The sequence below is a fragment of the Ranitomeya variabilis genome, chromosome 4, assembly GCF_051348905.1.
Source record: "Ranitomeya variabilis isolate aRanVar5 chromosome 4, aRanVar5.hap1, whole genome shotgun sequence".
Taxonomy (NCBI): domain Eukaryota; kingdom Metazoa; phylum Chordata; class Amphibia; order Anura; family Dendrobatidae; genus Ranitomeya; species Ranitomeya variabilis.
The window spans coordinates 579,842,987-579,915,075 of record NC_135235.1 but is presented as its reverse complement, the minus strand read 5'-3'; positions in this window follow the sequence as shown (position 1 = coordinate 579,915,075).

Below are 72,089 nucleotides of genomic sequence, written 5' to 3'. Positions count from 1 at the left end.
TTTATAAGTGTTAAGTTCTGCGTGTGCAAGGAGCTAAACAAAAATAGCTACCTTTTCCTTGTGCAGCATTACTGCTGCACAAGGTGGCTCTTTCAGTAACAAACGCCTTGGGGCCCCCTTAGGTTCCCTTACCTTGACAGGTTCCCTTACATTTCAGTTGTTGTGTCAGCGTGGCGGTCGCAGGACACATTGCCGGCTACACAGCTGGGGATCAGCTGACGTTACTGAAACCCAATAACACTGGGTCGTATGTTTTGACTGTGCAGACGGCACTTCTGAGCCTCAACTGGCGGTGTTGGAGCCCAGGAATTTAAGTTCGGGTGGTAGAAAGATGAACACAACAGGAGACCTGGATACTGTAGACAGTCACCTAATTATTTAATCAGGAAGAGGAGTGGCAAATTCCTGCGAGATCCAGGCCTTGTTCATTTTCAGGAAAGTAAGCCGGTCAACGTTATCGGAGGATAGTCGCATGCGACGGTCAGTTAGTACACCACCTGCAGCACTAAAGACACGTTCCGATAATACACTGGCCGCAGGGCAAGACAGCACCTCCAATGCATACTGGCTTAGCTCTGGCCATGTATCCAGCTTTGAGACCCAAAACTTGAACGGGGAAGAGCCGTCTGGGAGTACAGCAAGAGGGCAAGACATGTAGTCTGTCACCATCTGACGGAACCGTTGCCTCCTGCTGACTGGAGCCGTCTGTGATGGTGTAGACTTTTGTGGCGGGCACAGAAAACTGTGCCACAGTTGGGCCATACTGCTCTTGCCTTGGGCAGAGGCACTGCTTCTGCTCCCTCTTTGTGCAGAGCCTCCACCACTGCCTGGACGCACTGAGCTGCTTTGGAATGCGCTAGCAGCACTTCTCTCACTTGGAATGGAGAAGATGATGGAATTCACCAGTGTGTCTTGGTACTCCCGCATTTTTCGCTCCCGGTTCAACGGTGTGATGAGGCTTTCTACGTTGTCCCGGTAGCGAGGATCGAGGAGGGTGAACACCCAATAATCAGACATGTTGAGAATGTGGGCGATGCGGCGGTCGTTTCTCAGGCACTGCAGCATGTAATCCACCATGTGCTGCAGACTGCCAACTGCCCAAGAAATGCTGTCCCCTGCTGGAGGCGTGATCTTTGCCCGCTCGTCATCACCCCACCCTCGCTGTACACACTGACTACTGGACAATTGTGTAACTCCCTCCTCTGGACGGATGTCTTCCTCCTCCATTGACTCCTCCTCATCCTCCTCACAAACTGTCCCCTGCCTACGCGTTTGTGAGGAACCACGTGGCGCTGACTGTCCAGAAGATGATGGAAATGCTGAATCCTCATCCTCCACCTCTTCCACAACATCATCCCTTAGCGCTTGCAGTGATTTTTCAAGCAGGCAGATAAGGGGGACAGTCATGCTGACTAGTGCATCATCTGCACTCGCCATCCGCGTGGAATAATCAAAGGGACGCAAAACCTGGCAGACGTCATTCATAGTGGCCCACTCTGTGGTTGTGAAGTCTGTACAGCGCTGAGTGCGACTTCTTTGCGCCTGAAGCAGCTGGTACTCCATTACAGCTTGCTGCTGCTCACACAACCGCTCCAACATATGTAACGTGGAATTCCACCTGGTAGGTAGGTCACATATGATGCGATGTTCCGGCAGGCGGTGTCGGCGCTGCAGAGCCGCAATGCGCGCTTTTGCCGTGCTGGAACGCCGCAAGTGAGCACACTCTAGGCGGACCTTGTGCAGCAGTGCATCAAGATCCGGATAGTCCCTCAGAAAACTCTGCACGACCAAATTGAGCACATGTGCCAGACATGGGATGTGAGTGAGGTTGCCGAGGCCCAGAGCTGCCACCAGATTTCGGCCCTTATCACACACTACCATGCCTGGCTGGAGATTCGCTGGTACAAACCACACATCGCTCTCCTGCTTGATGGCATTCCAGAGCTCCTGCGCTGTGTGGCTTCGATTCCCCAAAGAAATTAATTTCAAGACGGCCTGTTGACGTTTGGCCACGGCTGTGCTCATGTCGGTCGTAACAGGTACACGTTCATCACGGGTCCATGTGAAGGTGGACTGTGACGGCTCCTGCAGCGATGATTCTGAGGAACTGGTGTAGGAGGAGGAGTCAATGCGTACAGAATGGATTCCTGCAATCCCTGGAGTGGGCAGGACACGTCCTGCGCCACTCGCACGGTCTGTACCCGGCTCAACGACATTAACCCAATGGGCAGTGAGGGAAAGGTATCGCCCCTGTCCATGTTGACTGGTCCACGCATCGGTGGTGAGGTGGACCTTGCTACTGACGGCGTTCAGTAGCGCGTGTTTTATGTGTCCCTCCACATGCTTGTGCAGGGCAGGGACGGCTTGTAAAAGCGGCTGGGCACATTGTACTGTGGGACTGCCAATGACATCAAGTCACGGAAGCTGTCAGTCTCCACCAGCCTGAATGACAGCATTTCCAGTGACAGAAGTTTGGCAATGCCTGCAGTCAGAGCCTGTGCTCGTGGGTGGTTTGACAAGAAAGGCCGCCTTTTCTCCCATGCCTGTACTACCGATGGCTGTACACTGGGCTGGGAGTGTGTGGATGACTGGGAAAGTGGTGCTGCGGGTGGAATTACAGCGGGTCTCTGGACAACAGGGCCAGAGGTTCTTCCACGACGATCCTGGGAGGAAGCCGAACCAGCTGCGTGTGAGCTGGAGGAAGAGGCAACACGAGCTGAAGAGGTGGTAGCTGCCGCTGTTGGTTGGCCTAGCTCTTCAGTGTGTTTTTCTAACTCCGCCGGGTGCCTAGTGCGCACATGTTTCCACATGTTGGAGGTATTGAGGTTGCTGACATTTCGACCTCTTTTGACTTTGTGATGACACACCTTGCATTTGACATAGCAAATGTCAGCTGCAACTGTGTCAAAAAAGGACCAGGCACTGCAAGTCTTGGGAGCGCCCTTTTTGGCTTTTGGAAGAGACATGCTCCTAACGGCTGCCAAAGCGGAGGCTGCAGGATCCGCAGTCTTCCCCCTCCCTCTCCCTCTTTGGGCCGTACGGGGAATCTCTTCCTCAGAGCTGCTCCCACCACCTTCCTGTCCCTCACGCCAAGATGGGTCAAGGACCTCATCATCTACACTACCCTCTGCCCCCAACTGCTCCTCCTGGGTAGTCTCAGCAGCAGAGCACGCACCAGTAAGTGGCACCTGAGTGTCATCATTAGCTGATGCAGCCTGCGATGTGGTGACCGGAGCCACTGGCCCACCCGCCTCTTCAGAGGAAGAGAGAAAAAGCTGTTGGGCATCACTGCACCCTGCCTCTTCTTCCATTTCTCCAATGCTGCTTGGCTGGCCCCCTGTTTCCAAGCCAAGAGATTCAGAGAACAGAAGTAGAGATGGCTCCTGTCCAGGGCTCTCTGTCTGCCTGGGCAATTTGGCAGGTGGTGAAGAGACAGATGGCTGCTCTCCAGTGCTCTGTGTCTGAGAGGATGTGGCACTAATTGAAGTTGATGCATTAGCTGCCATCCATCCGACAACGGCTTCAATTTGGTCTTCACGCAGCAGCGGTGTACGGCGCTCTGCGACAAAGCTGCGCATGAATGACTGTTCCCTTGTGAAAGTGGGTGCTGATGAGTCCCCGGTGCCCGCAGCGGGCACAGAATCCCCACGTCCCCTCCCTGATCCGCGCCCACGCCCACGCCCACGTGCCTTACTCACTGCCTTCTTCATCTTGGGTGACTGATAAAGATAAGCAGAAAAGTACTAACGTGTCATGGTTCCCAATGGCAAGGGAACGTCAGAGAACATAAATAACAGACTAGCTCTTGGGTGATGGAATCTCGAGCTGACCGTGAGCTAAACCTACCACACAACTAATAGTGGCCAGGGGGCGTACCTACGTTTTATCCCTAGACGCCTCGCGCCAGCCGGAGGACTAACTAACCCTAATAGAGGAAAAAACAGACCTGGCTTACCTCTAGGGAAATTCCCCCAAAAAGGAGACAGAAGCCCCCCACATATATTGACGGTGAGTTCAGAGGAAAAGACATACGCAGTATGAAGGTAGGTTCAGCAAAGCGAGGTCCGCTTACTAGATAGTAGGAAGATACAAAAGGGAACTTCACGGTCAGCTGAAAACCCTTTTAAAATACCATCCTGAAATTACTTTAAGACTCATGTGTCAACTCATGACACCGGAGTGGTAATTTCAGCCCACAAGAGCTTCCAGCTACAGAAAAATAACATAACTGTGAACTGGAACAAAAATGCAAAACAAACTTAGGACTAAGAGTCCAACTTAGCTGATCAGTAGTCTAGGAGCAGGAACATGCAACAGAAAGGCTCTGGTTACATTGATGGCCGGCAGTAGAATGACTGAGCAGCAAGGCTAAATAGGATACTCCCATATCCTGATGGAAACAGGTGAACAGAGAAAGAGAAGCACACAAGTCCAGTACCACCAGTGACCACCGGGGGAGCCCAAAAACCAAATTCACAACAGTACCCCCCCCTCAAGGAGGGGGCACCGAACCCTCACAAGAACCACCAGGGCGATCAGGATGAGCCCTATGAAAGGCACGGACCAAATCAGAGGAATGAACATCAGAGGCTGTCACCCAAGAATTATCCTCCTGACCGTAGCCCTTCCACTTGACCAGATACTGAAGTTTCCGTCTGGAAACACGTGAGTCCAAGATCTTCTCCACAACGTACTCCAATTCACCCTCAACCAACACCGGAGCGGGAGGCTCAACGGAAGGCACAACCGGTACCTCATACCTGCGCAATAATGACTGATGGAAGACATTATGGATAGAAAAAGATGCTGGGAGGTCCAATCGAAAGGACACGGGGTTAAGAATCTCCAAAATCTTATACGGGCCGATGAACCGAGGCTTAAACTTAGGAGAAGAAACCCTCATAGGGACAAAACGAGAAGACAACCACACCAAGTCCCCAACACGAAGACGAGGACCAACACGATGACGGCGGTTAGCAAAATGCTGAGTCTTCTCCTGGGACAACTCCAAATTGTCCACCACCTGTCCCCAAATCCGATGCAACCTATCCACCACAGTATCCACTCCAGGACAATCCGAAGACTCCACCTGACCGGAAGAAAAACGAGGATGAAACCCCGAATTGCAAAAGAAAGGAGAAACCAAAGTGGCAGAACTAGCCCGATTATTGAGGGCAAACTCCGCCAACGGCAAAAAGGCAACCCAGTCATCCTGATCCGCAGACACAAAACACCTCAAATAAGTCTCCAAGGTCTGATTAGTTCGCTCAGTCTGGCCATTAGTCTGAGGATGGAACGCAGACGAAAAAGACAAATCAATGCCCATCCTAGCACAGAACGCCCGCCAAAATCTAGACACGAACTGGGTCCCCCTGTCAGAAACGATATTCTCCGGAATACCATGCAAGCGAACCACATTTTGAAAAAACAGAGGAACCAACTCGGATGAGGAAGGCAACTTAGGCAAGGGCACCAAATGAACCATCTTTGAAAAACGGTCACACACCACCCAGATGACAGACATTTTCTGAGAAACAGGGAGATCAGAAATAAAATCCATAGAGATGTGAGTCCAAGGCCTCTTCGGAATAGGCAAGGATAACAACAATCCGCTAGCCCGAGAACAACAAGGTTTGGCCCGAGCACAAACATCACAAGACTGCACAAAAACTCGTACATCTCGAGACAGGGAAGGCCACCAGAAGGACCTAGCCACCAAATCCCTGGTACCAAAGATTCCAGGATGACCTGCCAACGCAGAAGAATGAACCTCCGAGATGACTCTACTGGTCCAATCATCAGGAACAAACAGTCTACCAGGCGGGCAACGATCAGGTCTATCCGCCTGAAACTCCTGCAAAGCCCGTCGCAGGTCTGGGGAAACAGCAGATAATATCACCCCATCCTTAAGGATACCTGTAGGTTCAGAATCACCAGGGGAATCAGGCTCAAAACTCCTAGAAAGGGCATCCGCCTTCACATTTTTAGAACCTGGTAAGTATGAGACCACAAAATTAAACCGAGAGAAAAACAACGACCAGCGCGCCTGTCTAGGATTCAGGCGCCTGGCAGACTCAAGATAAATCAAATTCTTGTGATCGGTCAATACCACCACCTGATGTCTAGCCCCCTCAAGCCAATGATGCCACTCCTCAAAAGCCCACTTCATAGCCAAAAGCTCCCGATTACCAATATCATAATTTCGCTCGGCGGGCGAAAATTTTCGAGAAAAGAACGCACAAGGTCTCATCACGGAGCAGTCGGAACTTTTCTGCGACAAAACCGCCCCAGCTCCGATCTCGGAAGCATCGACCTCAACCTGAAAAGGAAGAGTAACATCAGGCTGACGCAACACAGGGGCGGAAGAAAAGCGGCGCTTAAGCTCCCGAAAGGCCTCCACAGCAGCAGGGGACCAATCAGCAACATCAGCACCCTTTTTGGTCAAATCAGTCAAAGGTTTAGCAACATCAGAAAAACCAGTTATAAATCGACGATAAAAATTAGCAAAGCCCAAAAATTTCTGAAGGCTCTTAAGAGAAGAAGGCTGCGTCCAATCACAAACAGCCCGAACCTTGACAGGATCCATCTCAATGGAAGAGGGGGAAAAAATGTACCCCAAAAAAGAAATCTTTTGAACCCCAAAAATACACTTAGAACCCTTCACACACAAGGAATTAGCCCGCAAAACCTGAAAAACCCTCCTGACCTGTTGGACATGAGAGTCCCAGTCATCTGAAAAAATCAAAATATCATCCAGATATACAATCATAAATTTATCCAAATATTCACGGAAAATGTCATGCATAAAGGACTGAAAGACTGAAGGGGCATTTGAAAGACCAAAAGGCATTACTAAATACTCAAAATGGCCCTCGGGCGTATTAAATGCGGTTTTCCACTCATCCCCCTGCTTAATTCGCACCAAATTATACGCCCCACGGAGATCAATCTTAGAGAACCACTTAGCCCCCTTTATTCGAGCAAACAATCAGTCAGCAGTGGCAGAGGATACTGATATTTGACTGTAATTTTATTCAAGAGTCGATAATCAATACACGGCCTCAAAGAGCCATCTTTTTTAGATACAAAGAAAAAACCGGCTCCTAAGGGAGATGAAGAAGGACGAATATGTCCCTTTTCCAGGGACTCCTTAATATATTCTCGCATAGCAGCATGTTCAGGTTCAGATAGATTAAATAAACGACCCTTTGGAAATTTACTGCCCGGAATCAGATCTATGGTACAATCGCAATCTCTGTGAGGAGGTAGTGAACCAAGCTTAGGCTCCTCAAAAACATCACGATAATCAGATAAAAATTCCGGAATCTCAGAGGGAATAGATGACGAAATGGAAACCAAAGGTACGTCCCCATGAGCCCCCTGACATCCCCAGCTTAACACAGACATTGCTTTCCAGTCAAGGACTGGGTTATGAGATTGTAACCATGGCAATCCGAGCACCAAAACATCATGTAGATTGTACAACACAAGGAAGCGAATCATCTCCTGATGGTCTGGATTCATACGCATAGTCACTTGTGTCCAGTATTGTGGTTTATTACTAGCCAATGGTGTAGAGTCAATACCCTTCAGAGGTATAGGAACTTCCAGAGGCTCTAGATCAAACCCACAGCGCCTGGCAAAGGACCAATCCATAAGACTCAAAGCGGCGCCAGAGTCGACATAGGCATCCGTGGTAATTGACGATAATGAACAAATCAAGGTCACAGACAGAATAAACTTAGACTGTAAAGTGCCAATTGAAATAGACTTATCAACCTTTTTTGTACGTTTAGAGCATGCTGATATAACATGAGTTGAATCACCACAATAGAAGCACAACCCATTTTTTCGCCTAAAATTCTGCCGTTCGCTTCTGGACAGAATTCTATCACATTGCATATTCTCTGGCGCCTTCTCAGAAGACACCGCCAAATGGTGCACAGGTTTGCGCTCCCGCAAACGCCGATCAATCTGAATAGCCATTGTCATGGACTCATTCAGACCTGTAGGTGCAGGGAACCCCACCATAACATCTTTAATGGCATCGGAGAGACCCTCTCTGAAATTCGCCGCCAGGGCGCACTCATTCCACTGAGTAAGCACAGACCATTTACGAAATTTTTGGCAGTATATTTCAGCTTCATCTTGCCCTTGAGATAGGGCCATCAAGGCTTTTTCAGCCTGAATCTCTAAATTAGGTTCCTCATAAAGCAACCCCAAAGCCAGAAAAAACGCATCCACATTGAGCAACGCAGGGTCCCCTGGTGCCAATGCAAATGCCCAATCTTGAGGGTCACCCCGCAGCAAAGAAATTACAATCCTAACCTGCTGTGCGGGATCTCCAGCGGAGCGAGATCTCAGGGAAAGAAACAATTTACAATTATATTTGAAATTCAGGAAACGAGATCTATCCCCGGAGAAAAACTCTGGTATAGGAATTCTAGGTTCAGATATAGGAGCATGAATAACAAAATCCTGTAAATTTTGAACCTTCGTAGCAAGATCATTCAAACCTGTAGCCAAACTCTGAGGATCCATTTTAATCAGGTGAGATCAGAGCCATTCAAGGATTAGAAGGAGAGAGAGAGACAAAGGCTGCAATTAGAGCAGAAATGCAACTGAGTCAACTATAGAGCAAGCTCAGAGGAAAAAAAAAAAAATCTGCAGACTTCTTTTTCTCTCCTTTCTTCTGCCAACGGTTTTAACACTGGGCCGGCCATACTGTCATGGTTCCCTGTCATGATTCTCAATGGCGAGAGAACATAGCCCAGCATATATGAGAACTAGCTCTTGGAAGATGGAAACTATACTGACCATGAACTAAACCTGCCGCACAACTAGAAGTGGCCGGGTAGCATGCCTACGTTTTTTTATCCCTAGATGCCCAGCGCCAGCCGGAGAACTACCTAATCCTAGCAGAGGAAAAGACAGTCCTGGCTCACCTCTAGAGAAATTTTCCCAAAAGGCAGACAGAGGCCCCCACATATATTGGCGGTGATTTAAGATGAAATGACAAACGTAGTATGAAAATAGGTTTAGCAAAATCGAGGTCCGCTTACTAGATAGCATAAAGACAGAAAGGGCACTTTCATGGTCAGCAGAAAACCCTATCAAAACACCATCCAGAAATTACTTTAAGACTCTAGCATTAACTCATAACACCAGAGTGGCAATTTCCGCTCACAAGAGCTTTCCAGACACAGTAACGAAACAGCAGCTGTGAACAGGAACAAAATGCAAAAACACACAAGGACAAAAGTCCAACTTAGCTGGGAGTTGTCTAGTAGCAGGAACAAGCACAGAAAGGCTACTGATAACATTGTTGACCGGCATGAAACTGACAGAGGAGCAAGGTTATATAGCGACTCCCACATACTGATAGGAGCAGGTGAACAGAGGGGATGATGCACACAAGTTAAATTCCACAAGTGGCCACCGGGGGAGCCCAGAATCCAATTTCACAACAGTTCCCAATGGCAAGGGAACGTCAGAGAACATAAATAACAGACTAGCTCTTGGGTGATGGAATCTCGAGCTGACCGTGAGCTAAACCTACCACACAACTAATAGTGGCCGGGGGGCGTACCTACGTTTTATCCCTAGACGCCTCGCGCCAGCCGGAGGACTAACTAACCCTAATAGAGGAAAAAACAGACCTGGCTTACCTCTAGGGAAATTCCCCCAAAAAGGAGACAGAAGCCCCCCACATATATTGACGGTGAGTTCAGAGGAAAAGACATACGCAGTATGAAGGTAGGTTCAGCAAAGCGAGGTCCGCTTACTAGATAGTAGGAAGATACAAAAGGGAACTTCACGGTCAGCTGAAAACCCTTTTAAAATACCATCCTGAAATTACTTTAAGACTCATGTGTCAACTCATGACACCGGAGTGGTAATTTCAGCCCACAAGAGCTTCCAGCTACAGAAAAATAACATAACTGTGAACTGGAACAAAAATGCAAAACAAACTTAGGACTAAGAGTCCAACTTAGCTGATCAGTAGTCTAGGAGCAGGAACATGCAACAGAAAGGCTCTGGTTACATTGATGGCCGGCACTAGAATGACTGAGCAGCAAGGCTAAATAGGATACTCCCATATCCTGATGGAAACAGGTGAACAGAGAAAGAGAAGCACACAAGTCCAGTACCACCAGTGACCACCAGGGGAGCCCAAAAACCAAATTCACAACACTAACGGCTTTGTGTGCTTATTCCTGAACAACTCCTCCTAACAGGTATAAGAAACACTAATTTTCTAAAGTGTGGACTAGACTTTAATATGAGCTAATGTGGCCTACAGAAATGTAAAGTGGTGTCACTGGTGTGTTTGGTGAACTTTATTATTTATTTATTTTTTTGGGGCTGAACTGACAACAGAGAGAGCTGCAGTCACACGGAGACCGTGCAGACAGCCGTAAACGGCGCTGCAAGGCCCAAAAACCCTCCTCTACGTTATCCTATGTAGTGTTTTTCCACAAGTTAGCTGGAGACGGGTGGAAAGACACTAATAGGAATTTTTTGAAAAAATGTGCAGCAGCCTGCACTACTTAAAACAAAATGAAAATTGATTTTGCGGTATGACGCAGTGAACAACCCTGAGCTGGAGACAACCAGGCTATGGCTGCTCACAGACTACAGGGCGAGCTGCAGTCACACGGAGACCGTGCAGACAGCCGTAAACGGCGCTGCAAGGCCCAAAAACCCTCCTCTACGTTATCCTATGTAGTGTTTTTCCACAAATTAGCTGGAGACGGGTGGAAAGACACTAATAGGAATTTTTTGAAAAAATGTGCAGCAGCCTGCACTACTTAAAACAAAATGAAAATTGATTTTGCGGTATGACGCAGTGAACAACCCTGAGCTGGAGACAACCAGGCTATGGCTGCTCACAGACTACAGGGCGAGCTGCAGTCACACGGAGACCGTGCAGACAGCCGTAAACGGCGCTGCAAGGCCCAAAAACCCTCCTCTACGTTATCCTATGTAGTGTTTTTCCACAAATTAGCTGGAGACGGGTGGAAAGACACTAATAGGAATTTTTTGAAAAAATGTGCAGCAGCCTGCACTACTTAAAACAAAATGAAAATTGATTTTGCGGTATGACGCAGTGAACAACCCTGAGCTGGAGACAACCAGGCTATGGCTGCTCACAGACTACAGGGCGAGCTGCAGTCACACAGAGACCGTGCAGACAGCCGTAAACGGCGCTGCAAGGCCCAAAAACCCTCCTCTACGTTATCCTATGTAGTGTTTTTCCACAAATTAGCTGGAGACAGGTGGAAAGACACTAATAGGATTTTTTGTTAAAAATTAGCAGCAGACTACACTACTTGGAAAAAAAAAAAAAAAAAAGAACAGTATGAGGCAATGAACCACCCTCCCTGAACTGAATACAACCAGCTATGGATGGCCTATGTGGCTGCACTCAGACTAGAGAGTGGGCTGCACTCACACACACACACACACAGACCTTGCAGATCGCTGTGAAAACAGCGCTACAAGGCAAAAGCAAGGTGAATAGTAGGTGAACACAGCGGTTGCTAAATTAGCCTTTGGAAAGCACAAAGAAGCAAATCGCTATCTCTAAACTGGCCCTCAGTCAGCAAACAGCGTCCTGTCACTAACTGAATTCACAGCAGAGTGATCGCAAAATGGTGCCAGCGACTTTTAAACTGCATCATGACATCATTTCAGCAGCCAATCACAGCCATGCCAGTAGTTTCATGCCCTCCATGCTGAACAGGATGTGCCCACACTTGAAATCATTCTCATTGGCTGAATTTGTGCATTTTGAATCTGGGAACTTCCGATTCCGGTATCCGATACGCGGCAAGTATCGGAATCCCGGTATCGGAATTCCGATACCGCAAGTATCGGCCGATACCCGATACTTGCGGTATCGGAATGCTCAACACTACTGAAAGGCCATGTTTATTTTGTTAAACCCTGCCATTGTTTATGCTGTGCTATAATACATCAGTAGGGGACTTACTCAAGAAGCGTTTCTGTGTCTACCATTGCAAGCAGTCAAGTGTGTCAACCCCTCACAGTGGTCACTGGAAATTTAGCTCCATCAAGTAGATTGCTATTCCTCATGGGCTAATTTTACTTCTAAGAGCTCACGGTTACAGATGGAATCATTCTGTTCTGCTGGAGAGAATGTCTTCACGAAGAATCCACCAAAATAATTTCTTGCTCCAGAGGAATTCTGTAAGAGAACTGCTCCCACACCAATAACAGAGGCATCTACTTCAAGTTCCAGAAACATGTGTCCTTCCCTCCCTTCCATGTTCGAGCTGTAAGATGGAACAGCCACATGAGACAACTTTTAAATGAACTGGTTGTGTAACAATTTGAAAAGCCTAAGAATTCTTGGAGGGCTTTGAGACCAATAGTTTATGGCCAATCCAAAATAGTGGAAACTTTTTCTAGATTAATGCTTACACATCTAGATGAGATTACGTATCTGACAAATGAAATTTCATGATTCCCAAAGAAGAAACTTTTCCAACTTGGCATAAAGGTGATTTTGTTGCAGTCTCTTCAAAAGGGAGCAACATGATCTTGATTAAAGTCTACGTCTCAGGAAAAAATTAATACGTCATCCAGATAGTTTAGGACATACTGCTCCAAGAGATTATTCATGAAATATCTAATTCAGAAAGTGTTGAAACACAGTTAGTATGTTGCACAAAGCATAACTATATATCTAACCTATTCCTTTCCCTGCAATTTGCAGCCAGGTTAACAATATTTAAAAAAAGATAGATTTATGTGGAGGACCTCTCTAAATACTCAGAATGTGATATTTTATAAGTTGCAGCTCTTCAAATACATTTTAAGGGCAGTTTCGAAAATCTGTATTTCGCAGTCCAAGTATGGACCTCAATGCATGGGTCAGCCATGGATGGCAGTGAACTCAACAGCCTCATATATGCCAATAAGTGTATGTTCTCTCTGAGTTTTTGGAGAAGAAAAGTTCCAGTTCTCCAATCAAAAGTCATATTTTTGAACTCTTGTTGGTTTTAGAGTTTCTCCTCCTGAAAAAACTCTAGCCATCCCGTGCATTACAGTCTGTATTTGAATTGCAAAACACAGATTGCTGAAACCAGTCAAATACTAGGGCTACACAGCAAAGTGGTGTGCTACAGAAATTCTCAGCAATGGAAAATCCAACATATTTGGAAACATCTGTTAATTTGTCACGAAGTTGCAGGACACTATGCAGCACCATAGGAAATCATTAAATGCAATGTTGATATACGACACTGCAATTTCAGTCACTTGTCACTAATTTTCATCTTTTTTACATCCGGGCTACTTTTTACTTGAGTAGGTTCTTAAATCATCTTAAACAATTAGGCTACAAAATTACTCTGCATGAACATTTCCCAGTTGCTGTTGGGGGTGGATTCCATAACATAATGCAGTTTTGAAACGTGACATTAAATCTCTAAAGTGATATTCTAGCTGCGCCTCCCCAGCTTCCCTACCCATCCTCTGGAGTCTGCTCTTGTTTCACAGTCTGTCTCTGGAAGCCAGTAAATCGGAGAGCTGGGAGACGAAATAATCCAGCTTTACAAATGACTGCAGCTGGCAGAGATTAAATGTATCAGCCACTTGACTGACGCTCAGCTCTTATTATTCCATCTGTGATCTGTATTTTGTTTCCTAATTGTTGGAACATACGTAACACATCCGCAGGAAAGGTCATGTAATCTGGAGGTCATTCAGCACGATGCTGTTCTCTGCAAGCGCTGCATCACCGACCCGATGATAGTTGGATATCATAACCCAAGTGGGAACCGGGTTCATTTGTGGGTCCAAACCAGAACTAATGCCCACAAGGAAAAACCAAAGATAATGATTGAATACCCTGCAGTAAATAAATAAATATCATCGTGCATGAAAATAATATTGATTAAAAAAAAATGCAAAATCCATCCCACCACTTCACGGTGACCCTAACTGGAACAGTCCTAATATGCTAAGATTAAAAACCTTACCGTTTGTCAAGTGACATGCATGTGGATAAGGGCTGAGAAGGACTGGGACACCCAAAGGAGACCACATCAATATAATGTCCATCTGTGATCTGTATTTTGTTTCTTAATTGTCGGAACATACATAACACATCCGCAGGAAAGGTCATGTAATCTAGAGGTCATTCAGCACAATGCTATTCTCCGCAAGCGCTGCATCACCGACCCGGTGATAGTTGGACATCATAACCCAAGTAGGAATCGGGTTGATTTGTGTGTCCAAACCACATCTATTGCTAACAATTGTCCATGTAGATATACAGGAAACATATATATCTTTGTACTGTGCTAGCCAGTAGATAGAAAAATATTTAGAATTGAGACTCCTCAGACAGTCGGTTGACTTCTGATAAAGGGATGTCTCTAAAGTATTTAATTGTTCTGTAGCTTAATGATGGTGTCCAAAAAGTAAATTTCAGTACATGAGTAGTGGACTGTTAGGGCCCCTTTCCACTTGCGAGGAAAACGGACGAGTGCAATCCGATAAAAAATCGGATTGCACTCGGACCAATGTTATTCAATAGGTGTCTTTTCATTTGCGATTTTTTTCTCAGCCGAAATCGGACTGAGAAAAATCTGGATCAGCTGAGAAAAAAATTGCAGCATGCTGCGTATTGCTGCGATTCTCGGACGAGACTCGCCAATGCAAGTCAATGGGTGCGAGGAAAAAATCGCACAGCACTCGCACCATGCGAGTTCTGTCCGATTTTTACACACCGGTGTCCTTTGAAAAGCCGGTAATTCAGCGCGGTGTACAGTAAAATCACACTGACAGGTAAGAATAGAGTAGATATATACACATAGAATAGGTATATATACATATATATATGTCAGTGAGACACCTATATATGTATATTTATATTTAATGCAGCGCTAGAGAGCATAAAAGCCGCTAATTCAATTGCCGGCTTTTGCTCTCTCCTTCCTAAACCCGACAGGATATGAGACATGGTTTACATACAGTAATTAATCTCATATCCCTTCTTTTATTACATATTCCTCTTCACTAATGTAAGAAGTGTCTGTGTGTCAAATTTGGGGGCTCTAGCTATGAAATTAAAGGGTTAAATCGCGGAAAAAATTGGCGTGGGCTCCCGCGCAATTTTCTCCGCCAGAGCGGTAAAGCCAGTGACAGAGGGCAGAAATTAATAGCCTAGAAAGGGTCCATGGTTATTGGCCCCACCTGGCTACAAACATCTGCCCCCAGTCACCCCAGAAAAGGCACATCTGGAAGATGCGCCTATTCTGGCACTTGGCCACTCTTTTCCCACTCCCGTGTAGCGGTGGGATATGGGGTAATGAAGGGTTAATGCTACCTTGCTATTGTAAGGTGACATTAAGCCAGGTTAATAATGGAGAGGCGTCAATTATGACACCTATCCATTATTAATCCAATTGTATGAAAGGGTTAAAAAAACACACACACATTATTAAAAAGTATTTTAATGAAATAAACACACAGGTTGTTTTAATATTACTATAAATTACTACAGGTTGCATTTCTGCAAATGAACGCACGCGTCAAAAAACGCATGCGTTGCCGAAAACGCGTCAAAACGCATGCGAAAAAACGCATGCGTTTTTAATGTTAAGTATAGGAAAAAAACGCATGCGTTTTTTAGCGCTAAAACGCAGCTTACAAAAACGCAAGTGTGAAACCAGCCTGACATATATATGTGTATATATACCTATTCTATGTGTATATATCTATTCTATTCTAACCTGTCAGTGTGATTTTACTGTACACAGCACTGATTTGCCGGCTTTTCAAAGGACATCGGTGCGTAAAAATCGGACAGCAATACGGATGTCATACGGATGTCATACGGATGTTGCGATTAAAAAATCGCTTGACACTCGCATGACAATCGCATGATTTTCCTCCGTTTTTTCGGTCCGTTAATCGGACCGTTTTTTTCTCTCGCAAGTGGAAAGGGACCCTTAAGTTGATGGTGGGATGAAAAAAGGCATCAGCCACTGAGAATTCTCAATTCTAAATATTTTTCCATTCAGAAATACAAACTTGGCTTTTAAGGACTTGTTTAAGAAAAGACCCTTCTTAAGTTGCATATTTCATAAATGTCTAATTCGGAAAAGGATCTCCGATTAAAGGTGATTTGCCAGAACAAGGCTATATGTTACCCCATGAATTAAACATTGTGTGGAGAAGCCCCATACATTTTGTCACGAAAGAAAAGTGATATTAACCCCTCAAAGACCATAGGTAATTTCGTTTTTGCGTTTTCGTTTTCTGCTCCCCTTCTTCCCAGAGCCATATCTTTTTTATTTTTTCAGTAAAAATGGCCAGGTGAGGGCTTGTTTTTTGCAGGGCGAGTTGTAGTTTTGAACAACACCATTGGTTTTAACATATCGTGTACTGGAAAATTAGAAAAAATTCCAAGTGCGGTGAAATTGCAAAAAACAAATGCAATTTCACAGTGTTTTTTTGTTTTGTTTTTTTATTTACCATGTTCACTAAATGCTAAAACTGACCTGCCATTATGATTTTCCAGGTCATTACGAGTTCATAGACACCAAACATGTCTAGGTTCTTTTTTATTTAATGGGTGAAAAAAAAATCCAAACTTTGGTAAAAAAAAATGTTGCCATTTTCCGATACCCGTAGCATCTCCATTTTTCGTGATCTCGGGTTGGGTGAGGGCTTATTTTTTGCGTGCCGATCTGACGTTTTTATTGATCCCATTTCAGTGTTGAAACAATCTTTTGATCGCCCATTTTTGCATTTTATTGCAATGTGGCAGCAACCAAACAATAAAGTAATTCTGGTGTTTTGACTTTTTCTCGCTACGTAGTTTACCAATCGGGTTAATTCTTTTTTTATATTGATAGATCGGGCGATTCTGAATGCGGCAATACCAAACATGTGTATGTTTAATTTTTTTTTTTTTTTTAATGGGGTAAAAGGGGGGTGATTTGAATTTTTATATTTTTTAAATATTTTTTTAAACTTTAGTTTTTTTTTAGTTTTGGCATGCTTCAATAGCCTCCACGGGAGACTAGAAGCTGCAGTTGTATAATCGCTAGTGCCACACACAGGCAATGATCAGATCGCCTGTGCGTAACAGAAATGCTCACTTGTCATGAGTGCCGACCACTTGAGTCCACATCAAAGGGAGGGATTCCGAAGTGGGCGTACTATTACGCCCAATATCTGAAAGGGATTAACTAAGAAAAATGGTGGTGGTAAAAGCTATTTTCCTTTTTCTTTATTCTAAGGCATTCTACTTACTGTAAATTTCTCCATATTAGGGCAGGTACACACCAGCGTATTTTTGGTTTACGTGTGACACGACAAAACATTAGATTGTGCCTGGACCAATGCTATCCTATGGAGCTGTGCACATGTCTAATTTTTTTCCTCTAGCAGAGCCTGTCCAAGGGAAAAAAATGATTGCATGCGTGATATTCGGATCTCACTCGGCCATGCAAGTCTATGAATCTGTGGAACACCTCGGACTGCACTTGGATGACATCTGAGTGCTGTCCAATTTCTAATGATAGAATGGAGAAGATGGAGAAAATAATAGTATGGAGAATCGGATCGCACTATGATCACACTCTGATCAGAGTTTGATCTGAGTGTAATCTGCATAATTGACCCAGTTCTCTCGGATGACAGAATCTACAGTCTTGGGATACTGCCCTTCGAGTTGTGCCAGTCTGGGATTTTCTCTTTAGATAGTAGACTGGACATCCCCCTCTCTATTATACTAAAAGAGCTTTATGATGGAGTTTGGTACGCTGCTACTGCCATGAATGATAGCCCTGTCTGAATCCACCAATCCCTCAGCACTTTTTACTACATTTGGATTTGTGTCTTACTCTTTATGAACCATTCTTCATATATGGTTGCAGCAGGGTACGCTAGATCGTTTAGTTTCTCAGTAGCTCCAAAAGGAATGGCAAATTTATTTCACAAAGCAAACTGCAATGTGGAGGCGCTGGGAGGGGGGTGCTCATAAAGAGTAAGCCATGAAGGATAAAATGGAATAAACGTTGCTCCTTTTGTTTGACTGCAGTCTGGCTCTGCAGTCAATGTAGATATGCTGCGATTAATCAACTAAGGCTGCAGGATTGGTCATCTATGATCAATATCTCTCAGCTCTGCGCTACCAAAAGTGGCATACAGCCCAGATCCATACTGACTGCTACCGCAAGGGATTTGTACATGTGAACGTACACTGCACTGCAGTATTGAAATACAATAGCGTAATCTGTGATGTAAAGAGGGGTAAGGGATTGCAGTTAGCGAAGGATCGCAGAACACAAACACCCAGGTACATAGCAATAAGTACAGAAACTAAGATGGAAATTCGTTATACCCTATAGATTTCTCTTATTGAACAAAAATTATAACTACCATGACAAATGATAATTAATTCTCATACCCAGTTATCATAAATGGATTTAAAAAATGTAATTGGAGTAGGAGGCTATTGCTCTGTATACAGCTCAGGAAAAAATAAATAAATATATACTATATATATATGTGTATATATATATATATATATATATATATATATATATATAAATTAGCGTATGTGTTTGCACATTATGTATATATTTATGTACAGTACAGACCAAACATTTGGACACACCTTATCATCTAAAGATTTTTCTGTATTTTCATGACTATGAAAATTGTACATTCACACTGAAGGCATCAAAACTATGAATTAACACATGTGGAATTATATACTTAACAAAAAAGTGTGAAACAACTGAAAATATGTCTTATACTCTAGGTTCTTCAAAGTAGCCACCTTTTGATTTGATGACTGCTTTGCACACTCTTGGCATTCTCTTGATGAGCTTCAAGAGGTAGTCACCAGGAATGGTATTCCAACAATCTTGAAGGAGTTCACAGAGATGCTTAGCACTTGTTGGCCCTTTTGCCTTCACTCTGCGGTCCAGATCACCCCAAACCATCTCGATTAGGTTTAGGTCTGGTGACTGTGGAGGCCAGGTCATCTGGCGTAGCACCCCATCGCTCTCCTTCTTGGTCAAATAGCCCTTACACAGCCTGGAGGTGTGTTTGGGGTCATTGTCCTGTTGAAAAATAAATGATGGTCCAACTAAACGCAAACCGGATGGAATAGCATGCCGCTGCAAGATGCTGTGGTAGCCATGCTGGTTCAGTATGCCTTCAATTTTGAATAAATCCCCAACAGTGTCACCAGCAAAGCACCCCCACACCATCACACCTCCTCCTCCATGCTTCACGGTGGGAACCAGGCATGTAGAGTCCATCCGTTCACCTTTTCTGCGTCGCACAAAGACACAGTGGTTGGAACCAAAGATCTCAAATTTGGACTCATCAGACCAAAGCACAGATTTCCACTGGTCTAATGTCCATTCCTTGTGTTCTTTAGCCCAAACAAGTCTCTTCTGCTTGTTGCCTGTCCTTAGCAGTGGTTTCCTAGCAGCTATTTTACCATGAAGGCCTGCTGCACAAAGTCTCCTCTTAACAGTTGTTGTAGAGATGTGCCTGCTGCTAGAACTCTGTGTGGCATTGACCTCTAATCCAAGCTGCTGTTAAAACCTTCCTCTAGTGTAAGGCCATGTGCACACGTTCAGTATTTTTCGCGTTTTTTTCGCGTTTTTTCACTATAAAACGCTAACATATGCCTCCCATTATTTTCAGTGTATTCCGCATTTTTTGTGCAAATGTAGCCTTTTTTTCCGCGAAAAAATCGCATCGCGGAAAAAAAAGCAACATGTTCATTAAAATGCGGAATTGCAGGGGATTCCGCACACCTAGGAGTCCAGTGATCTGCTTACTTCCCGCACGGGGCTGTGCACACCATGCGGGAAGTAAGCAGATTATGTGCGGTTGGTACCCAGGGTGGAGGAGAGGAGACTCTCCTCCACGGACTGGGCACCATATAAGTGGTCAAAAAATAAGAATTAAAATAAAAAATAGTCCTATACTCACCTTCGATGTCTTCCCGCCTCTCAGCTGCATGCTGCCGCTTCGGTTCCTGTAGCTGGTGTGCGGTGAAGGACCTCTGATGACGTCACTGTCTTGTGATTGGTCGTGAGCGGTCATGTGACCGCTCACGTGACCGCGACGTCATGGAAGGTCCTGCGCGCACACACCATCTATACGGAACGGACGCCGGTGAGGAGATCAGCTGTCTGCGGGTGAGTATAAGCATTTTTTTCATTTTTTTTATTATTTTTAAACATTCTATCTTTTACTATAGATGCTGCAAAAGCAGCATCTATAGTAAAAAGTTGGTCACACTTGTCAAACGCTATGTTTGACAAGTGTGACCAACCTGTCAGTCAGTTTTCCAAGCGATGCTACAGATCGCTTGGTAAACTTTAGCATTCTGCAAGCTAATTACGCTTGCAGAATGCTAAAAAAACGCGAAAAAAACGGAAAAAAAACGCAAAAAAAAAAATGTGGATTTCTTGCAGAAAATTTCCAGTTTTCTTCAGGAAATTTCTGCAAGAAATCCGGACGTGTGCACATATCCTTAGGGTTGTGACCGACCCGTTTTAGGTTTTAAATGCATACAAATTCTACATACATTTGTTTATTGCATCAAGACTTTTTGACTTTTTCAGGAACTTATTTTAAAACAAAATACAATAAAATAAAACTATTTTACTAAATTGTAAAATGCTCTTATTAAAATTATAACATTTGTGTTGTTGGGGTCAATTTCGACCCAGGTCTAATATAAGAGTAAAAAAACAATAATAAGTCCCAAAACTGAACTCATAAACACAATATAAACCAACAGCCCACAGCCAGCTCTACCTCCAACAACTTGAGTTAGGGTACTGTCACACAGTGCAATTTTGATCGCTACGACGGCACGATTCGTGACGTCGCAGCGTCGTATGATTATCGCTCCAGCGTCGTAGACTGCGGTCACACTGTGCAATCACGGCGCTGGAGCGATGCCGAAGTCCCCGGGTAACCAGGGTAAACATCGGGTTACTAAGCGCAGGGCCGCGCTTAGTAACCCGATGTTTACCCTGGTTACCAGCGTAAACGTAAAAAAAAAAAACAGTACATACTCACATTCCGGTGTCTGTCCTCCGGCGTTCTGCTTCTCTCCACTGTGTAAGCGCCATAGCCGGAAAGCACAGCGGTGACGTCACCGCGTCACCGCTGTGCTCGCTTTCCGGCTGGCAGGTGCTCACAGTGCAGAGAAGCTGAGACGCCGGAGGACAGACACCGGAATGTGAGTATGTACTGTTTTTTTTACGTTTACGCTGGTAACCAGGGTAAACATCGGGTTACTAAGCGCGGCCCTGCGCTTAGTTACCCGATGTTTACCTTGGTTACAAGCGAACACATCGCTGGATCGCTGTCACACACAACGATCCAGCGATGTCAGCGGGTGATCAAGCAACGAAAGAAAGTTCCATACGATCTGCTACGACGTACGATTGTCAGCAGGGTCCCTGATCGCTGCTGCGTGTCAGACACTGCGATATCGTATGGATATCGCTAGAACGTCACGAATCGTACCGTCGTAGCGATCAAAATTGCACTGTGTGACAGTACCCTTTGGGATATGTCCAGGCATGTATGGCTAAATCAGCTTAGAGTTGGTACTTTGCAGAGTATATATCTCCAGTTTACACATGCAACAATGAGGAGAAGATTTGATGTAAGCCAAATTCTGGATTATATGTTAGATGATAATGAATCAGAGGACACACAGCAGCAAACTGATACAGATGAACAGGTTTCTGAGGAGGAAGATGATGTGGCGTATCAACCGGAAGACACAGACAGTTCTGATCAGTCTGATGAGGAGGTCACTGGTGCTGAAGCTGCTCCCGCTGAAAGATTCAAATCCAAAAGTGGCAAGATCAGTTGGAGCTCAGTACCTCCAGATGTAGATGGCAGGGCAGATGCTGCAAATGTCATAAAAATGACTCCTGGGATCACAAGGTTTGCTGTGACAAGAGTAAGTGACATCAAGACATGTTTTGATCTGTTTATGCCATTGTCAATAAAAAAAGTCATTATTGCTATGACAAACCTTGAAGGAAAAAAAGTCCACGGCAACATGTGGAATGACCTTCATGATGATGTCCTGGATGCCTACATTGGTGTTCTTCTTGCTGGAGTGTACAAATCCTGCAATGAGGCCACTGATAGTCTGTGGGACGCATCGACAGGCAGGAATATTTTCCGGGCAACAATGTCACTTCAAAAGTTTCAAATGATATCAAGAGTCCTCAGATTTGACAACAGAGACACCAAAACAAAATCTGACAAACTTGCTCCCATCAGGGATGTTTGGGAGAAATGGGTGCAGCTCCTTCCACAGATGTTCAACCCAGAGCCAGAGGTGACAGCAGACGAACGTTTTCTCCCTTTCCGCGGAAAATGCCCCATCCGGCAATACATGCCAAGTAAGCCAGGCAAATACAGCATAAAAATCTGGGCAGCCTGTGATAAAATCTGGGCAGCCTGTGATGCAAAAACTAGCTATGCATGGAATCTACAGATTTACACAGGCAAGTCTGCAAGTGGCATCCCTGAAAAAATCCAAGCAAAATGTGTAGTCCTCGATATGACTACTGGACTGCAGGGTCACAACATTACTTGTGACAATTTTTTTACCAGCTATGACCTTGGACAAGAACTTCTCAGGAGGAAAATCACCATGGTGGGCACAGTGAAAAAAAACAAACCTGAGCTGCCCGCTGAATTGTTGCAGATGAAGGACAGGGCTCCACTTTCCTCAAAGTTTGTTTTTACAGACACCACCACTGCTGTTTCATACTGCCCCAAAAACCGACGGAATGTGGTACTGATGTCCACACTTCACAAAGATGCAGCTGTGTCATCAGGAAGTGACAAAAAGCCCAGAATCATCCTGGACTATAACAAAAACAAAGGAGGAGTGGACAACCTGGACAAGCTGACTGCCACCTACACTTGCCAGCAAATGATTAGGAGATGGCCAATGGTTGTATTTTACAACATCCTTGATGTGTCAGCATGCAATTCATTTGTGTTGTGGACCCACATTCACCTCACCAAGGATGGAATTCAAAGAAAAAAACAAGCGGAGGATGTTTCTTGAGGAACTAGGAAGATCCCTTGTGAAGGCGCACATTGACCAAAGGGAACGAGTGCCCCGAGACCCAGCTGCTGCAGCCTTGGTCCGACAACTCCAGAGCTCAACAAGTGCTTCGTCCACACCCACAGCAACACAAAGAGCATCATCACCAGCATCCTCCTCAACCAGCCCTGCCTCAACATCAACCACAACAGCCACAACCCCAGTGAGACCACATGATTCTAAAAGAAAGAGGTGTCAGGTCTGCCCTAGCAATAAGGACAGAAAGACAAACACATCGTGCTTCGCCTGCAAAAAATACCTCTGCAAAGAACACACAAAAAGTGTCACTTTTTGCCACACATGCATCTAAATACTAATGCATCTAAAAACTAGTACTTGATTTCTGTTGATTTGATTTGCTTGATTGATTGTTGTTTGTTTGTTTGACCTAGAAAAGCTACTTTTTATTATTATTGCTATTAATGTTAATATAATTTTCATCTTTTATTTGTATTAAAGTTCTATAAAAAAAAAATATATATCTGTTTTTTGCCTTTTTTCATAAAGTAGTATGGGTCAAAATTGACCCGTAACACCATAGATGTTACTAGAGTCAATAATATAAAATATATATATATGTATATTTTTTTTACATTTAAGAAATGTGTTCTAAAACCCTTCAGTAATAGTCAGGTAATATAACAAACTTTTTTAAGTTTATATTATTCTCTTCAGGTTCATTTGACAATATTTTTATATTGAAAATGAAGGGTATGCTCTCAAATGAAAGGCCCAGGGGGCCACAACAAAAATATTAAAATCAATCCTTCCATGGATGAGAAACTCTAACAAGGTAACTAAGAGGTAAGAAACAAATTGGATCATAAATAACTGATTTTAGGGCATCCTAGGGGTGATTTAAGACACGGGTCAAAACCGACCCGTTAACATAAGAAAGAGTAACAGAAGGCTAACACTAGAGGAAGGTTAACCTGCGATTTCTGAGGCTGGTGACTCGGATAAACTTATCCTGAGAAGCAGAGGTGACTCTTGGTCTTCCTTTCCTGGGGCGGTCCCCTTAGAGCCAGTTTCTTTGCAGCACTTGATGGTTTTTGCCACTGCACTTGGGGACACTTTCAAAGTTTTCCCAATTTTTTGGATTGACTGACCTTCATTTCTTAAAGTAATGATGGCCACTCGTTTTTCTTTACTTAGCTACTTTTTTCTTGCCATAATACAAAATCTAACAGTCTATTCAGTAGGACTATCAGCTGTGTATCCACCAGACTTGTGCACAACACAACTGATGGTCCCAACCCCATTTATAAGGCAAGAAATCTCACTTATTAAACCTGACAGGGCACACCTTTGAAGTGAAAACCATTTCTACCTCTTGAAGCTCATCAAGAGAATGCCAAGAATGTGCAAAGCAGTCATCAAAGCAAAAGGTGGCTACTTTGAAGAACGTAGAATATAAGACATGTTTTCAGTTGTTTCACACTTTTTTGTTAAGTATATAACTCCACATGAGATAATTCATAGTTTTGATGCCTTCAGAGTGAATGTAAAATTTTCATAGTCATGAAAATACAGAAAAATCTTTAAATGAGAAGGTGTGTCCAAACTCTTGCTCTGTACTCTGTATATATATATACATATATATATATATATATATATATATATATATATATATATATACACTCACCGGCCACTTTATTAGGTACACCTGTCCAACTTCTTGTTAACACTTAATTTCTAATCAGCCAATCACATGGCGGCAACTCAGTGCATTTAGGCATGTAGACATGGTCAAGACAATCTCCTGCAGTTCAAACCGAGCATCAGTATGGGGAAGAAAGGTGATTTGAGTGCCTTTGAACGTGGCATGGTTGTTGGTGCCAGAAGGGCTGGTCTGAGTATTTCAGAAACTGCTGATCTACTGGGATTTTCACGCACAACCATCTCTAGGGTTTACAGAGAATGGTCCGAAAAAGAAAAAAAATCCAGTGAGCGGCAGTTCTGTGGGCGGAAATGCCTTGTTGATGCCAGAGGTCAGAGGAGAATGGGCAGACTGGTTCGAGCTGATAGAAAGGCAACAGTGACTCAAATCGCCACCCGTTACAACCAAGGTAGGCCTAAGAGCATCTCTGAACGCACAGTGCGTCGAACTTTGAGGCAGATGGGCTACAGCAGCAGAAGACCACACCGGGTACCACTCCTTTCAGCTAAGAACAGGAAACTGAGGCTACAATTTGTACAAGCTCATCGAAATTGGACAGTAGAAGATTGGAAAAACGTTGCTTGGTCTGATGAGTCTCGATTTCTGCTGCGACATTCGGATGGTAGGGTCAGAATTTGGCGTAAACAACATGAAAGCATGGATCCATCCTGCCTTGTATGGAGCATCTTTGGGATGTGCAGCCGACAAATCTGCGGCAACTGTGTGATGCCATCATGTCAATATGGACCAAAATCTCTGAGGAATGCTTCCAGCACCTTGTTGAATCTATGCCATGAAGAATTGAGGCAGTTCTGAAGGCAAAAGGGGGTCCAACCCGTTACTAGCATGGTGTACCTAATAAAGTGGCCGGTGAGTGTATATACTGTATATATTTATACTGCCCAAAAAAGTAAAAGGGAACAATAAAATACCACATCTTAGATATCACTGAATGAAATATTCCAGTTTCAAATCTTTATTCATTACATAATGGAATGCATTGAGAACAATAACAAAAGTGATCAATGTAAATCCAAATGAATATTCCACGGAGGTCTGGATTTGGAATGATACTCAAAATCAAAGTGGAAAATCAAATTACATGCTGATCCAACTTCAGTGGAAATGCCTCAAGATAAGGAAATGATGCTCATTTGTTGTGTGTGTGGCCTCCACGTGCCTGTATGACCTCACTACAATGCCTGGGCATGCTCCTGATGAGGCGACAGATGTTCTCTTGAGGGATCTCCTCCCAGACCTGGATTAAAGCATCCACCAACTCCTGGATATTCTGTGGTGCAATGTGGCGTCGGTGGATGGAACTAGACATTATGTCCCAGGTGTGCTCAATTGGATTCAGGTCTGGGGAACGGGTGGGCCAGTCCATAGCTTCAATGCCTGCATCATGCAGGAACTGCTGACACACTCCAGCCACATGAGGTCTGGACGTTGTCCTGCATCAGAAGGAACCCAAGGCCAACTGCACCTGCAAATGGTCTCACAATGGATGTGAGGATCTCATCTAGGTACCTAATGGCAGTCAGGCTACCTCTGGCGAGCACATGGAGGGCTGTGCAGCCCTCCAAATAAATGTCTCCCCCCCACCATTACTGACCCACTGCCAAACCGGTCATGCTGGAGCATGTTGTCAGCAGCAGAACGTTCTCCACAGCATCTCCAGACTCTGTCACGTCAGTAACATGCTCAGTGTGAACCTGCTCTCATCCGTGAAGAGCACAGGGGGTGCCAATGTTGAATCTTCCAATCTTGGTGTTCTCTGGCAAATACCAGGTGCATTGTGTTGGGTTGTAAGCACAACACCCACTTGTGGATGTTGTGCCCTCATACCACCCTCATGGAGTTTGTTTCTGACAGCTTGAGCAGACACATGCACATTTGTGGCCTTCTGGAGGTTATTTTGCAGGACTCTGGCACTGCACCTCCTGTTTCTTCTTGCACAAAAGAGGAGGTAGCGGTCCTGCTTCTGGGTTGCTGCCCTCATACCGCCCCCTCCACATCTCCTGGTGTACTGGCCTGTCTCTTGGTATCTGCTCCATGCTCTTGTCACAGCTCGCATTGATGTGCCATCCTTGAGCATCTTCTGTGGGTTGCAGACAACGTTTCATGCTACTGTTCAGTACCTCTAGGGGTGAGAGCAATGACAAAAATGCAAAAGTGACCAATACAACAGCCAAAAAGGATGAGAACAGAGAAATGGTCTGTAGTCACCCCCTGCAGAACCACTTCTTTATAGGGGATATCTTGCTAACTGCCTATCATTTCTATCTGTTGTCTGTTTCATTTGCACAACAGCAGAAGAAATTGATTCACAGTCAGTGTTGCTTCATAACTGGACAGGTTGATTTCACAGAAGTGTGATTGACTTGAAGTTATATTGTGTTGTTTAAGTGTTCGCTTTATATTTTGAGCAGTATATATATATGACAGTATATAAACAGTATACTTTCATATTATGCATAAACCTTGACCAATTAAGAAACACATTCACAGAAAATAGATTTTTTTTGCAGAAATTTCTCTGATTGAATATTAAAGGGGTTGCCCGGTCGAAATCGATAAGTCTGCAGTCACTATGCACACATTGTGTGCTTCAGGGATTCGCCGCTTTCTGACCCGGTGTAACAGGCCATAGTGTAGCCCGAGTCAAGACCATACCCGGGGTTAAAGCAGCCTAGGCTTAATTATACCCCAGATATATTATGGCCTAGGCCAATTTATACTCTGGGGTCAGAAACCGGCAAATGATTGCAGCGCACAGTACGTGCGGTGGGGGACTCATAAGTCTGCAGTCACACAGAGTGACTGCAGACTTATCGATTTGGACCATAAACCCCTTTAATTCAAGTCGACTAAACTATGACCTTGATGATGAAACAACTCCATTCCCATACAAGGAATTGATTTTAAATCTCAGAAATCTGCCACGTGTAAATTCACCCCCCAGGTTTTCACAATGTATGAGATTACAGGCTACTGCAGTGTAAAGATCCCACCAAAAATCCCCCACATTTCTCCCTCCTGGACCCATGAGTCCATGAATATGTCATTAGCACATAAAGAATCATATCATAGTTTTTAGGTTTTCAGCTGAGCTCTACTTCTTCAAACCTCTATTATGAGTTAACGTAAGACTATCTTGCAGGTGTATGGGAAATTTCCAGCACCCTGAAGCTTTCTTGTGATCCCTACCTGCATACAGATGATATAATATAAGCACAGCCTGTATTTTGCTCTCAGATCTTGACAATGCAAATGCTCACCGTTGGGTATTATAAAATATACATTGCATATCCTTATTTCTGCAGCTTCATTAAGGGTCATCCTCTGAATAGAACCCACACATGCAGAGATATCTTCTATACCTGATGCATAAATGACTGGGATGTTGCAACATGCTCTTTAAATTGACTGCATCCCTCGCTGCCATGGAAAAGCGTAATCTGGTTGGCAAATAGTTAACCATGCAATTTGTAATATATCCTGTTTGGTGCCAAATAACAAATGTTATAAAATTCAGGCTCCTTGATTCACAGGATAGACGTAGAACAGAGCGAAGGGTTACATTCAGAATATGATCCTCCTGTCCATAGTCATCAGACAGTCACTCTATGAAATTAAATAGGAAATTTAAGCAGCGCTCCTTAGTGTCTACGAACATTTCAGCAGTTGTCGTGTTCTGTAGTAATACCGAGCCATCCTCATCTTATCCTGCCAAGAAATGACAGGGCTCAATGCATTACACTGATAAAGGTGCTGACTTAGGTGCCATAGACAACCACTGGTAGCAACTAGCCTTGAGTGTAGAACATCCTCTCCTGCCCCTAAGACATATTTTGTCACTTACTTGTCATTCCTCACCTCTGGGTGAGATTTTCTCTAATACCTGTGATCTTACAATCTCCTTCTGTCCATTGGACATTGTACTAATCGCCCCAGCAGGACAATATCCCTTCTAAAACATTCAGGCACCGCTGCCTTCATTATCCTCAGGCTTGGATGTGTAATACTTGAAGCCACCAGAGACCTGACACACTTTTTCCACTTTCTGAATGTCTGGCAACTATTAACAATTTCCACTTTGCTTCTACACTTGACAGTGCAGTCAATTCGTCTTTCCAAAGGTGTAAATTATTAGAATGTTTCCTAAATAACTACTCGTGAGGTTGGATACTTAAAGAGATTGAAGGAAGTTATTAAACCATTTTTTGGAGGTTCTTTTTCCCAATGTAGATAGATCAATTATTTGGAAAGTTTCAGGGTGGCAGCTAGGACCAGATCATTGGTTTGGAAAGTTTCAGTGACTGTTACACAACACTGACTAGTACTGATGCATCGTAAATAGTCAAGACTAGTCTTGATCAATAATTCATGCTAACAGAATCAAACCTCACAATCCATTATTCATGATCACTGCTAGAGAATGTCTTTTATTCATGAGCACTAACTAGCCTGAATTTGTGATCATTGAGAACAGTCATGTTCTGACACCCATCTAATGAGACAGTGTTAATGCTGCCCTAGAACTGATATCTGCTAATGAGAGTGTTAATAATGCCCTACTACTAATACCAGCTTATGAAAGTGTTAATATTGCCCTGGTACAGTCATGACCAAAAGTTAGGAGACTGACACAGAATTTGGATTTTCCAAGTTTAGTGCTTTAGTGTTTTTATATCTTTTAGTTGAATGCTTCTATGTTCACTGATGTACAATTATCAGCATTTTATAAGGTTTTACACTTTTATTGACAAACACATCAACGTTATGTAAAGACTCAATATCTACAGCGTTGACTCTTAGGGTATGTGTACACGATGAGTGTTTGTTCAGGCTTTGACATAGGTGAATTTCCACATGAATTCTGTACCTCCAATCACTTGCGTTTTTATGCATTTTTGTATGTGCAAAAACGCATGGGTTTTTGTAAAGTATAGATACGTAGATAGATAGATAGATAGATAGATAGATAGATAGATAGATAGATATGGGATGGATAGATAGATATATAGATAGATATTTGTGAGATTACTTGTATTAACCTAATACATAAATAAATAATTTTAAGAAACAGCATGGACTCCCTCCTCTTTTTGTTAACCAGCCCAGGAAAAGCAGACAGCTGCGGCGGGCTTATGTTATCAAGCTGCACATGGTTATTTGGCCCTTCCCAGACTAAAAATATCACTCCGCAGCTATCCCAGAATTAGCGCATCCATTAGATGCGCCAATTCTGGCACTTCATCAAGCTCTTCCGAAATGCCCTGGTGCAGTGGAAATCAGAGTAATAATTTGGGGGGGTTGATATCAGCTTTGTAGTGTCAACTGGCATCAAGTCCAGGGGTTAGTACTGGAGAGGCTTCATAGGTCACTCATGGTCATGTCTCATGCTCGATGATGCTACTGAGTTACTGACATTATCGCTCGTAAGACATGAGCGGGAGTGACCTATAAACCCCCATTCACAGAACGAGGCTTGTAGAGCAGAATTGCTGGACTTCGTGGGATTGTCATGTATTATGTCGGAGCTGCAGGGTTTTCTTTATAATAAATTGGTGATTGAGGGACTGTCTCTTCTTTTTATTTCTTTAACTCTCTGTAATTATGTTTTTCAGGTTTCCATTTTTGGACTACTTTTGATTCGGTGAATTACATTGGATCTTCATTTTTTTTTTGCTTTTTAGTACATTGGTGAACGAGGTGTGGGGGAGTGTTTTTTTTAAATAAACTATTTTTTTCTGTGTGTTTTTTTTTGTTAGTTATGGTGTTTCTGACTACTAACACCTGGGCTTCATGCCAGCTGACTCTACAAAGCAGACATCAACCATGGTTATTTGGCCCTTCCCAGCCTGATAATATAAGCCCACAGCTGTTTGCTTTCCTTGAACTAGTTATTAAAAATAGGAGGGACACATTATTTTTTTAAATTATATATGATTAGTGTTGAGCGATACCTTCCGATATGCAAAGGTATCGGTATCAGATTGGATCGGCCGATACCCAAAAAATATCGGATATCGCCGATACCGATACCCGATACCAATGCATATCAATGGGACACACAATATCGGAATGGTTCCCAGGGTCTGAAGGAGAGGAAACTCTCCTTCAGGCCCTGGGATCCATATTCTTGTATAAAATAAAGAATAAAAATAAAAAATATTGATATTCTCACCCCTCTGACGGCCCCGGCTCTCACCGGTCCAATCGTCTGCCTCCGTTCCCTAAGAATGCAGAGTGAAGGACCTTCGATGACGTCGCGGCTTGTGATTGGTCGCGTGACCGCTCATGTGACCGCTCACGCGACCAATCACAAGCCGCGACGTCATCGAAGGTCATTCACTCCCTGCATTCTTAGGAACGGAGGCACCGCTGAGAGCCAGGGTCGCCGGAGGGGTGATTATATCAATATTTTTTATTTTTATTATTTCTTTTTTACATGAATATGGATCCCAGGGCCTGAAGGAGAGTCTCCTCTCCTCCAGACCCTGGGAACCACACACTGGGAACTTCCGATTCCGATTTCCGATATCACAAAAATATCGGAACTCGGTATCGGAATTCCGATACAGCAAATATCGGCCAATACCCGATACTTGCAGTATCGGAATGCTCAAGACTATTTATGATATATGCGTTTTTGGGTGGTATGAGCTGTGTCAATGCATTTTACAAAACATGTGCTTTTTTTAACTGCAGATTTTCTGCATCTAATGCAAGGCTATGGGGGAAATTCCGCACATAAGACTGAGCATTCCTGCATGGGAAATTGATATGTTGTAGCTCAGAAACCCACACCACAGGTGAGTTTACATTGCGTGAAAAAGAAGCACAATAAGCATGGGATTTATTTTAATCCAATTTACTGTGCTTGTACTGTACAACACACCATTTTGGACCCAGCAAAAATACGCTGTGTCCAAAATGCTACTTTTCCTGATCGTGGGCATGCAGCCTTATTTTTCACGACTTCGCCCTGGCAGGTAGATATCAGTTTTTGGGCCAGATCCTAAATGATGACCGCCTGTTCTTGTCTAATCAGGGTATGTGTCCACGTTCAGGATTGCATCAGGATTTGTTCAGGATTTTTCATCAGTATTTGTAAGCCAAAACCAGGAGTGGAACAATTAGAGGAAAAGTTTAATAGAAACATATGCTCCACTTCTGCATTTATCACCCACTCCTGGTTTTGGCTTACAAATACTGATGAAAAATCCTGACCAAATCCTGATGCAATCCTGAACGTGGACACATACCCTTAGAGTTTATCAACATTTCTTGGTTTTGCTTGTCCCTGCTTTTTGAGGATTGACCACAGTTTCACAATGGGATTGAGATCTGGAGAGTCTCCTGGCCATGAACCCAAAATATCAACGTTTTTCTTGCAAAGCCAATTAGTTATCAGTTTTGCCTTGCTACATGGTCTCCATTATACTGGAAAAAGCATTATTCATCAACAAATTGCTCCTAGATCGTTGGAAGAAGTTGCTCTTGGAAGATGTTTAGATACCACTATTTATTCATGGCTGTGACCTTAGCCAAAATTATGAGTGAGCCCACTCCACCCACCCACTGCCTTAGATGAAAAACAACCCACTGTTATGAACATGTACACACTCACACACAGGTAATGGAAAAGGGAAGTTCAACCACAGGGAGATGCCGTACCTATGCCCAACGGGTCCCTGTACATGCTAGAAGGCCCTAGCCACAAAACTAAAAACACCACCTCGGACCTAACTCCTTTAAAGGCCATCTAAGGGTTTCTTGTACCTCCTCAAGAATAAGAGGGGAGGTAGCAACACACTGAAAACAAGGGAAGAAGAAAGTGTGACTAAAGTACGAAAACCAATCATAAGAAACTAAAACATGTTCATAATGGGTAGTGAGGGAAAACTAAGGAGAACCAAAATGAAAGAAATAAGTAACCTCCCAGAAACTTAACAGTGGTTAAGGAAGTGAGAAGTGGGAAGGAAATTAAACAGACTCACTGCAGAAATACAACTGGAGTTTGCCAACAAGACAAACCCCTTAGCTGAGAGCTGGAACTCCTGAACACATCACCACCAAGAGCTATAGCCAGCAATAAAGTGCAGTGAAGGGTGAACATATAAAACCCCACCCTGCATGTGATAGGGAAAACCAACACAGGAAAATGAGAAACACCTAGAGAGGTGCAAATGGAGAATGTAAAACAAAGACAATAGAAACCATTATTATTTGCACAAGGAAGAAAGGGCAATAACAGGCCATCAGATTGAATCCCCAAAGCAAACCATGACACTCACACATGAATGGTCTCAGGATGATTTACTGTTGGCAAGATATGGAACTCATGAGAGTACTCACTTTTACTTCTCTGGACTATCATTTTTCCTGATGTCCCAAACAGTCTGAAGCGGCTTACACAGAGATAATAACCTTACAGAAAGTAAAGTTATTGGACTGCAGACTGTTTGGGGCATCTGGAAGAATGATTGTTTGGAGAACAAAATGGGAGTGCGACCATGAGTCATATGTCATGCCAACAGTAAACCATCCTGAGACCACTCATGGGTGGGGTTGCTTTTCATCCATGGAGGGGACACACTCACAATTTTGCCCAAGAACACAGCCATGAATAAAGAATGGTATATACAAATATTCTAAGAGCAACTTCTCCCACAGATCTAGGAGCAATTTGTTGATGAACAATGCTTTTTCCAGCATGATGGAGACCATATCAAGAGGCAAAAGTGATAACTAAGTGGCTTGGTGAACAATGCATTGACATTTAGGCCATGTGCACACGTTCAGGCTTTTTAGCGTTTTTTTCGCGTTTTTTCGCTATAAAAACGTGATAAAAACGCGAAAAAAACGCTAACATATGCCTCCTATTATTTACAGCGTATTCCGCATTTTTTGTGCAAATGTTGCGATTTTTTCCGCAAAAAAATCGCATCGCGGAAAAAAAAGCAACATGTTCATTAAAAATGCGGAATTGCGGGGATTCCACACACCTAGGAGTCCATTGATCTGCTTACTTACCGCACGGGGCTGTGCACACCATGCGGGAAGTAAGCAGATTATGTGCGGTTGGTACCCAGGGTGGAGGAGAGGAGACTCTCCTCCACGCACTGGGCACCATATAATTGGCCAAAAATAAAAGAATTAAAATAAAAAATAGTCCTATACTCACCTTCGATGTCCCCCGCAGTGTTCCTGCCTCACCGCTGCATGCTGCCGCTTCGGTTCTCATAGCTGGTGTGCGGTGAAGGACCTGTGATGACGTCACTGTCTTGTGATTGGTCGTGAGCGGTCATGTGACCGCTCACGTGACCGCGACGTCATGGAAGGTCCTGCGCGCACACACCAGCTATAGGAAGAGGAACGGACGCCGCTGAGGAGATCGTCTGGGTGAGTATAAGCATTTTTTTAATTTTTTTAATTATTTTTAAACATTCTATCTTTTACTATTGATGCTGCATAGGCTGCATCTATAGTAAAAAGTTGGTCACACTTGTCAAACAGTATGTTTGACAAGTGTGACCAACCTGTCAGTCAGTTTTCCAAGCGATGCTACAGATCGCTTGGAAAACTTTAGCATTCTGCAAGCTAATTACGCTTGCAGAATGCTAAAAAAACCGCGAAAAAAACGGAAAAAAAACGCAAAAAAAAAATGCGGATTTCTTGCAGAAAATTTCCGGTTTTCTTCAGGAAATTTCTGCAAGAAATCCGGACGTGTGCACATACCCTTAGGGTTTATAGTAAGGAAGCTCCCCAGATCTCAATCCCATTGAGCACCTGTGGTTAATCATCAAAAAAGCCGGTGGACAAACAAACACAGAAATTGTGATAACCTCCAAGCACTGATTAGATAAGAATGGGCAGCCTTCAGTCAGGATTTAGCACAGAAGCTGGTATCCAGCTGCCAGAGCGAAGGACAGAAGTAATGAAAAATAAGGGACAACACTAGAAATATTGAACATTTCCATAAACCTGATGTTTTTGTCAATAAAAGTTTAAAAACTTGTGAAATGCTGATAGTCTTACTTCAGGAACCATAGAAACATCTAACATTTCTAACAAGAATGATAAAGGATATTAGGTCGCTGATGGTCACATAGTGAATAGGAGATATGTATCACAGAGGTGCATGTTCTCTGTGTACCAAGAGGCGTTGTTGGGTACCGTCTCACAGTGGCACTTTGGTCGCTACGACGGCACGATCCGTGAAGTTCCAGCGATATACTTATGATCTCGCTGTGTCTGACACGCTACTGCGATCAGGGACCCCGCTGAGAATCGTACGTCGTAGCAGATCGTTTGAAACTTTCTTTCGTCGTCAGATCACCCGCTGTCATCGCTGGATCGTCGTGTGTGACGCCGATCCAGCGATGTGTTCACTTGTAACCAGGGTAAATATCGGGTTACTAAGCGCAGGGCCGCGCTTAGAAACCCGATATTTACCCTGGTTACCATTGTAAAAGTTAAAAAAAAAACACTGCCGAGAGCTTCCTGCACTGACTGTGTCAGCGCGGCCGGAAAGCAGAGCACAGCGGTGACGTCACCGCTGTGCTCTGCTTTATTGCCGGCGCTGATACATTCAGTGCAGGAAGCTCTTGGCAGCAGCGGGTAACCCTGTGGACGCCGGGGGACGTGACAGACATCAGAAGGTGAGTATGTAGTGGTTTTTTTTTTACTTTTACAATGGTAACCAGGGTAAATATCGGGTTACTAAGCGCGGCCCGGCACTTAGAAACCCGATGTTTATGCAGCGCCCCAGAGACCTGGTCGTTGCAGTAACGTCGCTCTGCCGCTAAGGGGAGTGATGTTGCGTCTGATTGCACTAGGGGAGTTCACCTGACCAGGTATCACACACTACACTTCACACTCCGGCCACCAGGGGGGGTGGTTCTATCTAGTAGGCCACTCCTCACACTCTGGTAAAACTGGGGGTTGGACAGGAAGACAGAGAGAGAAGTAACTGGGAAGAGCTAGAGACAGGACCTGTCAGGGATGGGATCCTGGCAGACTCCTAAGAGAACAACGCAACAAGTGAGCAACGGGAATACAGCAAAGAGGCAATAGGACCAGAAGGAGTCGTGCTGTAAGATTGAGGCAACATCCTTCTGAGGCGGAAACAGTCGGTGGCCGGAGCGCCGAGAAAGTAAGAGACTTTAAGCATTACTTCAAACCACGGCAGGACAGCCAATTATAGGTTGGCTGTCTCACTTAAACACCTAAGCAGACAACGGAGGCAGCTGTGGGAGAGGGGCGACTCTAGAGTCCCGGAAGAACTCCAAGCCTACCCCGTCATACGGGTGCGTCCTAGCCATATCACCTGGGGGACGGAGAGAGAACGAACATCAGAGGCAGACAGAATCAGTTGTGAGGACTATCCCGGGGTGCTCAGCAGGGAAGGACTACAACACATAGGCGCTAGCAGGTAGACGCTGATTCTCACCTGTCAAGGGAACTCCTAATGTGCCTTTGGATCGGCCGGTCTCAGACAGCCCTGTTAACAGTGCTCTGGATTGACTATCTCGAAGCCTTCAGTAAAGAGGTGAAGAGACTGCACCCTGGTGTCCTCGTTATTTACTGCGACCTGCACCGCACCATAACATCATCACCACCCACACCTTTCATTGGGCGCCCCTCAGCAGGGTCACGGACCGGGTCTAGCCACCGTGACAACCCCAGAACAGAGACTCAGAGGCCCGGTACCGGGTACCCCTCGGCCCTGCGGCAGTGGGGGCGCTACATTTACTCTGGTTACCCGGGTGCTGCAGGGGGACTTCGGCATCGTTGAAGACAGTTTCAATGATGCCGAAGTCCTTCCCCTGATCGTTGGTCGCTGGAGAGAGCTGTCTGTGTGACAGCTCCCCAGCGACCACACAACAACTTACAAACGATCACGGCCAGGTCGTATCGCTGGTCGTGATCGTTGGTAAGTCTTTTAGTGTAACGGTACCCTTAGGTCCAGCTCTAATTGTGATTAGTTGAAGAGCTGGGGGGGTAGGCTGCTCACTATATCTCCACCACTAGGTGTGGTTCACAAAATAAAACTAAGTCTATTTGTTTGACACATGGCATGTGTGTCTGGAGGTAAGAAGACCTCATGTGTGATGTCTCCAGACTGAGTCAGTATACTGGATACTATCCAGCCTGTGTGTCCTGAACAGTCTCTAAAGTGACTTTGTTGGAACTGTTTACTTGGTTTTTCCTGCACTGAAAAGCCATTTATTTTCTTTTGATTGTGGCATGGTTTATGAAGCATCAATAAACCAGCCTGGACATTTAAATGGAAAGAGTTTATGTGTTACCTTTCCAGGCACCCAAATGAGTAGCATTCCCACAAGGGTTATTCCTAAAATATGAAGACATCCTGTATACATAGGATAGGGAATAATTTATTGATTTTTGGGAGTCAGACCACTTTGACTCCCAGTGATCCTGAGAATGGGATTCTGGAACCCAAGACCTAAGCTATGCAGTACAGCCTCTTAAATAGAGGTCATGGTCAACCTCAGCTACATTCACTGGAATAACCCTTCTACCTTAGTATTGACACCACCTTATTAAACTATTAAGAGTGCTCTTCCTGCTGGCTACATTTCAGAATGCAAGGCAAAATGTGATTATTGGTCACACACTTTTTTTATCCATCTTGACGGCAAAAGTCTATTACACAAATCAACTTTAGACTGGTCATTGTTAACTTCACAAAAACCTCAGGTCCATGTTCCCTTCGCACAGACCATGCAAATGTCTCACAACCTACAGATTGCAATACCACAGGTGACATTTCTATCTCATATTCATTGAAGACAAGGGACACTTTACTTGGCTTAAAGTCCAGGAGCGCATTGGGCTTACACACTTCTTTTATATCCCACAGGTTTACTCATTTTACAGGACTGAAACCACAGGATCAAAGGTAATAACAGTTCCTTTTTCCACTGGTTGCAGTTCCTCTCAGGCTGATGCTCTCACAACCCAGCATGACTCACGAACTGAAAAAATTACACAAACAACATTGTATGTCACAGGGTTGACGAAATAACACAGCCCAAGGCATATCTTAATGGCTCCTCACAGGTCTCTAGTCTCACACAGTCCATACAGACCTAGTAGACCTGACTTTTTTTTAATGGCCGTTGGCATGCTCTCAAGCCATGGCAGCTTGATAGAACAACAATCTCTAGGAAGATCGATCTTGTACAAGCCCAGATAGATCCACTGGGGTCTTTTCTACCATTATCAAGCCATTGGACTGCTGGTCTTCCTCTTCACTTTGTACATTTTATCCTTTTAACCATGATGTTTTTCTCCAGTGATTGCTCTCTTCGCATGATGTGTCCAATGTAGGCAACTTACAGCTTAGTGATCCTTGCTTCGAGTGACAAGTCTGGCTTCATTTGTTCCAAAATTCATTTGTTTGTTATTCTTGTCATCCAAAGTATTGATAACATTCTTCTCCAGCACCACATTTCAAAGGTGTTGATTCTTCTGTCTTGTTTTTTTCCAGGTTTCGCAGTCGTATGTTAGCACAGAAAAGACCAAAGTATGTAAGATTTGTGTCTATGTTGCCAGTTAAATGTTCTTCTATTTGAAGATCTTGTCCTGTGACTTCGTTGATGATTTGTGAAGACCTTGTCCGGTGACTTCAGAATACATTGACTGTCAGCATAGTCTAGGTAACCCAATGTGGTTCCTCAGGTATCTCATCACTCACTCCATTGACAAGCCCTGATCTAAGAGCATAGGGGATCGGTAACAGGTTCTCCTGGCACCTCTTTCAGTCTGACCACACACATTCACCTTCTGCCTATAAAACTCTCCAATTTTCCCTCACCTACCAGCATTGTGGTCAGTGCTTCAACGCCACAATATAATCTTACAAACACTGCTGCAATACTAACACCTGCTAATGAGAAAGAGTTAGTATTATTCCAATATATCTTCAAATACGCAGGGTTTATACCACCCTAGTACTGACACAATACTCCAGTAAAAACATGCAAACAAAACCAGCTCACTCAAAGACCACTGTTGTCCTCGGCACCGAGGAATCCATTCTTGAAGAATGTGGTAACAGGTAAATCTAAGTAAGAAAATCCTCTATTCTTGGATTCCAAATAAAATGAAATTTTTATTCCAAAAAAATTGAAAAAGATGACATCCTCTAGTCCAACCAAAGTATAATTTTAAGAATATTGTTGTAATAATTATAGGGGATAACTCAGGAGACTCTTTGCATGGAACAAGACAACTACAGGACACAGTTTTATAAGTGGTAAAGTCTATATTATCACATGGTGATTCAAACAGGTGCAGAGAGAAACTCAAGTCCACAACACTTGGTGCAAATATCAAATGTAGCTCAGCAGTCTATAGGAAACTTCAGAGGAAAATGCAATCAAGCAGAAAGTCTATGAAGCACAATTATTCTAGTGGAAACTTGACACGAATAAATCCTTGTCTTAGTCCAGACACAGATATATATGCTTATAGGCAGTTCAAAGGGAGGTCTGGTTAAAAGTCTCAGATTAATGCAAAGCAGCAGCAGCTTATATGTCCAGCAAATGCAGATGGAAGTAAACACAAGCAGCAGATGAAGGAGGATTAGTGGAAACTTGTGTATGCAGCAGGAATTCAGAGCAGAGTAGCAGGATCACCACACAGGTTTACAGGAGCAGGTGTATAGCCAGGGAGTAATCAGAGATCAGGAGCTGGATGCAAGGCAGAATACTCTAGCACAGACTGAAGGCTGGGGTGGAGTTTTATAGCAGGAAGACACAGTGCACATGAGACCAAAGGCGCCATCTTGGAAAAGGGCAGTAATGCACAAAAGGTAAAAAATGTTCAGAGTCCTGACATTACTCCCTCCTTAGAAGCGGCCTCAGCACGATCCTGGACCTGGTTTCTCAGGGAATCTCTGATGAAAACGAGAAATCTGTTGGGCATTGATGTTTTCCACAGGTTCCCAAGAGTCTTCCTCAGAGGGATATCCCTGCCATCTTATCAGATATTGGAGCCGATTCCTGCGAATCCTGGAATCAATAATTTCCTCCACCACAAATTGTTCTTGCCCATCAATCACCACAGGCTGCGGAGGTGGCACAACACGTCCCAGGAAGGTATTAGGAGATACAGGCTTTACTAAAGATACATGAAAAACTGGGTGTACCTTCATTGTCCTAGGCAGCTTCAGCCGGCAGGCCACAGAGCTCACAATACCGTTGATCTTGAAAGGGCCAATGAATTTCTGTCCAAGTTTTTGTGAAGGAACGTTTAACTTCAGATTCTTAGTTGCTAACCACACGGAATCTCCTACCTTGAACATGGGTGCAGGTTTACCGAATCTATAAGCCGATCTCTTATAACGTTCTTGAGCTGTGGTCAGGGATTCCTTCAGAACCTCCAGATTTTGTCTCATCGCAGTCAGCCTTTCCTCCACTGCCGGAACTGGAGAATTAATTGGAGACCTAGGTAAAATACACGGATGATAACCCAGATTGGCAAAGAAAGGTGTAAATTTAGTGGAGGCGCTCTGAGAATTATTATATGAAAATTCGGCTAACGGCAACAACTCCAACCAATCATCCTGGAGATGGCTGATATAGCATCTTAGATATTGTTCCAGCGTCTGGTTGGTACGCTCAGTCTGACCATTTGTCTGGGGATGGTAAGCAGAAGAGAGACTGACATTAATATTGAGTGCAGAGCAAAACCCCTTCCAGAATCTTGAAGTGAACTGTACTCCACGGTCAGAGATGATGTAATAATTATAGGGGATAACTCAGGAGACTCTTTGCGTGGAACAAGACAACTACAGGACACAGTTTTATAAGTGGTAAAGTCTATATTGTCACACTGTGATTCAAACAGGTGCAGAGAGAAACTCAAGTCCACAACACTTGGTGCAAATAATAAACGCAGCTTAGCAGTCTTTAGGAAACGTCAGAGAAACAAGCAATCAAGCAGAAAGTCTATGAAGCACAGTTATTCTTGAGGATACTTGACACGAATAAATCCTTGACTTAGTCCAGACACAGATAGATATGCTTATAAGGCAGTTCAAATCATATCTTAGCTCAACCAGGGAGGCCTGGTTAATAGTCTCAGGGTATTGCAGCAGCAGCAGAAGCTTATATGTACAGCAAATGCAGATAAAGTAAACACGAGCAGCAGATGAAGGAGGATTACTGGAGACTTGTGTATGCAGCAGGAACTCAGAGCAGAGTAGCAGGATCACCACACAGGTTCACAGGAGCAGGTGTATAGCCAGGGAGTAATCAGAGGTCAGGAGCTAGATGCAAGGCAGAATAATCTAGCACAGACTGAAGGCTGGGGTGGAGTTTTATAGCAGGAAGACAAGTGCACATGAGACCAAAGACGCCATGTTGGAAAAGGTCAGTAATGCAAAAAAGGTAAAAAATGTTCAGAGTCCTGACAGATGATCTCATCCGGAACCCTGTGCAACCGAAAGACATTCTGGATAACCAAGTTCACTCAAGTTCACTGTATCTTTAGCTGAGGGGAGGCCGGTGCATGGAACAAAATGAGCAGCTTTAGTCAGGCGATCAACTACCACCATGATTGTATTCATGCCCCCTGATGTAGGCAGCTCCACAATAAAGTCCATTGATATAGACCCCCAAGGGCGGGATGGAACAGGTAATGGTTGTAGAAGACCCGTAGGTGCCACATGAGGAGTCTTGTAATGGGCACATACCTCGCAAGAGAGAACATAGTCCTTGGTATCCTTCAGGCAAGTTGGCCACCAGAAGAATCGGCTCAGGAACTCTTGTGTCTTCTGTACCCCCCTGTGACCAGCCAACTTGGAGTCATGTACCAACTTGAGGATCTGCAGACGGACGACCTCCAGGACGTAGATACGTCGATCTCTGAACTACATGCCACCCTTAAAGACAAGATTAATATCCACAGGTGGGTTGGCCAGAAATACATCACCTTCATAGGCCTCCCTGCACTCCTTCCACGAGTCCTGATTGTGGATAACTCCGATGAAATTGGCATGATAGAATGGTCTTGGACGGGGCTCCAGGTACGGAATCCGCAGCATGGATTCGGGATAAAGCATCAGCCTTCCCATTACAAGAACCTGGACGGTACGAGATAACAAAGTTAAATTGATTTAAACATAAGTTCCAACGAGCCTGACGAGGAGAAAGACATCTAGCGGATCTAAGGAACTCTAGATTGCGATGGTCAGTTAGCACTATGATCTGTTGTGCAGCTCCTTGCAGATGATGCGTCCATTCCTTGAAAGCTGCAATAACAGCCAGCAATTCGTTGTCTCCCACGTCGTAATTCTTCTCTGCTGAGGTTAGTCTACGAGAAAAGAAAGCACAAGGATGTAGCAGACCCTTCTCTCCAGTTCTTTGGGAGAGAATAGCCCCCAAAGCATTATCATAGGCGTCCACCTCCACAATGAAAGGAAGTGTTGGATCTGGGTGTATCAACAACGGTGCTGATGTGAAACAGATCTTAAGCCGATCAAAAGATTCTTGAGCCTGTGATGACCACTTAAAGGGCTTTTCCTTCTTTGTCAAGGAAGTAATGGGACGGACAATGTCAGAAAAATTTCGAATGAAGCGTCTGTAGAAATTTGCAAAACCAATAAAACGTTGGACCTCCTTAACGTTCTTGGGTACCGGCCAGTCAAGGATAGCCTGAATCTTACCAGATTCCATGTTCAGCCCCTGGGGAGAGATGATATAACCTAAGAACTGTATCTCAGAATAATGGAACTCGCATTTCTCTGGCTTAATATACAGATCGTTCTCTTTCAGACGTCTTAAAACAGTTTTGACATGTTCTTCATGTTCCTGTAGAGAGTCAGAAAAGATTAGTATATCGTCCAAATAGATCACTACAAACTGGTCCAACAAATCTATGAAAATGTCATTAGCAAGGTGTTGAAATGTTGCAGGGGCGTTACAAAGCCCGAAGGGCATCACAAGAGATTCAAAGTGTTCATACCGGCATCTGAATGCTGTCTTCCACTCATCCCCTGGACGAATACACACCAAATTATAAGCCCCACAAAGATCCAGTTTAGAGAACATCTTAGCATGTTGGACTCTTTCCAGTAATTCGGGAATCAGAGGCAAAGGGTAATGGTTTCGTACGGTTACCTTATTGAGTTCTCGATAGTCAACACAGGGTCTCAGGGTCCCATCCTTCTTCTTCACAAAAAAGATAGGTGCCTCTGCTGGTGAGGAAGAAGGACGTATGAAGCCTTTGGCCAGATTTTCATCAATATACTCTTTTAAGGCTTGAAGCTCAGGTGCCGCCAAAGGGTATACGTTACCAAAAGGAATGGCTGCCCCGGGAAGCAGCTCAATGGGACAGTCATAATGCTTGTGTGGAGGAAGCTGATCTGCATTCTTCTTGTCACAGATGTCAGAGAACTCCTAATAAGCTGGAGGTAAAGAAAATACCTGTACATGTGGTTCCGTAGTTGTGGACTCAGGAACAGCTTCTGTTAACGCTGAGTTGCTCCTTGTTGGGAAGATAATCTCCTTGGTCTCCCAGTTGATAATTGGGTTCTGAGAATGCAACCAAGGAATGCCTAAAATCACAGGAAAATGAGGAGAAGAAATTAGCAAGAAAGAAAGTTGCTCCTGATGATTAGGCTCCAACAAAATTTCAAGGGGTACGGTCTCCTGATCCACAGGCCCAGAGATTAAAGGTGACCCATCCACTGTTTCCATGGTAATTGGAGAGGATCTTGGCTGAATTTTAATACCATGTTCCTTGGCAAATGCAATATCCATGAAATTGCCACCTGCACCAGAGTCAATCATAGCTGAACTGGAAATCCACTGTCCTGAACACAGGATCTTAATAGGGAGAGAACAGTGAGAGTTCTGTTCCTTCAGCTCCTTGGGGGGGTGAAGTCATAGAAAGTGAATGGAATACAGCGTTTAAAGGCAGGCTACATTCAGAGATGTCAGATTCATCATCACAGTTGTCATACTCCCCTATTGCTGCTAGCACCTTGTTAGGCCGTCTAGGACACTTAGGACAATTGATCAAGAAGTGGTCAGACTGCCCGCAGTAGAAACATAGACTTTCACGAAGGCGATGCTCCCGGCGCTCATTGATCTCGCGCCTCTGAACGGAATCAATTTGCATGGGCATCTCCTCCACCTCCCGAGAGGTTTTACCTGCAGGCTCTTTGGAAGGAAGGGAAAAGTTAGACACACGGTTATATGCAGCAAATTTCTCCTGTCTACGCTCAGTAAGGCGAATGTCTATGTGCACACAATGCTGTATAAATGTCTCTAGCTCTTGTGGTGACTCAGAGCGGGCTAGTTCATCTTTTACAATACTAGACAGACCCCTTTTAAAAATAGGCAATTGTGCATAACTGTCCCAATTGGTATCTACCGCCAATCTCCTGAATTCAGTGGCATACTCAATAACAGAACTTTTAGCCTGGTGTAAAGACAACGAAGCAGATTCAGCGGTTGCACGGTGATTAGGGTAATCAAACATTAATGCCATAGTGGCCAAGAAATCATCCAAGTCTTTTAACCGTTGGTCACGAGACTCAATCATCGGATTCGACCAGGCGAGCGCTCGTGAGGTCAGTAGCATTATTACACACAATACTTTGGATCTATCAGTAGGAAAACAGTCAGCATGCATATCAAAATATAGCATACATTGATTCACAAAGCCACGAAATTTGTTGCGATCACCATTAAATCTGAATGGGGGCAACTTAGGTGGGCTAGCTTGTGGCGGTTGCCCAGAGGGTAAAGTTACTTGTGCAGCTATTTGCGTGCTTATGTCCTGAAAAGCCCGTCCATACTGGGACTCTATGCCAGCAAGTTTGTTTTCCTGGGCTGCCATGCAGTTGCTCAAGTCCTGCAAAGTCTGTCCAAACACTTGTTGATTGAGTTCAAAGCTTCCAAACTTCTTTTGCAGACCTTCCACATCTTTCTGCAGTAATCTAATTATGGAAAACACCTGCACTAATCTGCTTTCTGCAGTCATTGTTCCAGCAGTCTCCTTTTTTTTTTTCAGGCTAGAGTATCCTGTAATAATTATAGGGGATAACTCAGGAGACTCTTTGCGTGGAACAAGACAACTACAGGACACAGTTTTATAAGTGGTAAAGTCTATATTATCACACGGTGATTCAAACAGGTGCAGAGAGAAACTCAAGTCCACAACACTTGGTGCAAATATCAAATGCAGCTCAGCAGTCTATAGGAAACTTCAGAGGAAAATGCAATCAAGCAGAAAGTCTATGAAGCACAATTATTCTTGTGGAAACTTGACACGAATAAATCCTTGTCTTAGTCCAGACACAGATAGATATGCTTATAGGCAGTTCAAATCATATCTTAGCTCAACCAGGGAGGTCTGGGTAATAGTCTCAGGTTCTTGCAGAGCAGCAACAGATTACATGTCCAGCAAATGCAGATGGAAGTAAACACGAGCAGCAGATGAAGGAGGATTACTGGAGACTTGTGTATGCAGCAGGAACTCAGAGCAGAGTAGCAGGATCACCACACAGGTTCACAGGAGCAGGTGTATAGCCAGGGAGTAATCAGAGGTCAGGAGCTGGATGCAAGGCAGAATACTCTAGCACAGACTGAAAGCTGGGGTGGAGTTTTATAGCAGGAGGACACAGTGCACATGAGACCAAAGACGCCATCTTGGAAAAGGGCAGTAATGCACAAAAGGTAAAAAATGTTCAGAGTCCTGACAATTGTATGCATTTTGGACCAATAAGGACTGAGTCAAAGGCCAAAAATGCATAGGAAATTCATCAAATTATGCTTTGGATGCACTAGACTAGAGGATATCATCTTTTTAAATTTGTTTGAATAAAAATCTAAGTTTATTTGTAACCTACAGCTTGAGTATTTTCTTAGTTGAGCAATACTACAGTAACATTGTTTTCATAGTAGCAGGCTCAACATATATTTCTGTGTTAAGGGTTAAAATAGGTGATAAATGTCTGATCGCTGAATGCCTCAATTCTGGGACCCCTATCAATATGTATAGCAGGCGTACACAATCCCCGTTACTCCCCACTGCTGCCTGCACTGTGAGCAGGAGTTTCAATGAATCGGGAAGCAAACATGCACTTTCAATGTGTATGCGGCTGGCGGAAACAGCAGAGCTCTGTACTCAGCTATCTATCAGTCCTGTTGACTTTGAATAAAATGGTGTATGTTCGACCATCGCTCTATGTAAATTTCTCCGCAATGTGGTTTTGTCAAGAGTAGGAATTATGGACCTTTTGGGGTCCTCAGCGATCGGCCATTTTATTATTTTTCAATTTCTAATGCAAGGGATAACACTGCCCCCTGTCCTGACAATATACTCCAGTAACATTGTCTTCCCTGGAGCGGCCTCAAATGATTTCCCTGTGTTAAGAGTATAACGATAACTAATTGTTATTTATGACGTAAAACACTAATAACACCCAACTAATGGTCTTTATTACTGCTGACACCGTACAGTAATGTCTGACACTCTGCTAATGACTGCGGATACTTCTTTAATACTGACACCCAGTTAATGACTCCAGTAATAAGCCAACAGTGACCACGCACCGGTAGTAATTATATGTGTGAACTGAGCTGGACATAAGAATCGGTGATCTCTATGGAAACTGTGTTGTCTCACATTGCGCGACTGCAATGTTTTCGTCTGTTAGCTGCATGAAGGGAAACGTCAGCAGGTATAGAAATGTAGCAGAGCTTAGCTTGCGACTAAGATTTGGCACAACATACAGTGGGGCAAAAAAGTATTTAGTCATTCAGCAATAGTGCAAGTTCCACCACTTAAAAAGATGAGAGGCGTCTGTAATTTACATCATAGGTAGACCTCAACTATGGGAGACAAACTGAGAAATAAAATCCAGAAAATCACATTGTCTGTTTTTTTATCATTTTATTTGCATATTATGGTGGAAAATAAGTATTTGGTCAGAAACAAACAATCAAGATTTCTGGCTCTCACAGACCTGTAACTTCTTCTTTAAGAGTCTCCTCTTTCCTCCACTCATTACCTGTAGTAATGGCACCTGTTTAAACTTGTTATCAGTATAAAAAGACACCTGTGCACACCCTCAAACAGTCTGACTCCAAACTCCACTATGGTGAAGACCAAAGAGCTGTCAAAGGACACCAGAAACAAAATTGTAGCCCTGCACCAGGCTGGGAAGACTGAATCTGCAATAGCCAACCAGCTTGGAGTGAAGAAATCAACAGTGGGAGCAATAATTAGAAAATGGAAGACATTCAAGACCACTGATAATCTCCCTCGATCTGGGGCTCCACGCAAAATCCCACCCCGTGGGGTAAGAATGATCACAAGAACGGTGAGCAAAAATCCCAGAACCACGCGGGGGGACCTAGTGAATGAACTGCAGAGAGCTGGGACCAATGTAACAAGGCCTACCATAAGTAACACACTACGCCACCATGGACTCAGATCCTGCAGTGCCAGACGTGTCCCACTGCTTAAGCCAGTACATGTCCGGGCCCGTCTGAAGTTTGCTAGAGAGCATTTGGATGATCCAGAGGAGTTTTGGGAGAATGTCCTATGGTCTGATGAAACCAAACTGGAACTGTTTGGTAGAAACACAACTTGTCGTGTTTGGAGGAAAAAGAATACTGAGTTGCATCCATCAAACACCATACCTACTGTAAAGCATGGTGGTGTAAACATCATGCTTTGGGGCTGTTTCTCTGCAAAGGGGCCAGGACGACTGATCCGGGTACATGAAAGAATGAATGGGGCCATGTATCGTGAGATTTTGAGTGCAAACCTCCTTCCATCAGCAAGGGCATTGAAGATGAAACGTGGCTGGGTCTTTCAACATGACAATGATCCAAAGCACACCGCCAGGGCAACGAAGGAGTGGCTTCGTAAGAAGCATTTCAAGGTCCTGGAGTGGCCTAGCCAGTCTCCAGATCTCAACCCTATAGAAAACCTTTGGAGGGAGTTGAAAGTCCGTGTTGCCAAGCGAAAAGCCAAAAACATCACTGCTCTAGAGGAGATCTGCATGGAGGAATGGGCCAATATACCAACAACAGTGTGTGGCAACCTTGTGAAGACTTACAGAAAACGTTTGACCTCTGTCATTGCCAACAAAGGATATATTACAAAGTATTGAGATGAAATTTTGTTTCTGACCAAATACTTATTTTCCACCATAATATGCAAATAAAATGATAAAAAAACAGACAATGTGATTTTCTGGATTTTTATTTCTCAGTTTGTCTCCCATAGTTGAGGTCTACCTATGATGTAAATTACAGACGCCTCTCATCTTTTTAAGTGGTGGAACTTGCACTATTGCTGAATGACTAAATACTTTTTTGCCCCACTGTACATAATGAACCAGCAAAACTGCTTATCTCTACTAAACGGTTAAAGGGGAATTCTTTGGACAGGTATTTATCACCCTAGTGATAGTTAGTGATTTATCTGATCCATGTAACTCAGAAATGTCCTCTGACCACTGAAATGTTCCCTAACCACTGATAGTACAGGAATAGGATGCTGTTCACACAGCTAGTAATTTACATATGCTGTGAAAAGTTCTGCAGAACAGTAGTCCCAATCCTAGTGTGCTGTAGGATGTGGGATGCATCACATTCACTTGTAGGCCACAAGTGTCTGGTGCCCCCAGACTTCCGTCCTCAGGAGCCGCCATACACAATGCATGGGATACCAAGCTCTTTGCAGCAGTCAAACGTTTACTAAACAGTCCAAGTTCATCAGGTGGGTACAGGTGGGATATGGCACAGCAATTCACAATTCTTTCCTTGTTAGCACAACTCCTCTTCTGTTCTGCAACTTGTTAATTCTGAACTATATCCAAGCCTGCTGACTCCATCAGCCCCAGGGATTCATTGTGCACTCCGGCAGTGCACCCAGCACTGACCACCTGCCTCTCATGCAACTCCATGTCCACCACCTTGTGATGTTGGAAGACCAGGCCCGCTCTATGGTACCTGAACCAAGCCTTAGGCTTCAGACTCTCTTGTAATGTCCATCATGGATTTCCATTTGGCCGTCCACTGCCCTGAACATTTGGCCCATGCTGTCCCTAGCAACCCACCACCCCACCTGAACTCAAACTCACTCAATACTTCATTGGCTGACACTGAACTCCCTCTAACCAGGAAGTGCTCTATTCTTATCAGCATTAGTGCCCTTTCCCTGGGCTAATCCTAACCTTAAAGGGAACCTGTCACCAGTGTGGCCGATATAAGATACAGCCATCATCTTTCAGAGCTTTTCTACAGCATTCTATAATGCTGTAGATAAGACCTTGATCTGACCTGCAAGAGAAGTAAAAAAAAGTTTTATTATACTCACCCGGGGGTGCGTTCCGGTCTGATGGGTGTCGTAGGTCCTGGTCCAGTGTCTCTCATCTTCTTGCGATGCCTCCCTCCTGCATGCTTCATGGCTTCCTGGCATTGCGCTCCTGCGCAGGTGTACTGATATGCCCTGTTGAGGGCAGATCAAAGTACTGCCGTGCACAGGAATTGGGCCTCTCCGACCTTTCCCGGCGTTTGCACACTCCAGTACTTTGTGCTGCCCTCAACAGGGCAGAGAAGTACGCCTGCGCAGGAGCGCGATGCCAGGAAGCCATGAAACAAGCAGGAGGGCGGCATCGCAATCAGATGGGAGGCGCCAGACCAGGACCTGCGACATCCATCGGACAGGACCTCCCACCGGGTGAGTATAATAAAAGTTATTTCTCTTCTCTTGCAGGTCAGATCGGGGCTTATCTACAGCATTATAGAATGCTGTAGATAAGCCCTGAAAGGCAGTGGCCGTAACTCGTATCAGCCAATCCTGGTGACAGATTCGCTTTAACCATTTCCTATCATATGCTAACCTATAATGTTCACATTTAGCATTAACACCTTATATACTGTACATCACCATAATACATCACATAATATTACATTAGACACATGTTACTTCACATATAAAACTATAAAACCACACAACAGTATCCACACAGTGCTGTCTTCAAGGGCAGGAACAGGGTAAAACAGTCCTCATCTCTACAGTTGTATGCACTCTGAAAGCTTGTGGTGCGTACGTTAATGAGGTTCTCTTGGAATAAATGCAGTTATTAATCAATTACTAAATAATTTTAAAGAGAACCTGTTATTACATTCAGCATGTGCAGTAGGAAACACCATTGTTATGACTGTGCGATAACCTGTACCATGTGCTGTCAAACTGTCTCCTGGTGACAGCAGTGACTCAGCATTCAAACATCGTGAACAGCAGTGTAAGTGACCCTCTTTTTACCTCAGCACCCCCCGGGATCTCCAGTATTAGATCAGGTAGACATGGTGGACAGCAGTGTGAACAGCCTTTTCTTACCTCAGCACCCCTGGCATTTCCAGTATTAGATCAGATAGACAAGGTGGACAGTAGTGTGAGCAACTTCTTCTTACCTCAGCACCCCTGATAACTCTAGTAATAGATTAGATAGACAGGATGGACAGCAGTGTGAGCAGTCTCTTACCTCAGCACCCCTGGTATCTCCAGTATTAGATCAGATAGACATGGTGGACAGCAGTGTGAGCAGCCTCTTCTTACCTCAGCACTCCTGGTAGTTCTAGTATTGGATCAGATAGACAGGGTGGACAGCAATGTAAGCAGCCTCTTCTTACCTCAGCATTCCTGGTATTTCTAGTATTGGATCAGATAGGGTGGACAGCAGTGTGAGCAGCATCTTCTTACCTCAGCATTCCTGGTGTTTCTAGTATTGGATGAGATAGGGTGGACAGCAGTGTGAGCAGCCTCTTCTTACCTCAGCATTCCTGGTATTTCTAGTATTGGATGAGATAGGGTGGACAGCAGTGTGAGCAGCCTCTTCTTACCTCAGCATTCCTGGTATTTCTAGTATTGGATGAGATAGGGTGGACAGCAGTGTGAGCAGCCTCTTCTTACCTCAGCATTCCTGGTATTTCTAGTATTGGATCAGATAGACAGGGTGGACAGCAGTGTGAGCAGCATCTTCTTACCTCAGCATTCCTGGCATTTCTAGTATTGGATCAGATAGGGTGGACCGCAGTGTGAGCAGCCTCTTACCTCAGCATCCCTGGTATCTCCAATATTAGATCAGATAGACACGGTGGACAGCAGTGTGAGCAGCCTCTTTCCTCAGCACCCCAGGTATCTCCAGTATTAGATCAGATAAACGTGGTGGACAGCAATGTGAGTAGCCTCTTCTTACATCAGCTCAGCACCCCTGGTATCGCTAGTATTAGATCAGAATATGCACTTGGGGCACATGTTCTTACACATGAAGTGAGTTGGTAGTGCTTACTAGTGTGCACTCTCACTGGTCCTATTAGCATTCTGGGACAGGACAGAATAAACTATAATGATTACTACATAGACATAACGAGTGTGATTCGTTTTATTTATATTGTTATATTCCTTGAGAGTCCCTGGTCTGTAATTAAAAAAGAGGCATCAAGAAAATTTGTATAGCATGCATTATGCTTTTTTTTTTAACTTATCATGCTACAGGTGATGGATATCAAATATACTGAATATCCAAGGTTTCCATCTAGATATCCTTCCGATGAAAATCTTAGATGCATTAAGTGTGAAAGGAGCATAGTATAATATTTGTCTAGAAATGTAATTTAAGTAGCACCATAAGAGGCACATTAGACCCCATGTGAATGGAGTCATGAATTTAGGCCAGATAAGAAAAATCTGTAATTTCTATAAAAGATTTGCCGTTTAATCATCCCTTCCCCCTCATCACCCTTGTAAAACATTAACCATCCATCATCGTCCTCCAACCCTACGGATAAGCATCTAGGATGCAACTAAAATGTCTTCCCGAGCGACTTTCTAGCGGCGAGGTTGGTGTGATGTATGACTGCGCCTTCTGCTTCTAGCGGGAGATAAGGCGCATTATGTTGTGTTATTCCATGTAGACCTTTGGCTCTGGGTCTGTATTGCTCTGCGATGTTAATGCAAGATGCAGGCAAGGAACTTACCAGAGACAAGAGCAGCATCTTAATGTAAAAGCTCCATCTCACCCAACGAGACAGGTTTATTAAAAGAAAGTCCTATCCCCGCTGCTGAAGAGATGATATTTATCTGTCCTCGCATTCATATATTGATGGAGAGAGACAGTTAACCTGCAGATCTCATTTCAATCTGCCTTATATTATAATAATTAATGCATATCCTGCCAGGACATAATCACTTGCTGGATTATCCGTCTGTGCTATGATATATGGGAACATCATTCCGAGCAGCGCTATATTGATTAATATCACTCCCAGCCTTGTGCTATGACTGATTATCTAACCTTTAAAGTGCAGCATGTAACCGAATGATATGAGCAAAGACAATAGTGATGTGAAGAAAAAAAACATGAAATAATCAGGAGCACTTAAAAGGAACCTGTCTTTAGACTTATAGGGGTTGTCCGGAGCTAAGCTACAAGTTTGTAGTCATTCAATGTGACTGCAGACTTGTGAATCCTCACATCGCGTACACTGTGAGGTGTCAGGATTCTCCAGAGCTGGGATCTGGCAGTCATATGACTGCAAGTATACGATATGCATACTTCTGGTCACATTCCGACTTGACTGTTTCCAGCCTCGCTTAATACATTTACATTGAACGATGTAGCGCCCATCTAGTCGTAATGTGGCCGGGAGTATGCAGATCATATACTTGTGGTCACATGACTACTGCTCCCGGCGCTGGCACTGGCCAATCCTTACAGCACGCACTGCACACAAAGTGATGATTCCCAAGTCTGCAGACTTGAAGCTTAAGACCGGACAACCACATTAAATGACCCTGATTTATACCATAGTATGGCTGAATGCCTTTTTAAATATGTTGCCATAATCATTAATAATAGCTACTGCTGTACGGGCCATGTGTTACCTATAGACACGGAGGCGGAGCTATTGGGCTGAAGAGTCATGGTGGATGGTCCATAAACAGGCCACAGGGACACATTACAAGTCTGTTCTAAGTCTCTACTACGGGGATATTTATCAAGCAAGAATGGGTGAGTTTATATACCGTCCAGCGTCCACCATCACTCTTCACCTCCCTGACTACAAATAAATAACATTTAGCACGGACAGCGATCAAAATGCTTTTTTTAACTAATGCAGCAACTATTAATAATTGCATCAACAGGTTAAAAAAAGTTATTTAACTAAACTATTAGTTTATACTAATATTGTAGAAGAAATGCATTGTGTTATCAAAGGCTAAGGCTGTGTTCACACATTGTGGCCATGTTGCTTTTTTTACCACGATTTTCCAAAATTGCAGGAAAAACTTGGTTGGTTCTATTAAGAATATGGCAAAATACAACAAGGCTGCAATGTGTGAATGCAGTGTTTAAAGGTGCTGTCTGCTACTCAGAATCCTTATTTTTCCCCTATTAAAATAATATAAATAAACACTTATACCCACCTCCGGTGCTGGCTCCTTTCCAGCGGTGTTGACATTGGCTCTCCTGGGGATCGCATGGCATTATGTCACGCAATCACTGTGGCCAATCAGCGCTGGCTTCACTCTACCCTCCAAGCAGAACAGTGAGTACATTACACTGTTGGGATTCCACATATTAGACTAACGTTCTTAGGGATAACTTTTTTTTGGGGGGTGGTGGAATAACCCTTTAAGAGACTAGACTGATGCTTGCTACAATTGTAAATTTTAAATGCTATTAAATATCAGATCTGCACTGCAGGCAAAATATAGATGTGGGGTCTGAAAAGATGTAACTTATTTAATTCCTAGCTGACCAGCAGGTGACTAGTATAGGCTAGTGCTTGCTTATCAATTGTTTCTTTGATGGAAGCTAATTTTTGGAATTCTGGATATTGAAACTTATTGGAATAAGTCACAAAGGATTCCTTTGTCCTGCCTAATACATTCTTCCTGCCGTTACAGTGATGGAAGATTTATAAAACACAACACACAGTAATGTCTTCTGTGTCAATCACAAACTGCTGGAAATATAGCCTTCAGCAGTCACCTGCAGCCCACATAGAGAATCCTACGCATTTGTGGCAGATTAGATAATACATTATTGATAGGCAATAAATCTGGTTTGTTTACCTGGGATTCGCTGCTGTGGAGTTGATTAGATTTCACTGTACAATGTATCATTGAGATTTTCTTTTTCAGAAACCATTACTGACCTTCTATACACAGGGCAAACAAATACAAGAAAAATTAATAAAGCATCTCCAGCAGGAATTTCAATGGTGCAGTGTGAATTTGCCCACATTTCCTGGTTTAGCGAGAAGTGACAGCCTTACTGGATAGGGCCAGTCTGGCCATCTGACATTTCTGGCAAAAGCCAGGTGGACCACTCCAGCAGCCGCTTACTTTGACCCACAGCACTTATAATTATAGCTGTGTCCTGATAATGGGGTTAGACAATAAACATGGAAGAGCGCAGCATGAGAAGCACCAGGTGGTTTGATTGGGATGTTGCAATGGATGGTGGAGGGATTAGCCTCTCACCTGGAAGGGTTGTGTACCCCTGCACAACTCCAGTAGCGGACGTCCCAGTGCTTCCTGGACTGGTCACGTCGTGGGCCCAAGATCCAGTCACGTGATGCCACTTCACAGGATGTGACGGCACTTCAGGTCCTGTTGCCTGGGGATGAACTCTATGGCTCCAAGCTGCTCCAGCCACAATCCCTCAAGGGGAATATCAATGTTTTTTGGAAAAAATACCTATGTGGTCAATTTAAGGAGAGTTATGTCTATAGAGCACACTGCAATGGATTAATGTTAAACAAACCTTTTATTCAACCACTACGCGTTTCGGCAGCGGATTTACCACCTGAGGAAGGTAGCGGTCCACTGCCGAAACACGTAGTGGTAGAATGAAAGGTTTGTTTACCACTAATCCATTGCAGTGTGCTCTATAGCCATAGCGCTCCTTAAATTGACCACACATATATATTTTTTTCCAAAAAATGCTGATAATGGGGTTGACCAGTACTTCTATATTGATGGCCAATCCTTAGGTGATTTCATCAATATTTGATCGCCGATCATTTGTTGCTTTGTCAGGATGTGATCATTTGCGGAGCGGAACACCACAGCTCTGTCGACAGTATAGTGACCACAGCCGGGTTTTGCAGACCCATGCTATTCATTTGGAATAGGGGTAGACAGGCAGTATCTGACCACCACCACTATAGTGTTGATGGAGCTGTGCAGCTCCACAACTGATCGCATCCAGCTGCCAACAGGAGCAGCACTGGGAGCTGCTGATTGACAGTGTTGCTGGGTGTCGCACCCCCACCAATCTGATAGTGATGACCTATCCTATGGATAAGTTATCAGAGTTAAAGTACTGGGCATCACCTTTATAACTGTAGAAAAGAGAGCCATCAGCTTTCTTCTCCACCACTCCGGCAGGCTGCAAATTCTGTTCTGGAGGCTTGTGCAAAGCAGGAAATGTCAGGTGGCACAATAATATCAATTCATCCTGGAACTACTGGGTTGTGATTAGCATGGAGCTTCTCCTCAGATGGATGATGTCATGGGAAGGAGTGGAGCTTCCTTCATTACAGTGCAGAGCTCACACCAGGAAGCAGCGGCAGCACACATTTATGTGTGTAACTAAGAAGAGCAATGTACTGGAGGATGGGGCTGTGTATAGGTGGCTGAAAGGACAAATATACTTCAGGATGGGGCTATTTATACAGAGGATGAAAAGAGCGATATGTTACAAGATGGTTTTTATATCCTGGTAAAGACCTTGGTCTGTTCCCTAAATACTCTTGAGACTTCTGATTTTGTACCATTACTGTCCTCCTGGTTTTGACCCCACTATCTGACCACTTCTGCCAATCTGCACCACCGGCCTGCCTCTGACTTCATCATTCATTCCTGTGTCCCCCCCCCCAAGTGTAAGTCCAGATCAATGAACAGGTGTTAAGGGTTGAAGGTCAAGCCAACCACTGGGGTCTGGTAAACGGAGAGGTTTATGCTAAGCCTGTCTATTCTAGCCATTTTTATAGCCAGGCAAACACTAACAGATCCCTATTATATGGCGCAGTTGAAAGCACACAGGCCTAAGCTGCCCCCTTGCCCACACTCACTTCCCAAGATGGGCAACGTATTGGAAATATGATCCTGTCTGACATTGGAGGAAATAAAAATGTACTATAGTTTAAATGTAATTCCGAAAATGCACAATAGTCCTCTTTTCTTCTGTATATTAGGCAATATTTGGTACTCCGTTACAAAGACAGATGATGCATGGCATAAAAAGAGGGGGCAATAGTAAACCCTAGACAAATTATAAGAAGTTGCTATTTCTTGATACATGGCATACATACTGTTGTTCAGCGTGTAGGTAAGGACTAGACATGAACAAATATCTTCAGCTCCCTCCTTATTCGGCAAGCTATAGCGCTTACCGAAGAAGCTGCAGTGGAAACCCGAATACCTGGAGCGCTCTGATAATCAGGTTACCGGAGCTGCAGCTGTGTGACTGTCACAACACACAGGCTGTCGATGCAGGTTTTTCGGTAAGCGCTATACCTTGCCGAATAAGGAGGGAGCCGAACATATTCGCTCATGTCTAGAAAGGACAAGGACTGAGATGGTAAGTTTAGAAGCTGCGGGGCTTACAGAACCAGGAAGGGAGCCATAGTCCTAGGGAACACAGAAATATTCAGGTCTGGGTCACATCACCACAGCAGCATTTTGCTCGGATGCATGGGGGATATAATTGATATTGCTAGGGTCAATAAAGCAACAAGCTTTCCCCAAGGTGATCAACACATTGGGTTCACATCCATCAGAAGATCTCAAAATATTATGCAGCACCCCAGAGTCCTGGTTGTTGCAGTACTGTGGCTCCGCCACTATGGGGAGCTATGGTACGTCTGATTGCACTAAAGGAGTTTCTCTGACCAGGTAACACCTCACTACACTTCACACTCCGGCCACCAGGGGGGGTGGTCCTATCTAGTAGGCCACTCCTCACACTCTGGTAAAAACTGGGGGTTGGACAGGAAGACAGGGAGAAGTAGCTGGGAAGAGCTAGTGAGAGGACCTGTCAGGGATGGGATCCTGGCAGACTCCTCAGAGCAGAATTAACCAGTGCACAACGGGAATACAGTAAAGAAGTATTGGGACCAGAAGGAGTCGTGCTGTTAGACCGAGGCAACATCCTTCTGAGGCGCAAACAGTCGGTGGCCGGAACGCCGAGCAAGTAAGAGACTTTAAGTACACTGCAAACCACGGCCGGACAGCTAATTACAGGTTGGCTGTCCCACTTAACACCTAAGCAGACAACGGAGGCAGCTGTGGGAGAGGGGCGACTCTAGGGTCCCGGAAGAACTCCAGGCCTACCCCGTCATACGGGTGCGTCCTACCATATCACCTGGAGGACGAAGAGAACGAACAAATAGAGACAGACAGAAACAGTTGTGAGGACTATCCCGGGAGCTCAGCAGGGAAGAACTACAACACCCAGCGCTAGAAGGTAGACACTGATTCCCACCTGTAAAGAGGACTCCTGATGTGCCTTTGGACCGGCCGGTCTCTGACAACCCAGTTAACAGCGCTCTGGACTGAGGTCTCCAAAACCTTCAGTAAAGAGGTAAAGAGACTGCAACCTGGTTTCCTCGTTATTTACCGCGACTTGCACCCCACAACTGCACCATTATCACCGCTTATTGCACCGGACGTCCCCCACTGACAGACAGGGCCACGGACCGGGTCTAGCCACCGTGACAACCCCAGGACTGAGACCCAGAGGCCCGGCTCCGGGTACCCCTCGGCCCTGCGGTGGTGTGGGGGGCGCTCCAAACTTGGCGTCACGAACAGGATCTACTTAAGCCTGAAGAATCAGGTCATGTGTGCCTTGGAACTGTGATTTATTGTGCTTGGACTGTACTTTATTGAAAAGACTGTGTGCTGTGCCATTTGCCGCCAAAATTCGCCATTGCCGCGCACGGAGGGAGGAGCCTTAGCTACGTGGGCGGAACCAGCCAAAAGAAGCGCGGAACGGAAAGCGCGGTAAGGCGCCAATCCCGGAAGAGGAACTCCGACCTCCGGCAGGTTAGTGGGAGGAAGGTACAGCCATGTCCGAGTCGGGAGGAGAGGAGGTGGCAGCCGCGGACGCAGGGGCAGCTTCGGTCCACGTAGCGGGCGAAGCCGCGGCCCTAATACCACCACCGGTTGCCGCAGAACCCGCTGTTCCCCTCAGCCAGCCGGACACTGCCGCTAACACAAAAGCCGTAATGCCCTTTTCTATGCCGTACCTGCCCGGAGCGGCCTGGCTCCCACGATACTCTGGGGAGTTGCATACATTCACTGACTTTAAGGAAGGGCTCTGCAGCCTGCTCGAGTTCTATCCCCTGACAGAGCCCCAGAAGGTTCATATGATAACCGGCCAACTCTTTGGGGCGGCTCTGAGAGAATTGAAATCCTGGCCCGCTGAGGATAAAGGAACTGCACAACAGATTTTTGCCAAGCTTAAAGCCACCTTTGATACTCGCACTGCTACGGAAATTAAACTGACTTTTTATGGATGCAAACAGAGGCCACAGGATAGCTTGCGGGACTATGCCCTTAATCTCCAGGAGGCGATGCGGGCCATTAAGCAGAGTGACCCCGGCAGCATGCAGGATGAGGATAAACTTCTGAAGGAGCGGTTCATTGAGGGGCTCCTGTGCAGTCACCAGCGGGGCCAATTGCACTTCCTGGCCATGCAAAATCCAGACTTGACTTTTGCGCAGTTCAAAGATAAAGCTATCCAGGCATTGCAGGAGCGACAGCCCAGCCGCGCAATACCACCCAGGCGCCCCGCTCTCACATACCACCAGGAGGTGGCATCGGATACCCCAGTTGCCGCAGAGGCCAACGCCCAGAGCTTCGAGGACGACTCCCCTGCAGGACTCTGTCTTCAGATGCAGGAGCTGACCAAGAGCGTTGCTGCCCTAGCCCGGACGGTGCAGTCCCTACAGGAGGCCCCCAAGAAAAAGATCCAGCTAGCCTCCGGACCAGAGGATGTTCCCTGGACGCGACAGAAGAGGACCCCACCGACCAGAGGCCGGGACAGCGATCGTTTCCATCAGGACGGACGACCCATCTGCCGCCGATGTCACCAGGTGGGCCATCTTGCAAGGTACTGTCCTTTAAACGAGCAACCCCTGGGGCAAAGGGCCAACCCCCAGGAGTAGGACGGTCAGGCCCGCAGCATTGGAGAACCAAGTATATTGGAGGACGACCAGTTCTCCCTGTAGTGATTGATGGAATCCCCTTGAATGCTTTGCTGGACACCGGTTCTCAGGTGACGACTATACCTTATGTGCTCTACAAACGGTATTGGGAGGACGCTGATATTACTCGTGGCCCTGACGATGATTTCACCATAATCGCCAGTAATGGTCAGCCGTTGCCACAAGTGGGGTATAAGGAGGTCACCATCAAAGTGGGGCGGGTGGAATTGAAAGCCCAAGGGATTGTGATTGTTGATATTGATCGTCGAGAATGTAATCCCATGATGACTCTTGGTACTAATGTTATAGAAAATTGTCTTGCAGAAGTGATTGTTTTGTTGCAACAGGTGGCAGAAACCGCTGGCCACAGTGAGCAACGTGCCCTGCAGAAGGAAATCAGAGCTCTGATGCAGAGACAGCAGGTAGAGCTGACTGGTGGTGAGATTGGTCGTGTCACTGTGAGTGATTCAAACCCCATCGCGATACCCCCCCAAGAGTGAAATGTTAATATGGTGTCGAGCAGCAATAGGCCTCAGGGGTAAGGACTACCAGGCCTTGGTAGAACCCGTATATTCAGACAATAGGCCTACTGTTCTGACAGCCCGGGGGGTGGTCGACGTCCGTCAGGGGAGAGTGCCCGTACGTGTCCTCAATTGTGGGGAGGAAGAGGTCTACCTAACCAAGTATACCACGCTCGCCAAACTGTTCACTGTCAATAATAGTGTAATACAGACACCTGAACCCTTGGTCCCGTCAAACGTGGCGGAGAACAAAGGTTCTGCAGAGCACTCGAAAGACTGGTGTCGGGAATTGCATGTGGGCACTGACTCTACCCCATCTCATCAAATACAGGGGGCTTACAGGGTGGTACACGAGTACGAGCAGGTATTCAGCAAACACCCCTCAGATTTTGGGCAGGTGAAAGGGATCCAACATCACATCCCCACGGGAGATCACCGACCCATAAAAGAGAGATATCGCCCTGTACCCCCAGCTCATTACCAGTGTGCCAAGGACATGTTGCGGGAAATGAAGGAGGCTGGGGTGGTGAGAGACAGCTGTAGCCCCTGGGCAGCTCCGTTAGTCCTTGTTAAAAAGAAAGATGGTACAATGAGGATGTGTGTTGATTACAGGCAGTTGAATCGCATTACACATAAGGACGCATACCCACTGCCTAGGATAGAGGAGTCTCTGGCTGCCTTAAAATCTGCTAACTACTTCTCTACCTTAGATCTCACCAGTGGGTACTGGCAGGTTCCTGTAGCGGAGGCGGACAAAGAGAAGACGGCCTTCACGACGCCAATGGGTCTCTGTGAGTTCAACTACATGCCCTTCGGATTGTGCAATGCTCCCGGAACGTTCCAGAGGATGATGGAGTGCTGCCTGGGCCACCTGAACTTTTAAACCGTGCTGCTATATCTGGATGACGTCATAGTCTTCTCTAAAACCTACGAAGACCATCTGAAGCACCTGGCCGAGGTGTTTGAAGCCTTGTCCAACTTCGGCCTAAAAGTGAAACCGTCCAAGTGTCATCTGCTGAAACCTAAAGTGCAGTACCTGGGCCATGTGGTGAGCGCTGAAGGAGTGGCCCCAGACCCCGACAAGGTCACAGTGATCAAGGACTGGCCAAAGCCCAGTGACCTCCACGAAGTCCGGCAGTTCCTCGGGCTGGTAGGCTATTACCGGAGGTTCATTAAAGACTTCACCAAGAAGGCCGCACCCTTGCAAAACCTGTTGGTGGGCCAACCAAAGAAGACCAAGGGGAAGAACACCCCCTTTGACTGGAACGGGGAGCTGGAGGAGTCCTTCACCTGCTTGAAGTCGGCGCTGACGGGAGAAGAGGTACTGGCTTACCCCGAATACGACCAACCGTTTGTGCTGTACACAGATGCCAGTAATGTGGGACTAGGAGCCATGCTGTCTCAAGTCCAGAAAGGCAAAGAAAGAGTGATCGCTTATGCCAGCAGGAAACTCCGTCCCACGGAAAGGAACCCTGACAACTACAGTTCCTTCAAACTGGAATTCCTTGCCCTTGTCTGGGCAGTGACAGAGAGGTTCAAGCACTACCTGGCCTCCGCGAAATTCACCGTCTTCACGGACAACAATCCGCTAACGCATCTGGATACTGCCAAACTCGGGGCTTTGGAACAGCGGTGGATGGCACGGCTGTCCAACTATGATTTCACCATCAAATATCAGGCAGGACACCAGAATGCCAATGCCGATGCCCTGTCCCGAATGCCCAATTTACCAGAAGTGGGAGAAGACCCGGAGGCACTTGAAGAGGTGGAGCTGCCTGCCTTCCATCGCCCCAAAGCCACTCAGAACTCCCACCATGTGAAGAACAGGCACAAGAACCAACCGGATGCCACGCTGAATCCCCTGCCCCACCACGGATGGGCAGAAACCCAGGATAGTGACCCCGCGGTCCGTCAGGTGAAGGAGCTCTTGACGCAGGCTGGGTTGCACCCTGGCCCAGATGATCCACAAGAAACCCAACAGCTGTGGAAGGGGAGAAGCAAACTGTTTATCCATGATGGCAAGCTGTGCAGGAGGAGCATCGACCCACGTACTCATGAATTGGTGTGGCAGATAGTGGTGCCAAGGCGAGATGCGCCCATGGTTCTGGGAGCCTACCATGATGGAGCCGGACACTTCGGATGGAGGAAGCTAGAGAAGCTGCTCCGAGGGAGGTTCTATTGGATTGGCATGAAGAGAACCATTGAGAAGTGGTGTCGGGAGTGTGGTCCATGTAGTCTGCGCAGGAAGGACCGTGACAGTCAACGGGCTCCCCTGCGGCCTATCATCACCAAACGGCCGCTCGAATTGGTCGCGCTGGATCATGTGAAGCTGACACCTAGCCGGTCGGGCTATATCTACGCCCTTACCATTGTGGACCACTACTCCAGGTTTTTGGTGGTTGTGCCTGTCAAGGATCTAACGGCTAGGACTGCCGCCAGGGCCTTCCAGCAGCACTTTTGTAGGCCCCATGGCTACCCAGAGAAAGTACTGACCGATCAGGGGCCTGCATTCGAAGCGGAAGTGTTCCAAGAATTCTGCCAGCTGTACGGGTGTAAGAAAATCAGAACCACCCCGTACCACCCTCAAACCAACGGGATGTGCGAGAAGATGAACCAGGTAGTAATCGATTTATTGAAGACCTTGCCTGTGGAGGAACGGAACCTGTGGCCGACAAAGTTGCCTGACCTGGTGGATATGTACAACCACATCCCAGTAAGTTCCACCAACTGTACTCCGGCGTACCTGATGCGAGGAAGATCTAGTCGGTTACCCGTTGATCTGGACATGGGGGTCCTAGTACCCGAAGATACCTCGCCGGAGGCAGATTGGGATACAGAAAGGCAGCGAAGATACCGCGAAGTACAGGAGTGTGTAGAGAGAAGTCTCGCCCAGGCTAGGCAGAAACAGGAAAGGGACTACAATCAACACGCTCCTGCGATTCCCCTGTCACCTGGTGAGCAAGTGCTTAAACGAAAGAGGAGGTTACACAAGCTCGATGACCAATGGGAAGCGGAGCCGTATACCATCTTGCCATCCGACTTCGACAACACTAAGGTCTGTCTCATCAGCAAGGATAGAGGGGAGACCTCGACAGCGGTATCCAGGGATCACCTTAAGGTCTGCCCCGATAAATTGAAAGAGAGGGGCACGGCCCCAGAAATCTCCCCGCCGGTGGAAAAGGAGAAAATGTTCCATACTGTCCTTGGTGACTTTCCCCAGTCCTGGACTCAGATAAACCAAGCCGTTGTGGTACCTGTCATAATGTTTCAACAGCCGGACCCGCCAGAAACAATGGTGGTACCAGACCATCTGGCTCCACTACCTCAACGAGCCTTACCTGATGAAGCCCTGCCAACCGTTGAACCGACAAATCCTCCCTCTGCTATCGGTGAATCTGCTGTACCCACTGTTGATAGCAGCAGCTCTGAGAGCCCTAACCTGCCAGTGCTACCCCGACTCACTAGAAGTGTAGCTAGAAGACAGTGCACTACACCAGCGGTAGCAAGCATAGCGGGCCCTGTTAGGCCAATAGCAACCCCTGTGCTGCGAAGGTCCACACGCAGCACTCAAAACCAAACTCCCCTCCGCTACAAACCTTGGAGGTATTAATAAGGGCTGCTCTTTAGTTAAGAATGTTTTTTGTGTGTATTTTTGTTACAGGTTTTAAATGGACAATAGAGTAATGGACGGTGAATTGCTCAAAAACTTTCATAAGGGGGGACCCCTTTGTTTACCCGGGGTCCCCTCTGTTTCAACCACTGAACTGAGAGTCATAAACTGTGCATGACCTAACTTTTGCATCGTTCAAGAATCCTCACCTCCTGTGAAGGGAAGCATTGTTATGTTCAATTGTTATGCTATTTCAAAAATGTGTGTGTTTTCTGTTAACATGTATTATTGTTCTTGTTTTCCCAGTCCCGGAGTACTGGATTTAACCGGGGGGGAGTGCAGCACCCCAGAGTCCTGGTTGTTGCAGTACTGTGGCTCCGCCACTATGGGGAGCTATGGTACGTCTGATTGCACTAAAGGAGTTTCTCTGACCAGGTAACACCTCACTACACTTCACACTCCGGCCACCAGGGGGGGTGGTCCTATCTAGTAGGCCACTCCTCACACTCTGGTAAAAACTGGGGGTTGGACAGGAAGACAGGGAGAAGTAGCTGGGAAGAGCTAGTGAGAGGACCTGTCAGGGATGGGATCCTGGCAGACTCCTCAGAGCAGAACTAACCAGTGCACAACGGGAATACAGTAAAGAAGTATTGGGACCAGAAGGAGTCGTGCTGTTAGACCGAGGCAACATCATTCTGAGGCGCAAACAGTCGGTGGCCGGAACGCCGAGCAAGTAAGAGACTTTAAGTACACTGCAAACCACGGCCGGACAGCTAATTACAGGTTGGCTGTCCCACTTAACACCTAAGCAGACAACGGAGGCAGCTGTGGGAGAGGGGCGACTCTAGGGTCCCGGAAGAACTCCAGGTCTACCCCGTCATACGGGTGCGTCCTACCATATCACCTGGAGGACGAAGAGAACGAACAAATAGAGACAGACAGAAACAGTTGTGAGGACTATCCCGGGAGCTCAGCAGGGAAGAACTACAACACCCAGCGCTAGAAGGTAGACACTGATTCCCACCTGTAAAGAGGACTCCTGATGTGCCTTTGGACCGGCCGGTCTCTGACAACCCAGTTAACAGCGCTCTGGACTGAGGTCTCCAAAACCTTCAGTAAAGAGGTAAAGAGACTGCAACCTGGTTTCCTCGTTATTTACCGCGACTTGCACCCCACAACTGCACCATTATCACCGCTTATTGCACCGGACGTCCCCCACTGACAGACAGGGCCACGGACCGGGTCTAGCCACCGTGACAACCCCAGGACTGAGACCCAGAGGCCCGGCTCCGGGTACCCCTCGGCCCTGCGGTGGTGTGGGGGGCGCTCCAAACACATATAATCAGTCTGTTTTTGGATTGTGTGTGGAGCATAGGGAGAACATTAAAAGTCCATTATGATAACACTGGTTGTATTTAAATCCAGGAGTACAAGGTTACAGTCTAACCACTGAGCCACCATGCTGCCATCAATAATTGTGCTAATAATCAGGCTGTGGATAAAGCTGCTAATGAGCTTGTATGCTGATCAGATATGCTGCCGCATTAACTTATTACTTAGAACTTATTACTTCTGTAATGAGTTTGTCAACTGAGAGTTTGGTAGAAAAATTAAACATGAGCACTACTCTTATAAGGGTGCACAGGTAGGTTCCCACACCATGTGTTCTAGATATAAAAGAACCTGGCACTCAACTTCAGTGTGAACAACTCCGTATTTTTATTGTAGAACCAATAAAATGTTTCGGTCTGTAAGACCTTCCTCACGTGCTACAATAATAGAGAGAACAGTAGTCTTGAGATACAAATAAAATAACATTTCTCAGTTCACAAGTTGTCATGGTGTACAGACACAACTGTCTATTGTTACATAACAGCACCCATATATTTACTAGATCCACAGAGGAAGTGGCTTATGTTACACTCTCACCAATTAGCAGCATTCTCGCTCCTAAATTGCAGTACGGTATGCTATTTTCTTTTATTTATAAATGTGTTATCACAGAATATTTGGTTTTCCTATCGCAAAGTGGAGACATCCATACTCATCATGACTATCTATGTACATACTTGTGTTCTGTTATTTTCTGTTTTTTTCTGTTGCTTTCTTCCTTTTTTTCAGTTTTTCTTATTTTTCATGACAATAGAGAGTTGGGTCTGTACACCATGACAACTTGTGAACTGAGAAATGTTATTTTATTTGGATCTCAAGACTACTGTTCTCTCTATTATTGTAGCAACTGAGGAAGCTCTTACAGACCGAAACGTTTTATTGGTACTACAATAAAAATACGGAGTTGTTCACACTGAAGTTGAGTGCCAGGTTCTTTTGTATCTAACTGAGTGTTTGGTGTGATGACAAAAAAATAAATAATTACCATATAAGCCAACCCAAGTATAAGCCGACCCCCTAATTTTGCCACAAAAAACTGGGAAAACTTATGAATGATTGAGTATAAGCCTAGAGTGGAAAATGCAGCAGCTACCGGTAAATGTAAAAAAAAAAAATAGATACCAATAAAAGTAAAATTAATTGAGACATCAGTAGGTTAAGTGTTTTTGAATATCCATATTGAATCAGAAGCCCCATATAATGCTCCATACAGTTTATGATGGGCCCCATAAGATGCTCCATATTAAAATATGCCCCATATAATGCTGCACAAATGTTGATTATGACCCCATAAGATGCTCCATAGAGACATTTGCCCCATATAATGCTGCACAAATGCTGATTATGGCCCCATAAGATGCTCCATAGAGATATTTGCCCCATATAACGCTGCACATGGCCCCATAAGATGCTGCATACAGACATTTGCCCCGTATAATGCTGCACAAATGCTGATTATGGCCTCATAAGATGCTCCATAGAGATATTAGCCCCATATGCTGTTGCTGCGATTTAAAAAAAAACACATACTCACCTCTCATTGCTCAGGCCCCCGGCACTTGCTATATTCACTTATCCTCCATTCCACCATCGGCACTGCTGTGTCTTCCACGTCCTCCGCACTTACGGTCAGACAGAGGGCAGCGCGCACACTAATTGCGTCATCGCGCCCTCTGACCTGAGCATCGCTGCAGAGGACGCAGAAGACACAGCAGCGCCGACGGTGGAACGAGGACAGGTGAATATAGCGCACGGCCACGCCATACTCACCTGCTCCCGGCGCGGTCCCTGGACGTTCCTGGTTCTCCCGGCGCCGGCAGCTTCTTCCTGTATTGAGCGGTCACATGGTACCGCTCATTACAGTAATGAAAATGCAGCTCCACCCCTAAGGGAGTGGAGTTGGGTCCATATTCATTACTGTAATGAGCGGTACCATGTGACCGCTCACTACAGGAAGAAGCTGTCAGCGCCCAGAGAACGAGGGATGACCAGGGTTCACTCCTGGAGCAGGTGAGTATTATTAGACAGCTGCCGCTCCCCCTCCCCTGCCGACCCCTGGGAATTAATCGAGTATAAGCCGAGAGAGGCAATTTCAGCCTAAAAAAATGGGCTGAAATTCTCGGCTTATACTCGAGTATATACGGTAGTTTGACTTTACGGAATTTATCATATGGGTTAAATAATTATATTAGATAGTTCGGACATTTATGGACATGGTGATAAAAAATATGCTTTTTTTTATCAAATTGGGAAAAGGGAGATGAATTTAACGTTTAACATATTTTATTAGACCCCCTTGGAATTTTGACTCTGTGACTGATGCAGTGCGGTAGCTCAGTGGTTAGCCCTGTTGCTTTGCAGTGCTGGCGCCCTGGGTTCAAATCCCACCAAAGACAATATCTGCAAGAAGTTTGTATGTTCTCCCTGTGTTTGCGTGGATTTCCTTAAGTTTCCTCCCACATTCCAAAAACATACTGATTGGGGATTTAGATTGTGAACCCCAATGGGGACAGCGATGACATTGTCTGTAAAGTGTTGCAGAATATGAAGGTGAATTATATGGAGTGGGCTCAGCTCCTGGGGATGTACAACTCGTCTGGAAGAGGTAAAAATTTCTGACAGCTGTGAAGTTTAGTGTCCTTTCAGAAGAATTGCTTTAAGAACACTCCAGCCTGCACTAGAGTAACCATTAGTGATGAGCGAATACACTCGTTACTCGAGATTTCTCGAGCATGCTCGGGGGTCTTCCGAGGATTTTTTAGTGCTCGGAGATTTAGTTTTTATTGCCGCAGCTGAATTATTTACATCTGTTAGTACATGTGGGGATTCCATAGCAACCTGGCAACCCCCACATGTACTTATGCTGGCTAACAGATGTAAATCATTCAGCTGCGGCAATAAAAACTAAATTTCCGAGCACTAAAAAATACTTGGAGGACACCCGAACATGCTCGGGAAATCTTGAGTAACAAGTATATATTCGCTCATCACTAGTAACCACCACTATCTCCGTCAATGCCAACCATGGAAATGGAGCAGCGATTTCTCACAATGCAGAAGTCTCTTACGGGAACAAGAAAGTATTTTACAATTTCTGTATCAACTAGTCTTGTTAGCAGAATGGGGCTTTGTAGTATGGGCAGACATGTCATCAACAGTCAATATTGGCGATGCCGCGGAATGACCAGCTTCAAGGAGGACACAAATTGCTTGAATTAGGCATCTCACAGTAGACTGCTTAGATAACAGACAAAGGGTTATATCTGAAAATGAAAAATCTTTGCTGGCTGAGCATGTTTTCCAAGCCAGGTAAGTCTCTGAAGAAATAGTTAAGAAAGCAAGAAATCTTGAAAAGACCCAGTTGAACGAGGAGGTCAGTGGCCATAACTTACAAAACAATAATTCAAAAAGAACTTTCCAAAGAATGAATAGGACAGTAGAGATGACAAAATGATGGACAATACACGTCAACTTTTTAGATTTCGAAACCTCAACCAACCCCTGAACTAGGAGGCATAGCTTCTTCACCCAATAATCTGTATGATAAATTATGTATTCATTCAGCACTTAAGTCAGATTCAAAGGCTTGGCCACAAGAAGCCTTTGAGATACATATCAAGTACAATCCTGCTTTATTCCTATCAGAAGTGACAAACCCCAAGTGAAGTTTGCATTCAATTGACTGCCTGGACAACTCTTGATGTGACTGCTCCTTTATCCCCCCAGGCCTGTCCAGCTTCCTTTATCTGCCATGATACATTGTTCCGAACATCTTAAGATCATTACATGAAAGAATATCCTTCAAGATGATCAGACAGTACAAAATACAACAATCTGTCATCTTCATCTCTGCTGACTTTCGGCAGGCTCCACGTATAATCTGACCAGACAGTATCGCGTTTTTAATAACAGAGAGTAATGTCAAAGGAAAATTAACATAAAAGGAGAAACGTCTATTCTGAGCTAGCATTTAATGAGCAATTTTTCCTTTGTTTGTGTAACAAAGACTGAGCTGTGCATTTACTATGATAAAAGGAAATTTAGCAATATTACATTTCAAGATTTTGAGAGTTTTTTTTCATTATTATGAGAATAAATAATGTCAGTCACCCTGTATATGCTTCATAAAAGTACAAAAAGTATGTGTTGGGGGCATCTCATTAAGTGACACTATTAAAGCCTTAGATCTTTCATATCTCAGTAAAGATTTCTTATTTAAAGGTAAATAGTGTGCAACTATGTATACTCATTATAACTTTGTATATATGGTGCAGTATTATAGTAGTTATATTCTTGTACATAGAGGGCAGTATTATAGTAGTTATATTCTTGTACATAGGGGCAGTATTATATTAGTTATATTCCTGTACATAGGGGGCAGTATTATAGTAGATATAATCTTGTTCATAGGGGGCAGTATTATAGTAGGTATATTCTTGTACATGGGGCAGTATTATAGTAGTTATATTCTTGCACATAGGAACAGTATTAGAGTAGTTATATTCTTGTACATGGATCAGTATTATAGTAGTTATATTCTTGTACACAGGGGCAGTATTATAGTAGTTATATTCTTGTACATGGGGCAGTATTATAGTAGTTAAATTCTTGTATATAGGGGGCAGTATTAGAGTAGTTATATTCTTGTACACAGGGGCAGTATTATAGTAGTTAGATTCTTTACATGGGGCAGTATTATAGCAGTTATATTCTTGTATATAGGGACAAGTATTATAGTAGTTATATTCTTGTACATAGGGGGCAGTATTATAGTAGTTATATTCTTGTACACAGGGGCAGTATTATAGTAGTTAGATTCTTTACATGGGGCAGTATTATAGTAGTTAGATTCTTGTACACAGGGGCAGTATTATAGTGGTTATATTCTTGTACATAGGGGGAGTATTATAGTAGTTATATTCTTGTACATAGGGGCAGTATTCTAGGAGTTATATTCTTGTACATAGGGGCAGTGTTATAGTAAGCATATTCTTTTACGTAGGGGCAGTATTATAGTAGTTATATTCTTGTACATAGGGGCAGCATTATCGTAGTTATATTCTTGTACATAGGGAACAGTATTATAGTAGTTGTATTCTTGTACACAGGGGCAGTATTATAGTAGATATATTCTTGAACATAGGGAGCAGTATTATAGTAGTTATATTCTTGTACACAGTGGCAGTATTATATTAGCTATATTCTTGTACATAGGGGCAGCATTATAATAGTTATACTCTTGTACATAGGGACAGTATTATAGTAGTTATATTCTTGTACATAAAGGTAGTATTATAGCAATTGCAGTTAGGTCCAGAAATCTTTGTACAGTGACATAAGTTTTGTCATTTTAGCTGATTACCAAAATCTATTCAAGATACAGTTATATAATCAATATGAGCTTAAAGTGCAGACTATCAGCTTTAATTTGAGGGTATCCACATCCTAAGTAGAGTAAAGGCCCCATCTCACATAGCGAGATCGCTAGCGAGATCGCTGCTGAGTCACAAGTTTTGTGACGCAACAGCGACCTCAGTAGCGATCTCGCTATGTGTGACACGTACCAAAGATCAGGCCCCTGCTGTGAGATCGCTGGTCGTGTCGGAATGGCCTGGACCGTTTTTTGGTCGTTGAGGTCCCGCTGACATCGCTGAATCGGTGTGTGTGACACCGATCCAGCGATGTCTTCACTGGTAACCAGGGTAAACATCGGGTTACTAAGCGCAGGGCTGCGCTTAGTAACCCGATGTTTACCCTGGTTACCAAAAAAAACAAACAGTACATACTCACCATCTGATGTCCATCAGGTCCCTTGCCGTCTGCTTCCTGCTCTGACTGACTGCCGCCGTACAGTGAGAGCACAGCACAGCAGTGACGTCACCGCTGCGCTCTGCTCTCACTGTACGGCGGCACTCAGTCAGAGCAGGAAGTAGACGGCAAGGGACCTGATGGAAACACCGAAAGGCGAGTATGTAGTGTTTGTTTTTTTTGGTAACCAGGGTAAACATCGGGTTACTAAGCGCGGCCCTGCGCTTAGTAACCCGATGTTTACCCTGGTTACCCGGGTGCTGCAGGGGGACTTCGGCATCGTTGAAGACAGTTTCAACGATGCCGAAGTCGTTCCCCTGATCTTTGGTCGCTGGAGAGAGCTGTCTGTGTGACAGCTCCCCAGCGACCACACAGCGACTTACCAACGATCACGGCCAGGTCGTATCGCTGGTCGTGATCGTTGGTAGATCGCTATGTGAGACGGGGCCTTAAGGGTTTGGGAATTATAGCTATTCTAGATAGATGCCTCTTTTTAAAGGGATCAAAAGTAATTGAATAATTATCTCAAAAGCTGTTCAATGGCTTGCATGGGCTATTTCCTCATTAATCCATCTCCAATTAGGCAGATAAAAGGTGTTGCTGGAGCTGATTACTTTTTTGCCGCATTTGCTTTTGGACGCTGTTGCTGTGAACCCATAACATGCGGTCAAAGGAGTTCCCAATTGAAGTGGAACAGACCATCATTAGGATGAAAAAAAAGAAGAAATCCATCAGAAAGATAGCAGAAATGTTAGGAGTGGCCAAATCAACAGTTGTATGACAATTTATCCTTATCTTATAGAATTAAGAGAAACCATAGTAAAAGGCAAGTACAAGGCTCAGACTAAGGCACTGGCAGACACATACAGAAAAGGCCCCCCTGCAAGAACAATATATGGGCCGTTTTCAGCCTTAGAGCTCCTAAAAATGCAAAATTTGTGGAGTGGACTATGTATAGATTTATTGTGTCACTGGCAATAATGTAACATCTGTCTTGAAAAGCTCCAGGTCGCACCCAGGTGTTAATATGTATTTTCCTGAGACAAATAGACTTCTGTCTCCAATCTCTCCAGGTGGTCCTGCTGGAAGCCAAGAAGAAAGGTAACATTTGACTTGATAGTATCTCTGTGAGAACTTTTACACAAAGGATCTCAAGAGAAAATAATATATTCATTGGGGGGCGCGGCCGTGGTCCAATAAAAAAACAAGCAATTATGATATTAACTTGAGGGGCTGGTCTAGAAACCTGACCTCCAGACCAAAGCTAAAAATTAGACCTGTATACCTAAAAATGTGTTCACATGTGAGGGCAGCCTGAAAACGCTGATGTGTCCCGCCAACTCCATTTACCCCCCCCAAAGGGAGCAGAAAGCAAACTACCAGTTAGATGATTTCTGTAAGTTTTCTCCTGTTTATTTTTATACTGTTGTGCATAAGTTGTATGTCTTTTTATTATCATATTTTTATACCTTTTCTTACTGTAAGCACTGAACATTTGAACCTTTTTGTATTAAAGTATAAAACTTTAACAAGTTGAACCTTGAATGTTCTAAAAGAATCCATAGCCTAAGGTGTGTGAGCCTTATGAGTGGTAGACATTATTAGTATTAATATTTCCGGGAGTCATCGCCCGTGT